At 41.7% G+C, this 54672-nt stretch overlaps 3 protein-coding genes and 1 long non-coding RNA gene across 4 annotated transcripts in view; 2 read left to right on the forward strand and 2 right to left on the reverse strand.

Moving 5' to 3' along the window:
- Window positions 1-12426: 12426 nt before the first annotated feature.
- Window positions 12427-25399, forward strand: ppp5c (protein phosphatase 5, catalytic subunit). Its single transcript, XM_030066798.1, has 13 exons — window positions 12427-12553; window positions 16867-17108; window positions 18324-18471; window positions 19385-19506; window positions 19591-19656; window positions 20458-20556; window positions 20691-20796; window positions 20924-21066; window positions 21897-21984; window positions 22095-22135; window positions 22234-22412; window positions 22521-22602; window positions 24116-25399. Exons 1-13 carry the CDS (start codon window positions 12493-12495, stop codon window positions 24176-24178), a joined length of 1440 nt encoding a protein of 479 aa, XP_029922658.1. The 5' UTR covers window positions 12427-12492; the 3' UTR covers window positions 24179-25399.
- Window positions 25400-25816: 417 nt separating this feature from the next.
- Window positions 25817-37690, forward strand: LOC115370022 (THAP domain-containing protein 5-like). The gene is made up of 5 exons (XM_030066799.1): window positions 25817-26003; window positions 26670-26853; window positions 32634-33346; window positions 35735-35921; window positions 37264-37690. The coding sequence occupies exons 1-5, from the start codon at window positions 25930-25932 to the stop codon at window positions 37381-37383; spliced, it is 1278 nt and encodes a 425-aa protein (XP_029922659.1). The 5' UTR covers window positions 25817-25929; the 3' UTR covers window positions 37384-37690.
- LOC115370023 (uncharacterized) lies at window positions 29950-31583 on the reverse strand. The gene is made up of 3 exons (XR_003929216.1): window positions 31399-31583; window positions 31207-31296; window positions 29950-30552 (listed from the first exon to the last, which is right to left on the reverse strand). It is a non-coding gene; the product is annotated as an uncharacterized LOC115370023 (long non-coding RNA).
- Window positions 37691-41393: 3703 nt separating the features above from the next.
- Window positions 41394-54672, reverse strand: part of gipr (gastric inhibitory polypeptide receptor) — a 43257-nt gene continuing 29978 nt past the window's right edge. The window contains exons 9-15 of the mRNA XM_030067100.1: window positions 52501-52561; window positions 50156-50225; window positions 47199-47287; window positions 44120-44258; window positions 43925-43966; window positions 42412-42504; window positions 41394-41676 (exon numbers count right to left, since the gene is read on the reverse strand). Of these exons, the coding sequence (XP_029922960.1) occupies window positions 41395-41676; window positions 42412-42504; window positions 43925-43966; window positions 44120-44258; window positions 47199-47287; window positions 50156-50225; window positions 52501-52561 (776 nt within the window). The 3' untranslated portion in view covers window position 41394. The remainder of the gene's footprint in view (window positions 41677-42411; window positions 42505-43924; window positions 43967-44119; window positions 44259-47198; window positions 47288-50155; window positions 50226-52500; window positions 52562-54672) is intronic.

Consider the following 54672-nt stretch of genomic DNA (forward strand, 5'->3'; position numbering starts at 1 on the left):
GCATACACACCAAATAAAGAATTAACTTAAACGTTGTGTTGGTGCAGCGGTGATCAATGCAAATTAAACTTTTAGATTTCCACTATAAAACAGTAGCTTGGACATGAACCATGCTGATGACAGAGAGGCTGCTGAGATATTTTGAAAAAGAAAAGAAGGCAGCTGGACGTGCAGAGTGACAGGGCTCCCCCTCATCACCTGTCCTGCGTGGAGAGCCTTCCCTCTTTCTTCACACCTGCACCTCCAGCCAAGATGCTTATCATCATGGTGTGAGTCAGCCAACCATATCTCTCATATATCTTTTCTTTTCTTTTCTTTTCTTTTCTTTTCTTTTCTTTTCTTTTCTTTTCTTTTCTTTTCTCTGTCGTCCTCTCTCATCTCTTTATTTTTAACCCATCCCAAACTATGCTGCACTTTGAAGAAGTTTTTTTTTTTTTTAGTCAACACCAAAGCTAAATAGTGTGATAGGGGATGAAAACAGACTGAGACAAAGGGAGATACAAAACAAGGGAAAAAGGACCTCACACACCAACTTGCAGGGTGGTAAAAAAAAAAAAAAAAAAAAAAAAAACTTTAGCAGTAATGGACCCAAAATAAGAATCAAATAAACTTAGAAAAAAGAAAAGAAAGATTCGCAATTTGGAATCTTCCATCTCCTTTTCAGTATGTGGCTGACTGAGTTTTTTTTTTTTTGGGGGGGGGGGGGGGGGGGGGGGGGGGGATACACATAACCAGTAGTCATCATCATAGATTAATGCACGCCGGATCAAAGGCAGAGGAGAAACTCAAGACTTCTTCAAAGTGAAAACTACAAAGGGAAAGTATGATAAAGCCGGTGAGAGTGCCTGAGCGCCGCTGTAAAGCACGCTGCGCGTTGACTCATTTGCTGGAACTCGGTTAAGTAAGAAATTTTTTCTAAAAAAGGAAAGGTACCAATTACATCTCCGGACTGGCTCCTTCTTATGGCACCGCCCCTCCATTTCCTTCCTTCTCCACAGTTACTCTTCCTCTCTCTCTCTCTCTCTCTCTCTCTCTCTCTCTCTCTCTGCTGTGTCCCTCGACACACAGGGACAAATCTGTGCCTATAAACAGCCACCGGCTCCCTGAGCAACAAACCGAGGAGAAGGACTCGACCCTGTGAGGTCAACGGGGCTATACAGGAATCCAGCCCCAGAAGAGAGGCAAACCCCAAACAGCAGTTTAATCTCACAGCCTGGACCGGCCGGTGTCGTGCGGGGGTGTGGGGTGGGATGTGACGGGTGGCGGCGCGATGGGAACGGGGGCTTCGGGTAATAATACGACCCAGAAATTGCCTCTTTCCCCCCCACGCCTAGCAACCCTCTGGCAGGGCCTCGCGGTCTCCTCTGAACCAGGGTTGTGACCCTCGCCTGTGGGACTAAACTTGAGTTCAATCACACTCTATTACTCATCCCTCTGCCTCGCTGGTCCACACACACACACACACACACACACACACACACACACAAGTGCACCAAACCAGGGGCATAGCTAGCTGTTGAGTCCAATTAAGAGAGGTGTGACTAAAGCCACAAATCACACGCTGCCGTGGAACTGACACACTGGACAGCAAGAAATATCGTCTTCCCACTCTGCTTACACACACACAGACACACACACATGTTTTGTGTCACACAGTAATCTGAGTCCTATGGTAGGATAAATGGGATGAGGTGGGAGGGGAGGGAAGGGGGGGGGTATGGGGGGTGTTAGGTTCAGGAGAGTAGCTTGGTACACGGTCTGTTTCGGATTAGGCGGCCGTGATCCATGGCCTCCCCTGTCGGTGGGGCTCAGGGCTGCGTTGATGGGTGTACAAGGGTTATGACAGCAGACAGAACGGCTGTGCAGGCTGTTCCTCCTTTGCCTCCACAGAGGGACATTAGGTCAGCGTGCCCCCACCCCTCCTTCCTCTCCCCACTGGCTCAGAATTCCCCAATGAACAACACATTCCTCCTTCCCAGTCCCTCTGTTTATGACACGCCATCCTTTGAAGCAGCATGTGAGTGTTTGTGTATGGGTATGTGCACGTATGTGTGTGTGTGTGTGTGTGTGTGTGTGTGTGTGTGTGTGTTAGCCCTGATCAGTAGGCCTTGGTGAATGTAAACGTTTCGGCATGACGCTATCAAGGTTTGAGGTGTCTGCTTAATGCGCCACATTTTTTTATTTTTTATTAATTTATTTTTTTTTACCACACCTGTACAGGTGCGAGTGGCGTACATCTGTGTGACAGCTGGGTTTTACATCCCTGTGCAGAACTGAGCAAATAATCTAGGACAAATGCATTACACAGAGAGGGATAGTGCATGAGAGAGAGCAGGGTGGAGGAGAAAGCTGTGAGTCATCACCCAAACAGGGATGCGTTTGCTTAGAACGCAGAGCGCGAGGTCCACAGGGGCAGCAGACTGGGTGTCGAGATGGAGAAAACAAACGAGTCGCTCCTCTAATTAAAGGAGCCCTGAGGAGGGAAGGTGGTGGTGGGGTTGTAGGTCAAAGCCCGCTGAGTCATCCCTACACCCATTTCCTGTCATCAGGGCACTTTGGGAGCTGGCAGCGGCATAGTGAAATTATGTGTTTATGCAATCCTCCCTTACACCTCCTCCCATTCAATTCACTCTCACACGCAATCATCTCATGCACACATGCACATGGGAACATCCATTTTTAAACACACTCACATAGGCTACATATGTATGCACATGCACGTGCACAATTACCTATACACACGATCTACAACAGAGGTGGAAAGTCATGAAACAGGTTTACTCAAGTACTGCACAATTCTGAGTTACTGGCACTTTACTTGAGTATTTACTTTTGGTGAGACGTTTTCGACACGACACTTCAGAGGGAAATATTGTATTTTTACTGCACTACATTTATCTGACGGCTATGAGGTACTTTGCAGAGGAATCCTTTACATGCAAAAAATGTATTGTGATGCCTTGTTAGAGTGTAAACTAGACAGCTGGATAAGGTGCAATTAGAGCTACAACATTAAAACATGTCTTACAAGTTATTGCATCAATAATGACTCCTTTGAATGTCCATATTTACCTATATTTTACTCCAATACACCATCGTTTTGTTCACCATGTTTTACACGTTGAACGCAGGACTTTTACTTTCAAGAATATTTTTTCCCAGTAGGGGAGAGTGGGGTAAATAGTGCCAATTTTTACTTAAAGTGCCTTTAAAGCGAGGGGATTACAGTAATGCCTCCAACTAAAATATGCACATATAGTTTAGGATGTTGTGCATCCCTGGGAACAATCACTTTGGATCTTATATCAACTGTTTGAGAAATATAGCTTTTGAAAAAAAAGTGGTTTTGTGGCACAATTTGCCCCCGGTGCGGGGTAAATTGTGCCATTACAGAGAATACACTGGGGTAAATTGTGCCATTGATAATTGAAGTAAAACAGGTCATTTTAATCTCACAAATGATAATGCTATATAAAAGCAAAACAAATTCAATACAAAATGATTTATTTAACATTTATTTATTATTTTAACAAGATCACAGGCCACTTTTCTATAACAAGGCCGAGTGCCACATGAACACATACCCAGAACAAAATAAAAATTCAAAAATGAGCACCTGCAAATTATCTTCATCTGAATCTGAATAGTTTTAGTGATCAAAGGTAAGAAGACAATGTACAATAACAATAAAAAACAATAAAGTAACATATAGTATATAATCACAAGTTGTGCCACTGGCACAATTTACCCCAGGCCCTTTGGCACAAATTACCCCAAGCCCACCATTTTGAAAAAAATGCATCCCCCAGCTGTTTTGAGCTAACATCATGCTAACTGTATAGACTCATGGTGTAGCTTACTAAAGTACTAAAACCTGTGTGAACTGTTTTCAAAGTTTTCTATAATTGTTCAAACACAGCAATCAAAAAACCTTGATCATAGAAATTTTACTTTGGAGGACAAGAAAAGGTTTTTTGAACTGAAATGTACTTACCTCTCAAGCCATGTGTCTCCCTTCTTTACAGGTTGAGTGAAATGGATGCCTCATCAAAAATATGTGGTCACATGACCAACTTCTTCTATGGTTTTCTAGATAACAGGGGTGGCACTATTTGCCCCTTGGCACAAATTACCCCACTCTCCCCTATAGGATTTTTATTTCTACTTTACTAAAAGTCTTTAGTACTTTTTCCACCACTGATGTAGACGTGCACACAGCAGAGGTGTTGTTCTGGCTGACTGTGGAATGATATTCTCCAAAGGATCAGATCTGCTAAATCAGGAGAGGTTTTCAAGCTCATCTCAAATTCATCTTGTTTATTATTTATCATGTTTTCACATGATCTGTTGTTCCTCTTCTGTGCTTGTGACCAGCCGCCTGCCTCCCTCACCTCTGCTTTGTGCTGGTCCTCCCTGCTCTGCGGTAAAGCGCTTTGGCACGAGCTCACAAGTTGTTTTTGTGTTTTTAAAACTCTGTATGAAGAACGTTAACTTGACAACGAACGGCCTTGACCCACACACGCCTTCACACACACACACACACACACACTCACAGGCATACAACCCATTTGCACAACACACTGACCAAAAGACAGAGGGGTGGGCAGGCATAGCAGAGCCAAGACTTCAAGCTTCAGAAAATGGGCACTAATTCAAGCCAGTCTACCTCAGTCCAGCCCCCCGAGCGCTGTTGAATCATAAAGGAAGGCACTTAACACTGGAATGACTGAGAGCCGACAAGAACAACCAATAAACAACAAGCTCCCCCCGCACACGCCCCCCCCCCCCCCCCCCCCCCCCCCCCCCCCCCCCCCCCCCGGTCCCCCATCAATCCCACTTTTCATTCCCCAACGGCATCTGAGCGATCTTTACAGAACAAATTTTGCGGTGAAGGGTTTGGGCCGATGATAAATACAGAGATCATAAAGGCTGTTGCATTCCACAGCACACTAGTGAGAGTTTTGAAGACGACATCTGTGTCTTTCCCTTTTCCCCCCCTCACAACCAGCTGACGAACATGTGGGACCGGGCCTACGAACGCGGCCCTCATTTGTTCTTACCTACACCGCAAATAGGTGCAAAGACGCGGCCCGCTCCGAAGAGTCGATTTGTGTTGCTGCTGTTCCTCCTCTCCCCGACCACCCAAGTGCACAGGATGTGAACTAATATATTACAGTAAGGAATTGTACTCCCACGAGAGAAAAATAAGGCCCAGGGATGAGTTTGGAAGGCACCCAAGTGTCTGTCAGTAGTTAATGCTAACTGACAGGAAGGTCCAACGGTAAGAGAAACAGGAAGAGGAAATTCTCCCCCACAACATCCTGGATGGCCCGTCTTATGTGCGACTGGATATTTTCAGACCCCGCTCAGGGTTCCTGAAGTTGTGTTTGCACTTCACAGCTGGTATTGACATGGCAAAGGTTTAAATGTCTCATTTGCCCCCCTTTTAAAAGGCTTGTAAGCTCCGGCACAGTGCAGTCTTGTATGGTTGTGTTTGTGCAATGCAGCATGGGAGTAACAGATATTTACATTTTGTCTTGTGCACTTTGTGGCATGGTCGTCTGTCGGCTTGTTTGGCCTGTTGGTTATTGCCGTCTCACCACATCAGATCCCGGCTATTCACGCCTTCTGGAGATGTTTCAGCGCTCTCTCTCTCTCCCACCTTGTTTGTAGAGCCCTGCTGAAGTCTTCCTTCCCTTTTAAGTCCTATAGTCATGCACTGGTCAGAGGAGAGCTGTGTACCCAGACATCCTGAGTCACTCATGATGTGGGTTCCTTTCTGTGGGAAAGCTTGACCATGTGTGTCACTCGTTGCTCATAAACAGTAGGAGCAGAGCCTACGATGTAAAATAAACCAGCCGCCACAACACGTCGTCGCTACCGTTAACTAGCAGGAAAACAGCCACCGCACTGCCAGATGAAAGGACGGCAGCGGGTCCCAATTGCTCCGCTGCACTCCACAGTCACTTTGACAGATAAAGACGGGGTTTTGTTTACGAGCTGCGGGCTGCTGTCTAGCACGTTAGTACTACTGTGGGGTGTGGGTGCGATGCCGGGCCCGTCACAAAGCTGGCATTAGCAGCAGGTTAAAAAGAGCAGACAAACACGGCACTGTCTGTGAGCGGGAGCCTCCGTGTGAACCGCTGGTGTCCTGCGTGGCCCCGGAGGCTGCTGAAAAGCTCCTATTGAGAGGAATAAGGTGCAGTGTGACTGGGTGAGGCTGCATGCGCAGTTTAATGGAGGAAGGTTGTCACCCTTGATGAGTTCAGTAGGTTGGGTGATGTCACAGGGCGATGTGGAGCGGCGTCTGGGGTGGTCACTGTCTATAAATACCTCACTCCGGATGCTCCACTTTCTCCTCTTTACTCATAACCGACAACCTTTTCACCTTTTTACGTTTACAGCAGTTTAAATCAGTACGTCCATTTCACATTCTTGCCTGTCTGCCTCCCCCTATCTATCTGCATTCCTGCGTGTGTGTCTCTGTCTGTCTTGCTTTCCGAGGCACACAGACACGGGTCTATTTGCTCGAATTTCTCATTTCCTGTTTGGGGTGTGTATCCGATCCCTTGTTCTTGTGCCCAACACACATCAAACACTCAAGCTGCTCAAAATGAAAAAGAGAAAGAGAGGAGGACACACAGGCAGAATATAAATGAGACAGTAATAGCAATTGTGAGGGGAGGGGGGGGCAGGTGGACAGGGGGCAAGGGAGGGGGAAATCCAAAGTGGGGAGGAGAAGCTGACCGGAGACGTGGAGACAAAACCAAAGGAAAACCAGAAAGGAGCTGGGACTGTTTAAGTTAAACGATGATTTACTCTAATAACCTCAAAACAAAGCCAAGTTTTCAAGCAATGACAAGCTAATCTAATTTTTTTTTTTTAGGAATTTGTCCTGCTTGTATTTCCATTTCAATTTGTTTTTATTCGTTCCAATTATATATTTACTGAGCCATTTTCTAATTCCCTTTCACGAAGCTGTGGTGCCAGCCTAACAGGAGGGGAGCTTGTTGTTGGATATAATCCAGTGGGGAAAAAAAAAAGCCGTTTCACATTTCCATAGTCAAATGGCTCAAAAATCGATGCCATTGCTTCTCATGGGAAGCTGTGTGTGGGCTAACGCACAGGTATGGAGCTGTGTTTACGATGTTGATGCTGCCGTCTTTGTGGTACGAGCTCACGGGTCAAAAAATAAATACTCGCAACCAGCTCAATGCTCGTAAATGCTGACAGTGGCGGGTAAGCCTGCCTGCTGAAAACTAAATATCATCCGAGAGCTCCTTTTCTATTCTGAAAGATTGTAGTGCTGGACAATTAGGAAAGGCTAATACATTTTGGAATCCATTTTTCCCCCACTGGAGCCAGTGGTTGAAAAAAGATTATTTTCTTCCCTGTTTTGAAGTGCCAACAAGTCTTTATGAATGGGGGGAAAAGAACAACCAAGTCTTTATGGATGGAAAAATAATCAATATAATTTGGGGTTGAATACGAGGTCAAAGCATTTTTATATTGATAGTTTCGATGTTGCACGTTCACAAGCCAAAAAGGTTCAAAAGAGCACAGCAGCAACATTTCGAGTCGCAGCGTTTGAAAGAAAGTGATTTCAAGGGCTACTCTGGGGATGTTTCCTGTACCTTACATGTCTGCTCTTCTTTTGAACAGGAAACTCTTTCACTCTCTGCCATTAACCCCTTATCCACCGGCTCTGATTCACTCTGTCTCCCGCTATCTCACACAGCAGAAACCTGATTCACTAAAGTGGTTTCACAACAGCTCTTGTGATCTTTGTTGGAGGTTCTTAAGAGGCCTGGTAATTTCTTTTGAACTTCTCCGGGTTCCTAATTATGGACTTCTCAAAAGGGCCCAACTTAACGAGCAGCCGTGTCTTATTGTGCATGTAAACAAGTAGAATTGGACTGAAATTGTATTGTAAGTAATTCAAGTGAGCCGGACTGACAGCATGAGTGCAGTCTGTCGGCTCGCTGCAACACAATAACCTTTGCTGATCTGAAATTTTAAACTCAGCGTGAACATATAAATTATGCCCTTATTGTGTAAGTAAAATATTATATGAAAATATGATAAGCATAAGGAGATCTGTTAATAAGTTCAATAAGTAACTTAAAATGTAAGAAAAGGCACAGAAGTTTTTTTTGTTTGTTTGTTTGTTTTTTGTTAACCTTTAGGTTGTTGTTGTTGTTGTTGTTGTTGTTGTTGTTGTTAGCCATTTAGCGATAAGCTTTTTGTCTTGTTTTGGCCTTTTTATGAGACATGAGCCAAACACCAATTAAAAACAGTGGCAAGTTATACTTAACAATAAAATGTGAAGCTTAAAATGTAAAATACAGCAAATAAAACTATTAACATAAAAATTAACTTAAAATTAAATGCGAACAACGTTGAGAGATTTGCTTTCAAGAATGTATTCTTAGGTTTTTTTTCTTTACAAACAAGATAAGGACATTAGTAAAATATTAAAACTATTGTTGATGAATATCCACTTTTCTAAAGACACATGTCAAACATAATTTTAAAAAGCAACCACTTAAGAGGATTTGTTTCCTCTGAGGTTTCTGTGAATCCACCCTGGGATTCCTATAAAGTTTTCTCACACTTGTGTTGATTTCACTGCAGTCAGCGAAGGTAAAGACCTTATTCTGTTCTTAAAACAGCCCTACCAGAAATGTAAACAGACGCTCAACAAAATATAAACACAATTGCTTTCTGCCCTTCGCTGGTCCCGCCCCTGCCCACCGCTCTTCTGAGTCCAAGAATCACAAGAGGAATGAGCCCGTTTTTAATGTGGAAAGGTGAAGGCAGCAGGCCGACTTTTCAGGCAGATAGGTATGCATCGCGTTTCTTTTTCCACTACATCACATTTCCAATTCCTCACTCCCCTGCAGCGCACACAACTTCAGTGAACACATTATGTGTCATTTCAGGATGTTGATTTACACGCTGGCTAGTGGCTACGCGCAGATCAACAGAGGCTTTCCACTGGGATGTGGAGGAAAGGCTCTGTAAAGCCTCCACATAATGTGAGCAAGCTCTGCTATTCGTAGATGAGTCAAAGAGATAGTTGCCGTCTATCAGAATAAATCACCAGTTCATGGAGTAAACAAAATCTAAACCAAGTGAGATAGAGGGGAAATAAGAAAAAAGGAAGGGTGGAGCCGAAGAGGATGATTTTTTTTTTTTTTGGCTGCTCAATTTATCTTTAATTTTGCTCCTTTGCCCTGCCCACTAGAAAAACATATGGTTCAAATAAGCAGCCGCGCTGAGACCCCCCACAGACCCCCCGAAGCCAAGTTCTCATTAGTGAATTTGGAGAGAGAGAGGGAGAGAGAGAGAGAGAGAGAGAGTCAAGTTAGAGTGGAAATAAAATTTTGTGGCTGAATCTGCTGCTACAAACCACTCTGACATGGCGGGGTGGGGGGAGTGGGGGGGGGTGTATGTGGACTAAAAGGTAGTGGAAGCGGGGATTCAGCAGCTCACATCCTCCACTGTTATAAATAGTACAGAACCCCCTGGATCGGGCCTGTATGGGTAACATATACAGTCCTCGTCATTCCTCACTGGCTCCTGGCCCTGGAATGTCACTCTTGTCCCCCTGACCTTCATCTGCCTCTTCCTCCAGCCCCTCGTATATCTGCTCTCCTCCACTCATGTTTGTTTTAACTTTCTCAGGACCCCTGAAGCCCAGAAGCCCTTTGCTCATGCATCTTGCACCCAGGAGGGCTGCGATTTTCCTCCTCCGTCCTCCCTCTCAGCCAGATTTCTACCTCTCTCTCTCTCTCTCTCTCTCTCTTTCTCTTTCTCTCTCTCTCCCTCCCACTCTGTCTCACCCACTCACTGTCTGCGTTTACTCTCATTTCGGGGATGAGAAGTCTGGCTGTAACACTGCTTTACTCTCAATCATAGCCGTGGTGGTTATGTATTTATGTAGTTATTTATTTATTTATTTTTACGCCCCCACACTTACTAGTAAAACCATCGACGAGGCAGACGTGTTATGGCTCAGTGAAGGGAAGAGTCATAGATAGTCTCGCTAAGGGAAAGTGAACTCACACTCCAGGGTTTTTAAGTGGATGACAGGGTCACGGTGAGTCACCCCGGCTGGTTGGCCCGGTGCTCCCCATTGTGGGACGTCCCAGGTGAGTCAGGGGAGCAGACTGACCTGGGCTGCATCCTCTGTGTCACACACTTTACATGAACTTCTAAACCTCCAGGACCAAAAAAAAAAAAAAAAAAAACTCTACCACCCAACCATAAACATACCACATAGCCACAAACATTTCAGGTTGGCTTTTCCCCTTGGAGATGTCAAATGAAGGATGTCCCTCTCCTAACCACAAACCCAGTGTTCTGCTGTATAGTTAGGTTAGGTTATTTTCCACTGCTGTTTAAATTGTTAATACTTCTGTTTAAATTGTTCATATTTCTATTTTTTTTTATAATCCTTGTTTATAGTGTTTACATTGCTTACTGCTATTTATCATCTGTATATACTGTATATTTCTTCTAAATTTGCACATTGACCTACCTCTATGCACATTTTATACACCCATGCACACGTTTTTTTTCTGTTTTTTTTTGTTGGACATTGCTTTTTGCACACTGTTGTACTTAGATCTTATTCTGTTGTACTCAGATCTTATTCTTTATTTTTTATTTATTTATTTATTTTTTTATCTTTTTTTTATTGATTTATTTAATCTGTAATCTGTGGATACTGCTGAAAAACTGTGAATTTCCTGCGGGATGAATAAAGTATCTATCTATCTATCTATCTATCTATCTATCTATCTATAGCTTTTCCCAGAAAGAAAAGGTTTTTTTTTTTTTTTTTTTTTTGGGCTTAGTTGTGTTTCTGTTTAAGGTTGCGTGATGTTTTTGCAGAGCGGTTATTTGAGGCTGGGGTGCGTCAGATGCCATGTGCTAGTGAGTAAAGTTGCGGAGACGTGCACCTGTGCCGTGTTTTGTCCCCTCACTCCCTATCTGTGGCCGCTAGAAGCCCACATGCTGCGTTCAGATGGCAGGAAAAACTTCCACTGCAACATCCTCAGACCTTGAGGCATGTGGGAGAAGACCACAGGGAAATATGACTGAGCTTCCACTTTCGTGATAGGTGCGCCTGCTTCCTTTTTTTTATTTGAATTTTATGGGTGTTATTCAGAAAGGGAAAGATACCAGGACGGGCCAAGCTCTAAAATGCAAACTGCAAATTCCAGATAAACCTGAGGAAAACAGACTCCGGGATGAATCATTTGCCTAATCTCTAACTAATGAGGTGGTTATCTCACATTAGTCAGTGTGGGTAGATTTTTCTGGTTAACCTCTCTTGAAATAGTTCCCTCTATCAGCAGTTTTACACTGTTCAATCCACTTGTGACGCTGCTGTGTGATATAAGCGCATGGCCTTTGGTGAAGAGCAGTAGATTGCTGCCCCCTGCTGGTGACAAAGTGAAATAATTAAACTAGAATTAAAGATTCAAATGAAATACAAAATCAATCCATGTGTCTCCATATTTTCTACCATTCATTTGGGCAGCTTTGAAGTGCAGTTGAACCGTCTTTCTTTAGTCTTCTTTCTCCTTCTATCATCCCACAACCCTCTCTTTCACTAACAATCACACAAAGCTCATTTAATCTACCTTTAATTTGCCTGTGACCCATGGTTTCCTATTTTTGTTCATGTTTATCTTCAGGTTTTAACCCTCCTTCTACCTTCAAATTTATTTATTTATTTATTTTTTATCAGAGTGAGTCAATTTTACCCCCACCCCCACTCAGCCCCTCTTATAAATCAAAGTTCTTGTGGGAATCATGTTTTCCCTCACAGCTGCCATATGAACTGGACTGGTTCTCACACTGCTACAGGTATGATTATGTTTGATTAGGGCCCTAAACAGAGGGGAGCTTTTTGACATTAGAAATGGCATGTTATAGTTGCTCAGTGTCCAAACAACCAAAGGAAGTGTGTGTAAAAAAAACACTGATGCGTACAAAAAGTGTATAGGACATTGAAAACATATGAAGAGTTCATTTGCAAAAACAGATAAAAGCCATCCTTAAAATGAATACACCTTTTTCACTGATATTGCTTGGAGTACACACACACACACATATATACACACACACAAAGCATGATTTAGGATAATAAACATTATGCCAGGCTAAATAAACATATAAAAAATAGAAATAAATATGAAGTAAATTGTAATAAAATTCAAAAAAGTTTGAAAAGATTTAATAAATTCAAATGGAGATATCTGTTTTTGCAAATGAATTCTTCATATTATCGTGCTGCTTTTACGATTCCTAAGTTGTCCCCATTAAATCAGGAAAAGACATTAAATATGAAGCAAAAAAAACAAACAAACAAAAAAAAAACGGTTCAACATTGATCAGACAAATCGAAACATATTTTTTGCGACGTTTGCGACTGTCCAGGCAATGGCGCACGCATCGTAATACGGCAGTGAGAAGAAGATGGCGGAGGGAGAGAAAAATGCAGAGCTACTCAAGGAGAAGGCGAATAGTTACTTCAAAGGTAAATTGTCCGCCCTGTCAAGTTACTATTTTATGGCAACAGACTGTAATGGAGAGAAATGCCTCCCGTGATTAAAGCGGCGACGCGATTCTGCTGACGCACGCTGCGTTTTGGAGCCGGTGGCTAACGCTAAGCTAGCTCACACCGAGGCTGGAGAACATGTTAGCAGCAAACTCCCATTCATTTGGGTGAAACTGGACTGCGGGGGGAGCCAGTCGTGCTAGCTAGCGTGCTAACGTGCTAGCCTCCGCCGCCAGCAGCATCTTAACACGCACCGTCACGCGTGTCGTGTACAGAGCACCGCTGACTCACCAGGATTAAGTCATATACCTGCTGTTAATGTGTCTGCTTTGTTTATTTTATTTAGTTATTTATGACACGATTCAAATCTAACGCGAGCTCCTAGAATCTTCTGTTAGCCAGCGGGCGCGTGCCGTGCGGGCGGGCGCGTGCGGGGTCGGATCATCGGGACCGGCAAGGAAGTGTTTAGTGCCCATTTGTGTTCCAGATCAATGTGTTTAACGCCACATGAAAATTCAGACGTGTCGAGGTCATCGCCGAGATTCGTGTGTTTCCTCGTGTTTGAGGTTGTTAAGGTGAGGCAGGTGAACATTTGCATCAGCGTTTCGTTCATTCCGGTCGAAGAAAAAGGTTGTTCGGCTCGGCGATCAGGGTTGCCAGGTGTGTGAGACAAAAGCAGCCAAACAGCAACTCAAAACCAGCCTCAAAACCCGCCCAACCTGGAATAAAAAGGGCCCAAAAATCAGCCCAATACCAGAACTCAAAATATGCCCATAAAAATCCATATACACTACTCACAAAAAGTTAGGGATATTCGGCTTTCGGGTGAAATTTCAGGATGAACCTAAAATGCATCATAACCTTTACAGGTGAACTTAATGTGACCTTCTGTAAACTTTTGAAAGCACATGTCCAACTGTTCAGTGTTTCAGTACTTTTTGCACAAGTTGCTGCTCTCTAACAAGGAGTTTAACGGCAAAATTCACATCAGGTGTTTGATGCTCCAGCTCATCGAGGTCGCATCATTAGGGAACGGCTGCTGGAGACTGGGGTACCTCAGATGGAGTGGCCTGCACTTTCTCAGACCTGAATCCCATAGAAAACCTATGGGATCAGCTGAGTCGCCGTGTAGAGGCTCGGAGCTCTGTACCCCAGAACCTCAATGTCCTGAGGGCCGCCCTTCAAGAAGAGTGGGATACCATGCCTCAGCAGACAATAAGTCGACTTGTGAACAGCATGAGACGTCGCTGTCAAGCTGTAATTGATGCTCAAGGGCACATGACAAGTTATTGACACTGACATTTTTTGTTGTGGTATATCCACCACTGTTGTTGGCTTTTGTTTCAAGAAATTGTTTGAGATGAGGAAATCACCAGTGTATGCTTCTACTTAAATGCCCTACTTTCATGATATAATATCACTGTAGCGTGAACTTTTCATATTTTCCATAAATTTCACCCAAAAGCCAAATATCCCTAACTTTTTGTGAGTAGTGTATGTTGCTTTTAAAGTCCAACAGCATTGCTATAATTGCAAAATGCTCTATAATATCTATAAAATAACACCATAAACATTAAAGGCAATTTCCCGAAACAGTTCTTTCACCTATTTAATTTACAGTATATCAGAACTTAAAATATAATATGGGATACCTTACTTCAGCTGACAGGCACTGGGCACGAGTGGTGCTGATGATGTGATTGGTCATTGGTTTGACAGGATTTGTGCATAAACATTGGTCATTCAAAATATGAATCTTTATTCATGTCTGCCCAAGCCCAACCCGCGGACAAAATTTGTTACCCGCGGCAACACTTAAAAAGTAGCCCAATTTGGCGGAAAAATCGCGGACTTGGCAACCCTGTCGGCGATGTGGAGCGTCCAAAATCCAAGTCAGGTGGCGTTAAAGTTTGGGTTTCGTTGGACCGTCCCAAGTGTCTGCTCTATTACTACATGCCAAGAGTATTACTACAATTTTGCACTTTCCGTAAGAGTATTCAATAAGAACGTGTTCGAAACTGCTGCCACCAGGCCTTCTTCATTGTTTTTAAAAGTATGACAAGATAAGATAAGATAAGATATTCCTTTATTAGTCCCACAGTGGGGAAATTTCCAGCATTACAGTAGCAAAGTGTATAGCAAAATATGAAGCAAATGTACATTATAAACAGATAATAAAGTATGGAATACGATTTTGATCATTTCGAGATGGAAAAAGAAGAAAGAGGATACGATTTTGATCATTTTGAGATGGAAAAAGAAGAAAGAGGATGAAGAATCGTTTTGAACGGGAGGGTTGCGCTTCAACAGTATGATTCTCAGTGGAGTGCTAAACCCCAAATCCAATGGGCATATTCCAAAAATGGGTTTGGTTCCGGACCCTCTCCTGCCTTTCCTGTCTCTCACTACTGTCACTATCAAATAAAAATGCAGAAATGCCCCCCCCCCCCCCCCCAAAAAAAATTAACCATATAAGCAGCATGTTTAGATTGTGTTCACATTCGAAACATCAAGCTGAATGTTTCCCATTGAGTGGCACCTGCTGCACCATCCTGTCACAGTGCCACAAGATGCGAAAATGCACATTTTCTGAGAAATGTCTTGCCTGTCCAGTGTATAAAACGGCTCAGTGAAGGACTGTAAAACATAGTGAAGAACATGTTCCAAACTCAGAAATCATTTGACATCTGTGACATGGGTGAGGCAGCCATCACTAGGCATATGGAAGGGAAAAAGAGCAGTGATCTTGTGAAATCATTGTCAGCACCTGGTGTCTCATCATTTTTTGCGGCGAGTGCAGCAGCTTGCATTTTGTCTGATAAACATGTAGCTGTTGGTAGTCTGAGATGTTAAACATAGTCAGCACAAAACCCACCAAGATGTCTGGAAATGTAGGTCTTTGAATTTTGAAATGAAAAATATGTAGGAAAACTACTGCTAGCTGGAGGGTTTATAAGTTATAGATGTATTATAAATCAAACTTAATCACACTGAACCTCGTGTAGTTTATTCATCCTCACTTCCTTTCTATACCGCAAACATTCTTTTCTCCTTCCTAGACTCTCCTGTAGGCCCCAGCTACATCGATATCTGCAATATAAATGCTATAAATCAATCACTCTATAGTTCATAAGGAAATTTTAGCTTTTCATAGAGTATACAGAAAAGGCAGGAATGAAATGAAGACACTATAACACTAATCCCTGTTATTGTAGACCTCACAATTTATGACATGAAAGTGCAAATTTACAATAAGGGTTCAACTTAAAACAAACTTTATCTCCAGCATTAGCTAGGTTTTGGATGTCAGTTAACGTACTTTGTAAACTCCTGTTAGATATAGTGTGTGTGTTCTAAAATATTAAGTCTTTCATACTTACCAATCTTAATAGTGTGTGGATACCTTAGTCATCCTGTAAGCTAGGGGCTCTGAGAGGAAGTGGCCCACCATGTGGCCATGAATAGGGCTGACACTGATGAATCAGAGCAGATGTAAGGGAAGGCAGTCACTCTGTTAGGATGGGGATGATTCATTTGTGTCTGATGGACATGTATAAAATAGGCAATAGGAGAACAATAGATACTGACTATTAGGCGCTCTGAGCCATTGCAGTTTGAGTGTACTATCACCGGCCCCAATACATCACTGCTTCTCTCTGTGTTGGAGTGTGCCACACCCAAGTTTGGAATCGTTCTCAACCACCCTAACAATAGGCCTACTGGCCAATCAGAAGCAGGGCAGGACTTGGGTGTTGACAATCAGGAGCTCCATGTGCCGTCGAAAGTGAGCCTCGTTAGCCTACAGTGACGCGCTGCAGCCCACAGGATGGACCGCAGGTTCATGAAGCCCGGGGAAGACAGCAAACATGTCGATAAGGCCGTTAAGAAAAAATGGCGCTGGGCTTGGATAGAGGAGAATGGGAGCGATGTGACAATAGATAGTTACAAGATAGTTAATAGGGTTATTTTCAAATAATGTATATACGTTTATATGATGACGTTTGCTGCATATCAACCCCCCCATCACATTACCATCGTCTACCCTTAGGTGAGGCTCAGGTCTGTTGGTTACCTCCATTTACATAGAATGTGAAACCATTTGTTTGTCTTTTTTTCTCAACATTTTCCAATACCATGAGTCCATATGTATTAAGCATGTGCCGCTCCAGCAGGAAATTAATCCTTAATCCTGGCATTACTATCCTCTCATTACTGTCCTCTCATTGAGCTTTATTGGACCTCACGTCTGCCCCATATTGTGTCCAGTACTGATGTGAACATTTGTTTTGCAGAGAAAGACTACGAAAATGCAATCAAGTACTACACAGAGGCCCTGGAGCTCAATCCAGCCAATGCCATCTACTACAGTAACCGAAGTCTGGCATACCTACGCACAGAGTGCTATGGCTATGCCCTGGCTGATGCTACGAAGGCCCTGGAGATAGACAAAAACTACATCAAGGGGTATTACCGCCGTGCCACCTCCAACATGGCACTGGGAAAGTTCAAAGCAGCACTTAAAGACTATGAGACGGTAAGAAATAGGTCATCTTTTGCTGTAGCTGCCATATAGTCTGTTACCGTTTTAGGTTTGAACTGTTTCAGAGAACCTAAAGCATAGACGACACTTGCAGTGCACCAAGCACAACTAAGTCATTCAGAGTCAGTCTCTCTTTCCTTCCGTTATCTGGAAGGAAACGAGTAAAGAGCTCTCCAGCTCCATCTGTTGATGTGTCATCATGAGTTAGGATCTCCATGTAGACTTAAACAGCCTGCAATGGGATTATCCTTTAATCCATCGATGATTCCATTTAGGCCTAGTCTGAGGGGACCCGTACCACAGGTGCCTATTGTTGTTCGTGCTGTTCTCTCACAATCAGCACTACAAATATATCAAGGATGTGACAACAAATGTTAACAAATTGCTCTGTGAAAACAATTTTTTTATTTACCCACAACAAAAATAACAACACAAAAGTGTTGGAATGCATAAGTTATAGACACTCACTACCATATGTTGTGTCTTGGTATTTTGTGCTCTGTCAGTGAGACTTTTTATTTTTATCAAACATTAAAATTTGTAATGAAAAGGGAAAACATGTTGTCTTACGTTCATTGAAGCTCTAACATTGACATTAGTTATGAAGGGAGCAGGTTGTAGTTTTCATTTATGAGCTTTAATGTTGACATACTTGAGGCATAGTTTATCCTTTATATTGTGAAGGATAAAGTTAAAACAGTGTTAAAAATGATGCCCATTAATTATAGAATACTAGTAAGAGAGCAAACCCTACACCTTAATGCACTCAAGAGGACTGGGCAGAACAGTAAGCCAAGGAAGCTAAGAAAGTGTTTTAGAGTAGTTTATTGTCATTTCACTAAACTGATTAAAATGTCTGTGACTAAAATTATATGAAGTGCTTCTTACCAAAAAATGACTAAGACTATTATAAGATAAATGACTAAAATCTGGCATAAACGAAAAAAATATTTCAGGAGATTTCAAGACAAAAACTAAAATACAAATACTTGTCAAAAAAACACCAAGAATACCAAGAATTATTTTTTAAACAATTTCAGTTGTTTGCTTTGTTGAGCTTCATTTTCACCATCTTTTTATTTCCCCTTTGCAGCTACAGTGACCCAGTTTGCCTCATATCAGTAGATGTAATTAAGTCTTCCTTTATGACAGTCAATAATTAACAAATGTGTTTAAGTCATTTGTGTTATTCTCATGTTCCCATGATAGGTCGTCAGGGTTCGACCCAATGACAAGGATGCAAAGATGAAATATCAGGAGTGCAACAAGATTGTGAAACAGAAGGCCTTTGAGAGAGCCATCGCCAGCGATGAGATAAAAAAATCTGTCGTGGACTCTCTAGACATCGAAAATATGAGTAAGCTTGAGTTATGTGACACATCTATAGCACATTAACACTGAAAAGAAAACGCATTTAAACGTACCCAATGTAAAGAAACACACTTGGTTTGTTTACATTCAGAATCTCTCATCAAAACACTGTGTGTGTCTGTTACAGCTTATAAACCTGTCAAACCTATTTCCTACCTCAAACAACATTTGCAAACCCTTATTCTGTAATTTTTTTTCAAGTTGCATTATGTACATTGGGGTATGTGATGCATTCTGTGTACTCATGGCATGCTGGAAGAATACGTTATGTAAACAAAATGGTCAGTGTTGCTCGGGGCCTGAGTCCTTCTCACTGAGTCTCAGCCCATGGATGATGCGACGCCGGCAATGGCTCATGTTGTACTGGGGTTTGGTCTTCTTAGAGTTGGGTTTTTGTATTTCAACAAAATTATACATGAGCATACGCTGCTGACAAAGGATTATTTCCCGCAGTTTTTCAATTGTCTGATAGATACATTCTTTCCTTTATGTACTTGTTTGTATGGTAAAGTACCAAGGAGTAATTGAACATCACCAAAAAACTCACCGGATTCAGAAACAGAACTGCTCATTATGACACAGTGACTTGAGGTTGAAAATATTAAATTCTTTATCCTTGTTTTATCCAGTGTGTTGTTAAAGGTTTGTGTTGTAATGAACAATTTAGATAATATGTACTACAACAGACATCAGATTTGTGCTTACTGAGTTAAACTTGCATCATAAACTTAGCATCAGGCCACATTTGAAACAGGAACTCATGATAACTGAACGCAGTGCTGCTTAAAACATTTCTTCATTAATTGATTTGTAAATATTTCCTTAAACATTTGATCTACATGCTTTATACATGTTTTTATTTCGCCACCTGAAATTAAGATTATTTTATAATGCTGCAGCAATTGAGGATGAGTATGCAGGCCCCAAACTTGAAGACGGAAAGGTCACATTGAAGTTCATGAAGGAGATGATGGATTGGTTCAAGGACCAGAAGAAACTGCACAGAAAGTGTGCTTATCAGGTAAACATTCAAGTTTATTTCAAAACCTCGTCTTGAAACAACTGTTGAATACTATAATTAAACACTTATTTTGTATTGTTTCAGATTTTGGTCCAAGTTAAAGAGGTTCTATCCAAACTCCCAAGTCTGGTTGAAATCACATTAAAAGAGGTAAGAGCTTATTTGATCAGCTTGAACATTGATGTTTTTGATATGTAGCTGGTCCTCCCATTCTGAGTGATGTACATTTAGTGCAAAAGTAGGATAGATATGAAGATGATGACAAAGTTTTCAGCCACTAGTAGGACCAGTGAGCAAAGTGGCTCCCTGTACAATGAAAACACTTTATCATGTGGTTTTCAAGCATTTGCACAAAGACATAGGAATACAGCACAAGCCTAGATGTGACATAGTAAACACCACTCCAGGTTGTTTTTCCTCTCTGTTCATTCAGTATCCATATAGACAGTGGCAAGAAGCAGAACTGAGTTTAGCAGAACAACGAAACCAAAATGTCAACGTATTGCTGAGTGGAGAAAACAAATAAAGGAGACTGTAATAATCCTGGGGAAGCTTTTGATCGGTATAGAAAAATAAAGTCAAAGAAGGCATTTTGAACAAGCATAGATGCGTATTTATTCTTGACTGGTGCAATACATGTTGTGTCTGTGCAAGTGAAATGACAAATGGAAAACGGAAAAGGAAAGGAAAACGTTCATCTTTTTAATTTAACTATCAGCATTACAGACAACCATTGTAGTGAGGATTGCAAGGGTTGGAGTCACAGCAACCAGACAATAAATCTAACTAACTAGAAAATATATTTCCTGGAGAAAATGTATGTGTTAGCTGTAAGCTACTTGATAAGATACAGTAGTAACAGTAGTAGATGTGTATGTTTTGATGACAGCTTATTACCGTTTTCCTCTTCTGTTTGCACTATATTATTTGTTGTCCTTCTCCTTAACACAGACAGAAAAGATAACAATTTGTGGTGACACTCATGGACAGTTCTACGACCTTCTCAACATCTTTGAATTGAACGGCTTACCCTCACAGACCAACCCCTATGTATCCTTTCTCTTTCAATCAGCTGTCACATGAGCTTTTGAATGTGAGTCTTATGCATTTGTACTTGATTTTGTGTAACAAAAAGCTGTTTAACCAAAACTGAATGTGTCACTGCACTTAACCACAGAACTCAGCTGTTCAATGGGGACTTTGTGGATCGTGGCTCTTTTTCTGTTGAAGTCATTCTTACCCTGTTTGGCTTCAAGCTTCTTTACCCTGACTGCTTCCACTTGCTTAGGGGTGAGAGCACTCACAGTGTGCCTGTGCATGAGTCTGTGTTTGTCCATTTTTTACCGTGTTTGTACATTTATACACATCTGCAGATGTTACAATGACCCATGGAAGAAAACATATTTTTTACCTACAGGTAACCATGAGACAGACAACATGAACCAGATGTATGGATTTGAAGGGGAGGTCAAAGCCAAGTACACAGCCCAGATGTTCCAGCTGTTTAGTGAGGTCTTCCAATGGCTGCCTCTTGCACAATGTATCAACAGCAAAGTGCTAGTAAGTGCAGACACTGTTAACAGAAGGCTATCGCCAGCTTTGAAACTTGTTATTCACCAGCTTCAGTCACTGTTATTGAACAAAACAAAGCTGCCACTTGCAGTGTTTTACAAACCTGAAAGACTTGTAAAATACAATAGGATCTCCAAATGAGATTACCTGCTTACCTGCAAAAGTGGTAGGTTTAATCGATGTAGTAGCCACAGGAACAACTTACTTGCATTTGGGTGGTGACCGGAGTTATTTATTTTCCCCCGACAATGGTTTGATATTGAACAAAACAAAGGGGAATATAATATGAATATATTTATTATTTATTAACATTCATATATTGTTATGTACTTTTCAATAATAAAATAACAATATTATGGTACCCAGTGTAGTTTGTGACCTATAGTGGTGATGCTATAGTGTGCACAAGGAAAATCGGGTCTCTGTTTTGTTTACATAGCATGTTCTTCCAGCATGCCATAAACATGGGAGGAACGTATTACACACATTGATGTAACCAATGCAACTTTCAAAATATTCCAACACAAGGAATTTTAAATGTCTTTGAATGTCTATGAAATGCATTTAACATGTTTATTAAGCCTCAAGGGCACGTATAATGTATTTTGATGAGATGTTCTGAATCTAAGCGAAACCACGTGTGTATACAAGGAAAAGTACTTTGGCTACCTTTTTAAAGTCAGTTCATAAAACTGAGCAGAGATTTATGAGAGATTTTAAGATGATGCAGCCAACGGAGAGGAGTGACTCATTGGTAGGCCTAGTGGACACGCTGACAGCATGTGTTTGTGTATGTGTGTGTTTGTTCTCCACCTCAGGTAATGCATGGGGGACTGTTCAGTGAAGACGGCGTCACATTGGATGACCTCAGGAAGATTGACAGGAACAGACAGCCTCCAGATTCTGGTAGGGTCAGACTCAAAGTGCACAGTCAGTCCTAATTGACTGCATGACACAGCTTGTAGAATAAGTAAGCAGGAAGACCTCAACACCTTCCTGTGCTCTTACTTTGACAGGCCCCATGTGTGACCTCCTGTGGTCAGATCCACAGCCTCAGGTCAGTTCTCCCATCTATCTTTAAGATCCACAAGTGTTTTGATTACACACAGGTTGGGTTGGTCGTGTGAGACATTCTGTTCTCTCCGTGTGTCACAGAATGGCCGGTCAATCAGCAAGCGGGGAGTGAGTTGTCAGTTTGGGCCGGACGTAACAGAGCGCTTCCTGGAACAGAACAAGCTGGACTTCATTGTGCGTAGTCATGAGGTCAAGGCTGAGGGCTACGAGGTCACTCACTCAGGAAAGTGCATCACCGTGTTCTCAGCACCCAACTACTGGTATGCAAACAAGCTGGCTTGCGTTGAGCATTAAATTAACACTTATAGCCTGTTCGATTTTAATAGTTTGTCCTTAACACCATTGTCTTGTACTCTGCCTACCTCCAGTGATCAGATGGGAAACAAAGGAGCTTATATCCACCTCAGGGGATCTGACCTCAAGCCAGAATTTCACCAGTTCACTGCTGTGGTGAGTGTCCTAAGGCTGACTTTACATGGTCCAGCTGAAATGCAGCATCATTTCCAACTTATTTGTGCTGGAGCTCCAACAGAGAACCACCCGGTGAAAATCATGAATTCATTGTGCATCTTCATATGGTGTGTTCTGTGTGGGTTTGGAGACATAAGAACAGTAAAGGTTTCATTTGCAACATGCAGCCAATTGCATCAAAGTTGCACTGTTCAACAAGAATACAGAAAATATATTTTACCACTTACCCTTACTTTAAATTATCATGCATGATAGTTTCTATGTGATCTGGTGAGCTTTACAGTCTGTGTGATGTTTCCTGTCTTCCGGGGCTGGGCGGATATTGTATTGTGGAACTGTCAAAAATGTACGTTTTGAAAAATGTAACAGCAACAGCTCTCTCCAAAAAGAATGTCACAGGTAACTGGCATAATCAGCAGCTATCAGGGCAGAAAAGTTCAGTTTGGGAACTATTTGCTGCTAAAGAACATTAGAGGATTGCAGTAAACTTGAAACCTTGCCAAATCACATGAAATTATGTGGATAGATGGAATAAACTAGGGGTAAGTAGGAAAATATCTTTGTATTCAGGGTAAACTGTCCCTTTAAGTTACTTGTTCAAATGAAATCCTTGATTATGCTATAAGGTGATCCCAGTAATTACAGTGTTGGTCTCTGGTTTGGGGAAGAAAGTCGTTTTGACACCACTCAGCATCTTTTCAATATTTTCAAGTAAATTGGACTTTCTAAATTACAGTTGACAGATGTCAACTAAAGGACAAGTTGGTTATTTTTGGAACCTGGGCCCAGTTTACAGATTATCTGGCATCAACAGGCTGCAACAGCGGTCAGTGTGGCAGTGAGTTTGGAAAACATTTCCATGCCGAAACGGGAAGATTGGAGTATACTCTTTAACAATCCCAGGATGTTCTCCTGAAAAAAGTTTCACAAACCAAGCATGTTGTCAATAGTTATGGGCTTAGAGTGTTGTATTATTTTGGGACTTGTTTTGGCTGCTTCCGGATAGGACTCTGCTGGCTGGGCAGCACAGAGTTTGCAGTTTGAAAGGTAGAGCTTTGGTTTGTGAGATAAATAGGTTGTGTTCAAAACAGCAGTTCTGTTGATTTTAATGATCGGTTTGCAAACCTTTTTTCATGAGAACATTCTGAGCTTCCTTTTTCAGAAAAGCAGTGTTATAGTGTTTCAAATCTGTTTACAATTGCCCCATTGACTGCTGTCATGTTCAAGTGGGAACCTGCAGCGCATCAATATCAGGATCAGCACTGATCTGGCTGGTGAAATGATGATCTCTACTTCTGAGGATGATGCCAGATAATCTGTAAATAGGGCCTAGATTCAAAAATAGTGAACTTGACCTTTAAAATGTCTTATCAGTTAGACCAATTAATTAAGTTAATTAAGTGATTAACTGCAGCTTTCAACTCACTAGACAAAGTATTTAAAGGTGTGAAAAGTGTGACCTTGTTTATTTTCCTGTCACTCTCCTTTACAGCCTCATCCGAATGTCAAGCCCATGGCATACGCCAACACGCTAATGCAGATGGGGATGATGTAGAGGCCACGCTATTCTGTCTGTGACACTGACGACCTCCCATCTGACCTGAACCATCCCAGCCACCTCACTCCCTCCAGTGCTCCAGTGAACATGCTTTTGTTCATGCTTAGCCTAAGGGATCCCTCTCCCTGAACACCTCCCGCTAGTTGTATTGAGAATACACATGGTGTAGCTCAGATGGGAACACATCACTCAGACCAGCCCAGTCAAGCCTTGGGCACGTTCGTTCATGTATCGGTTAAAACTGGAAAAAAAAAAAAAAAAATCCCAGTTTCCATTGTCCATTTGCACACACGTGTTCCACCACTGGGTAAAGAAACCTACCCAGAAAACTGCAGATGCATCCTTTTGGAGCTGCTTGGATTTTAAATGTTTGGTTCTATGATATTCTCAGCAGATGGGATAAAGTAGCTGGTATGTACCAAAGATCTGTAATGGAATTGATTGATTGGTTTTTACAAGGAGCAACTTCTGACTCAAAAACCTAGCATTGTACTGGTGGCCTGTGTACACAGCTTAGAGAGCATCTAGAAATGGGTTGAGAGCAGCATGTTCATGTTTATCAGTATTTCTCAAGCATCCTACTTTATGGCACAGTTTATAAAAAAAAAACAAAAAAAAACGTTTTTTTATTTTATTTTATAGAACTACAAAAGATAGTAATTTAGGTGGATGATTCCGTTTCAAAAACAACAACAAATGGAGTATTCATTGGAGATGGCACTGTTTGGCTCAGAGTACACTCTGAAAGGTGCTGTTTTGCCATTAGTTGTGTATTTAGCTGGTTCAATCATGTAACTGTTTCTCTCATTTCCTTTGCACTGCTGCACTGCTTCCTGCTGAGGAAGAAACTGCTGCTCTCCGTGTCTCATCCTCGTCTGTCACTTTGCCACTCACCCGGCAGCTCCCCACAGTCCACTATCCCAACTAGCTTTGGTGTAAAGCAAGCACTGGTGGCACTCCAGTCCCCAATCCATGTTTGATAGCCAGTGACTTACCCCATGTGTGGATTTCCTCAATACACAGACGTCCAGAAACCAATCCTCTCTTGAAGCGCACAGCTACATTACCCTATGGCCCTCAAATTTTAGATAAGAAAAATACACTGATGTGTATGTGTATATGCTGTATATATACATACATATACATACATACATATGCTGTAAGATTCCGTGTACATGTTTGGAGAAAGTTATTGAATAAAAAAATGCAGTCCAGTGATTTTTAGGGACAAGTTTGTGTCTTTATTTGGTGTGTATTAATTTTGGTTGAGCTCAAACACTGTCTCCTGTGGGCGGAAGTTGGCAGTTAAAATCTGCACTGTGCATTGTCAATATCAAGTCTCCGGTAATAATTCATGAGCAAACACGCTTTGAAGATCACTGTTGCCGCCAGAAACCGGCGAGTTACAATCAGCGACGAGTATTTTTTTTCCCCACCCGCATTCCACATTTCTTGCCTCCCTCTGATTGGCTGACGCTTAACCTTAATCTTTACAAAAAGGAAGCAGCGATGACTGGCCAATCACAGGCAGAGTGGGGCGGGTCTTTGCGGAATGCGGGTGGGAAAACGTAAACACGTGTCTACGGGGCGGCACCTGCGCCAGAGACGAATGAACGTCGCATTTATTCTACGTCACGCGTCAAACAGCTGATCGTCAGCGATGCGCCACAGGTTGACAACACACACGTTTCACCTTGTTGTGGAGTCGGGTTCAAGACGACAGCAGCACACAGCCAGCTCGGCCTGAGATGCCGAAATACTGTTCCGCCCCGAGCTGTAAGAATGACTCGGGAAACAACAGCGACAGGAAAAGCTTCTACAAGTAGGCCTGAGTATAAATACCATGTGGATGTGTGTTTACAGCCGTTAGCTGAGTTTAGCTCGTTTAGCGAGGGACAGTTCTCACCGCCAACTTTGATCAACGTGTTTTTATCCACCGGCGCGGTCATGAAATAACGCAGATGTTTACATTTCTGAAGTTGCAGCGTTTTGGCCGACTTTACTTCACCCCCGTCGCCAAGCCTCTGTTCCGCTGGCTGTTAGTGACGGAGCAGTTTGTTGTTTTGACCTTTGACACAGCTTGATTAAATCATGATATTGATTCATTCTTCCCAGGAGCAGATGACTCATATGTTCAAGACACGTATTCTGGACTATTGAACGCAACAGCTAAGGCATTTACCTGTCAATGGTTCAAAAATGGAAAGTCGTTTTATTATTTATTATTAGAACATTAGAACAGGTTGGATAAGGACAGTGATTTGAAATCTGTGCAAAAAAATTCTCCCATTTCAGTCATGCGTGTTTCTGGTTGCTGATGTCGCTTCTGGAGCAAAATTCTTGAACATACTGCATGGCATTTTTAAAATTCTCTCTATTTTTTAAGCTTGCTTTTTAATCCTGCTTTCTGAAAGGACCCACCCCCCTGCAGCACATGATGTAATCTAAACCTTTGCTTCTCAAAAATGTGGTCCTGTCCGTGTCTCAGGTTCCCGCTGCACCACCCAGACAGGTTGCAGCAGTGGTTAAAGAACATGGGACGGGAGAACTGGGTTCCCTCTCAGCACCAGTACATTTGCCACGAACATTTCACGGCCTCTTGCTTCAAAGTTCGATGGGGGATCCGGTACCTGGAAAACGACGCCGTGCCCACGCTCTTCCAGGGGCCTGAGGTAAAACCAGAACACGTGATGTGATTTTCTCTGACCTCCGATGAAAACAGATGGGAGGCAGTGTTGCGTTAGAGTCTTGGATGTAGAATGCACAGATGCTCTTCAGATGCTGGTAACAGCTGAGTAGGAATAGGCCAATCCATGTGAAGTCGTTGTCATTACACATTAAAATCCAGTTTGAACTTGTGAATAAAACAAGTGTAAGGTATTCTGTGTCACTGCACCAACAGAAACACCAGATGGGGCTGCACCATGTTGGCAACCAAATTACAGTATACGGTTTTCTATACACATATACATTTACACACACACACACACACACACACACACACATATATATATATATATATATATATATATATATATATATATACAGTCAAGCCCAAAATTATTCATACCCCTGGCAAATTTTGACTTAAAGTTACTTTTATTCAACCAACAAGTTTTTTATTAATTGGAAATGACACAGGCATCTCCTAGAAGATAACACGATGTACAAGAGGCATCATCGTGCAAAGAAATATTTCTAAGCTTTTATTTACATTTGAACAAAAAGTGGCATGTCCAAAATTATTCATACCCTTCTCAATAATCAATAGAAAAGCATTTATTGGCTATTACAGCAGTCAAGCGCTTCCTAAAATTGCTGACCAGCTTTTTGCATGTCACCACTGGTATTTTCGCCCATTCATCTTCAGCGATGAGCTCCAACTTTTTCAGTTTGGAGGGTCTCCTTGCCATCACCCTGATCTTAAGCTCCCTCCACAGATTCTCAACTGGATTCAAGTCAGGACTCTGGCTGGGCCACTGCAAAACGTTTATGTTTTTGTCCGCTAACCATTTCTTTACCGCTTTTGCTGTGTGTTTTGGGTCGTGGTTGTGCTGAAATGTCCACTGGTGCTCAAGGCCAAGTTTCTCTGCCGACTGCTTGATGTTGTTGTTGAGAATCTTGATGTATTGCTCTTTTTTTTCATGGTGCCATTTACTGTGATTAGGTTCCCTGGTCCATTGGCTGAAAAACACCCCCAAAGCATTATTTATTTATTTATTTATTCAATTTATAAAGGACAGCGTGCACTTTCATAAGCTATTCACAAGAATAAAAAGATGAGTGCACCAGATTTAGCAAGGAAGCTAATTTCCATCTGCAGTCCTTACAAAAAACATTAAAACAATCATCACAGTAAAACAAGCATTAAGACAGACAGACCTGCACCTATCAGATACGAGGACATACAATATAAACACTACAAGCAGGCACGTGTGTGTTCCGCATGCTATATGGCCCATATCACAAGCCACACGATGCCATACATACAGAAATAAACAACCTAAACATTCCTAATGTAAAGTGCAATGTAAAAATGCCAGTTAGGTAGTAGAAATTATTATTGCATACTTAAAGTGCCAATGTAGAATGCTTGTAAACCTATTAGCACTATAATGTAAAGTGTCGTTGCAGAATATTAAAGTCATGAAGTTATTGATATCATTAAATACCAACCATGGTAGTTCAGAACTACAGAGTTACAATGAGGAAATACCAAAAATGGTAACTGACAAATACAAGATGGTTATTTTAAAGCAACACATATAACAGTTAGAAAAACAAAAAAACAAAAAAACACTGGCAGGAAATCAGACAGCACCTAGTGTTGGCAACTCGGATTGTTCAGGAGCCATTTTTTGGTGGTGTATGAGGTTCCCACCACCATGTTTGACAGTGGGGATTGTGTTCTTAGGGTTGAAGGCTTCTCCTTTTTTACGTCAAATGAAGGATACATCATTGTGGCCAAACAAGTCAATTTTTGTTTCATCTGACCACAAAACAGAAGACCAGAAGTCTTCTTCTTTGTCCAGATGAGCTGTTGCAAAGGCCAAGCGGGCTTTTGTGTGCCTTATCTGGAGAAGTGGCGTCCTCCTTGGTCTGCGTCCGTGGAACCCAGCAGTGTGCAGTGTCCGTTGGACTGTCTGCCTTGAGATGTTGCCACCAGCAGAGCGCAGATTCACCAGGATGGCCTTGGCGGTGATCCTCGGATTCTTTTTCACCTCTCTCACTATCCTCCTGGCCAGCACAGGTGTCACTTTAGGCTTCCGACCACGTCCTCTGAGATTTTCCACAGTGCAGAATGTCTTGTATTTTTTTTAATAATACTTTGCACTGTAGCCACTGGAACTTGAAAACATTTAGATATGGCCTTATAGCCCTTTCCTGACTTGTGAGCAGCCACAGTGCGCAGCCGCAGGTCCTCAGTGAGCTCCTTTGTCTTAGCCATGACTGTCCAAAAACCAACTGCAGAGAGCTGCTGTTTTTCACCTGCTGAGTTTAATAAAACAGCTGTTCCCAATGAATCAGGGTAATTAGGATGCTTTCGAACAGCTTGGACTATTTGGAATGGTATAGAACTTTGGATTCTCCCATAGAGTGTGACAGTTTGCAAAGGGTATGAATAATTTTGGACATGCCACTTTTTACATCGTCATATCTTCTGGGAGATGTCTGTGTCATTTCCAATTAATAAAAAAGTTGCTGATTGAATAAAAGTAACTTTAAGCCAAAATTTGCCAGGGGTATGAATAATTTGGGGCTTGACTCTATCTATCTATCTATCTATCTATCTATCTATATAGACATACATACATACATACACATACATACACACACATATGTGTGTGTATATCAAGATAGATAGATATAGAGACGTTGTAGTTGTAGACTTCGAGTGCCCCAGGCAAAGTGCAATAGGAGCAGAAATTCCTTTATTCATCGTGCAATAACTCTCATAAATGCTGACAAGTGATGCACATAGCACTCTGAACTGTCTTATCATGGCCCTATGGTGGTCTTTTTTCTGTGTATACTGTACAATATTTTGTTTGTTTTATATAATCTGTGTTTCTGTGTTGTTTTAAATGGTCTTCCCCCAGCCTGCAAAACAAGTTTCCCTTTTTGGGACAATAAAGTTACTTGACTTGACACAGTTAACATTTAAAACAATGCCATTGTTCTATGGCTGCACCATTATGTTTTACCATGAGGAATAATATTCCTAGACGATGAGCTTATGATGAGATGAGATGAGATAAACTTTATTGTCCCCGAGGGAAAATTTGTCATGGGCATAAAGTTTGCTTAACCACATCCAGACATTAAAAGGCAGATAGACAGCTACATCCGACATTAAAAACAAGTAAACAACAACAGACACTGCATTGACACACCTCACAGAAAGGATGCCACTTAGGCATAAGACTGCACAATCCTTATTGCATCAAAAGTTAAATAATACATTCAAGGATAAAAGTAGGAGTAAAAATGAGCAGCATAATGCATCCACCCAGATAGTCTGCTGCATACATTATTGCCCTTAAGGTAGAATAAAAAGGGACCCAGTGACTTAACATGCATATATTAATCTAAAAGGAATCAATGAGATGATAAAAGAGAAAAAATGATTAAAATGATAAAAACAGAATAAAAGAATTGATAGTCAAAAAAAAATAGATAAGATCAATAAAAGCATAATAAAAAGCTTGAAGGCTATCGCTATCATTCCACAGAGAGGCCTCCACCTGTCTGCTGTGACTTCCTTCAGCCTGGAGGGGGCGCTGGCTCTCTGTTTAGCAGGGCTGTAGAAGCAGGGAGGAAGGAGAGCTTGTAGCTCCGATATCTGCCGGCTCTGAACCTTCTGCCAGAATCTAACAGATCATATTCAGAAAATAAAATGTGTGACGGATCAGTAAGGATTCTATGAGCCGGACTGATGATTTTTTTTTTTTTCTCAAAAATAGTCTGGAGTGTTTCATGTTCTCTCTTTCCCATCACTTTTATGGCTGTATTAACCATTTTTCCAATTTTTGATTGAAGCTGGACAGACAGAGACCCAAACCTATGAAGGTAGATTTGTGTCTTTATTATTCAATCAAAAAAAAAAAGTTTCTTCAATCAAAAAACTATTTTCAATAAAAAAAAAACTTCAATCAAAAATTGCATTTGAACTCTTTTTTTCTTTGAAGTTTTTTTGATTAAAAATATATTTTTTTGATTGAAGCAACTTTTTTTTGATTGAATTATGAAGGCACAAATGTCCTACCCATAATATGTCCCAAACACAAAAAAGATTATTTCAATCAAAAAAAAAAAATTTCAATCAAATAATAACTCACTTCAATCAAAGAAAAAAAAAGTTCAAATGAATCTTTTTGGATCTCAAATATTTTTTGCATTCAAACACCTTTTTTCTTTGATTGAAAAATGTATTTTTGATTCATGTTTTTTTTTTTTTGATTGAAGCCACTTTTTTTTTTTTTTTTGATTGAATAATAAAGACACAAATCTGCCTTCATACAAACCAAGCTGCCATGCCGTATCTTATTAGACTTTAGAGTACAGCGTTGTAGAGCGTTGACATGATCGCTGTACTCCCTCCAAACAGTCTGAGCCTGCGAAGAAAGTGCAGACGTTCTGCCTGTTTGGCACAGAGATAGTCGACATGGATATTCCATTTTAGCACGTTGTATTCTGAGATACTTATAGGAACTGACCTGCTCAGTTTCCATGTCGCCAGTGAGTACAGCTTCATGGGCTCACACAGCCTTCAGATCAAAGATGATTTCTTTTGTTCTGGTGGTGTTTAAAATGAGGTGGATTCCTCTCACACCAATCTTTAAAAGTAGTGATCTCACTGTGGTAATCAGTAGGGCAGTCATCCCCATACAACAAGCTTAAAATAATCAGAGAATCAGAGAATTTTATAACAAGATTGCAAGGCAGAGCATTCCTACAGTCATTGGTGTAAAGCAGGGGTGTCAAACTCATGCCATGGAGGGCCGAGAGGCTGCAGGTTTTCATTCCAACCAACAACTCCACCAGGTGATTTCACTGATTAGTCCCGCCTCTCTGTTTGGAGGTAGGGTGATCAGTGAAATCACCTGGAGGAGTTGTTGGTTGGAATGAAAACCTGCAGCCTCTCGGCCCTCCATGGCACGAGTTTGACACCCCTGGTGTAAAGAGTAAAAAGAAAAGGTGAGCTCACTGCTCCCTTGGGGACACCTGTACTGCAGTGTTTAGCTCTGGAGGGAGCAGAGTTTACCTCAACCTGTTGGGTCCTGTCGGTTAAAAGATAATAAAACCATTTCATAATAAAAGAGTTGACCTTCAGATTAGTCATTTTCTGGACAAGCAGCTGAGGGCTGATTGTATCAAGGGCCGTACTAAAATCAGCAAATAACACCCGAGCATAAGCGAGTCCAAGTGCCTGCTGACACACTGACAACAGCATCCTCCGTGCTTCGTCCCTCCCTGTCAGCAAATTGTAAAGGGTCCAAGCAAGAAGCCAACTCAGTGTTCAGCTTCTGTTCTGGCACATCCTCAGCAGCATGGAAAGAGCAAACAAACCGAGAATCAAAGGATTCCTGTCACAGCTGAAGTACAGGGAACAACAATTTATTCTTAAAACCATGTTGAGCAGCCACAGCTGTGATGAAGCTGCAGCCTCATGTGATTTGGAAATTCAAGTAGGCCCAATTGATTATGCAGCTTCTAATGCCACATGAGGCCACAGAGTGTTGGCGCAGTGTTTCATCTAATCTTGCCAAGTGACATGAAGGCATTTTTTGTTGCCCAATTGGCACATTCTTATGAAATTTAATCTTTTCTGGAGCCCAGTGTCTTCTTGCTCTAATCTAGCCCCGTGTTGTCTTGCTCTAATCTTAGTTATGGTATGCTTATGCTAATTTAAACAGTATGCCTCTTGTCTTTTGTTTCTGCTTATTTCTAGAAACGGAGAGGCGTGGATCACAGTGAGAAGAAACCAAAACGGCCTCGTGGTAATGGTAACCTAAGCATAACGGTGTCAGGTGATGGGACACTGGCAGCTGATGCCGTAGAGCTGGACAGTAGCATCGGCATGGTGCAGCTGTACGAAACCACCATCGATACTTCACAACCTGGAGAAACCGTGTTGGTGGAGTCAAGCGATGCTACAGATTCCCTCCAGACGGACCTGAACCCACCAGCATCTGTGAGCGGATTTGCAGGTGAGGGCCAAGAGGAACTGCTCAGTGGGATCACAGCGGCCATAATAACTCAGGGTCCTCGGCTGGTAGTGAGCGACTCCACACCAAACCACACAGAAGAGACTCTCGGCTCTCCGGGTGTATGTGAAGATGTCATTTCTACCGTGGAGGAGCCCGCTCTCTTCCACAGCGACCACGAAGCTCAGGTCATCGCCTACTTTGAGACGATACCCAATGTTTTACCCAGCGGGACCTCGGTGCAGTTCGCCGTCCCCTCGGACACGGTGCTGTCGTCCGCCCTCGACTCCAAGCCCATCGCCTCCACTCTGCCGATAGTGTCCAAACACGTGCCGCCGCCCCCCGCCTCGCTGGTCCTCACCATGGAGAGGCTCGGCGCCGAGCACGCAGAGGGAGATGGGAGTGGATCAGGGGAGGACGGCCCTGAGCGGAACGACCACAAGCTGGAGGAACACTGGTGAGTTGGACCGACTCACACAACACACAATCAGAAAAACATCTGCATTTTTAAAATTTTATTTGATGTCTTGTTTTCATCCAGAGATTTGTCGGGCCTGTATGGTCTCACTCAGCAATGCAGTGTCTCGTATCATCTTAATACTCCTTTACTTACAGTAAAAACATTCCTACATGGGAGCTGCCCACATATGCCGCAATGTCTGATTGTTGAGTCGCTTAGGTGTCTTGCTCAAGGGCACTTCAACTGTGTCATGACAATAGTTCAGTTCAGTGCTGCGATGCTGTTTTTGTTAATTGTGGTTTGTAAAGGTGCTGTACAGATGAATGATATGAACATGATGAGTAAAAAGCACCCAGTCTTTGACTTTGACATCAAGTCACCACTTTGCTTCTGTCTTTCTGGCTGTTATTTTCAAGTAAAATTGAAGATATTTCAGAATATTTCACATCATTACTCTTGCCATGTCCAAATTCTCAATATACAGTTGTGTTCAAAATTATTCAACCCCCATTGCGGTAAAGGGTTTTAGGAAATTCAACTTTTTTTTTTTTTATCTTGTTTATAATGAAATCTTACAAGGACTTGTAAATTAGCTAAATGCAACTAAAATTACAACAATACTTTTCCTAATACACTAACAAATGTCCTTTTTGTGATTTCCTCACTGACAAAATTATTCAACCCCTTAAAGATTACCACTTTTAAGAACAGAGGTTTCAATCAGGTGTTTTCAATCAGGTGTTGAAAACACCTGTAGATGTGAACAGACCCATAACGAGCAACAATTAAGCAGATTTAAAAGGACTGCGATACTCAGCTCCTTCTAGACAGTTAATGGTGTCTTTGCAACATGGTGAAGTCCAGGGAATGGTCAAAGAAGTCAAGAGAGGAGGTAATTTCTCTTCATAAGCAACGATATGGATATAAAAAGATAGCAAAGACATTAAACATTTCAAGAGACACAATTGGAAGCATAATTCGCAAGTTTAAAGCTAAAGGCACGGTGGAAACGCTACCTGGGCGTGGCAGAAAGAGGATGCTGTCGGCGACTGCTGTGCGGTACCTGAAGCGAAAGGTGGCGAAAAATCCGTGGGCGACAGCTGAGGAACTGCGACAGGACTTGTCAGAGGGAGGTACTCAGGTTTCGGCCCAGACAATAAGGTGCACACTGCGAGGTGAAGGCCTCCGTGCCAGAACTCCCAGGCGCACCCCCCTGCTGACTCCAAAGCACAAGAAGAGTCGACTCCAGTATGCCAAAAACCACGTGGACAAACCACAAAGGTTTTGGGATACTGTTCTCTGGAGCGACGAGACAAAATTGGAACTCTTTGGGCCTATGGATCAACGATATGTCTGGAGGAGGACGAACGAGGCCTATAAAGAAAAGAACACCTTGCCTACTGTGAAGCATGGCGGTGGGTCAGTTATGCTCTGAGGCTGTTTCGCTTCTTCAGGTACAGGGAATCTCCAGCGTGTGCAAGGTACCATGAATTCAATTAACTACCAGGAGATCTTGGGTGTGAATGTCATGCAGTCAGTGACAAAGCTGAAGCTTGGGAGACGTTGGACCTTCCAACAGGACAACGATCCCAAGCATACCTCCAAATCTACCATGGCTTGGTTGCACACGAAGGGCTGGAAGATTCTGGAGTGGCCATCGCAATCGCCTGACTTAAATCCCATAGAAAATCTCTGGTGGGACTTGAAGAAGGCAGTTGCAGCACGCAAGCCCAAGAATGTCAATGAACTGGAGGCCTTTGCCCATGAGGAATGGGCCAAGATACCTGCAGATCGCTGCAAGAAACTTGTGTCAAGCTATGTTTCACGTCTGAAGGACGTTATTACTGCCAAAGGGTGTTGTACTAAGGATGTATGTGACTAAGGGGTTGAATAATTTTGTCAATGAGGTTATCACAGAAAGGACATTTGTTGGTATATTAGAAAAAATATTGTTGTAATTTAAGTTGCATTTGTCTATTTTCCAAGTCCTTATTTGATCTGATTATAAACAAGATAAAAAATAAATGTCAAACTTGCTAAAACACTTTACTGCAGTGAGAGTTGAATAATTTTGAACACAACTGTATATGGCATTCATGTTCCCAAGATTTGTCACTTTGTCACAAAAAAACTGAAATTGTATTCAAGATGTTTTTTGAATGTATGATTTCTCTCCAGTTTTCTTTGCTGATTGTTTTTCTTCCTTTGTCACCTCTGCTGATTTGATATAATAAGCCTGGAGCCTCTCCTGCACCGTTTTGCTTCATATTTTTATGTTTTCCTTTCAACAGTGGTATTTCTAAACTAAATTTATTTTGCTATTAATCACAGTTAATGTCTCTGTGTTGCAGCTCTTGACATCTGGCTAAATTTTGATTTTCCCAGCTACCACAAGAACAGCCTGAGTAAGGAGCAGCTGGAGGCGATCGTGGCAGAGCTGCAGAAGAAGGTGAAGGTGCTACAGCAGCGACACCGACGGCACCTGGAGAAGCTGCTGTCGCTGGAGAATACCGTCAGCCAGCTGAGACAAAACAATCTGCTGAATGAGGAGCGACTGCAGCTGCTAGAGAGGGTGAGCAAGCTGAAATTTGAATTTGAGCTTTGCTCAAACCCACAGAAATTTACTTTTAGTTTCATAAAGGACATCCCAAAGGTTTTCAAAGACACACAAAGTATTGGGCCACACCTCTTAATCAGTGAATTCAGGTGTTTCATTCAGTCCCATTGCCACAGGCATATAAAATCAAGCAGCTGGCCATGCAGTCTGCCTTTACATTTGTGAAAGAATGGGTCGTTCTAAAGAGCTCACTGAATTCAAGTGTGGTGCTGTAATAATAATATAATAGGATGCCACCATTGCAACAAGTTGGTTCGTGAAATTTCTTCCCTCTTAGGTATTCTGTGATTAACTGTAAGTGGTAGTATTGCAAAGTGGAAGCATTTAGGAACCACAGCTACTCAACCACCAGGGGGCAGCACCACATACAGTTACAGAGCGGGGTCGCTGAGTGCTGAGGCTCATAGTCCGTAAAAGTGTCCGACGCTCTGCCGCCTCAGTAACTGCAGAGCTCCAAACCTCCTCTGGCATCAACATCAGCACAGAAACTGAGCGCCGGGAGCTTCATGGCCGAGCGGCCGCACGCCAGCCTCACATCACCGAGCACAATGCTGGTCGGTTGGAGTGGTCCAATACTTTTGACAGTATAGTGTACTTAAATGTCCTGCTGAGTCACAGGGAAATGTGTATATAAGATGAACAAGACATCTAGATATTTTCTGTTTGTTGTAACGGTACAGCAACAAACAGTGGCATCTCTGAATATTTCACTCAAGAGAAGTGTCATGTAGTTTTAGTGAAGTGCTGCAGCCAGCAGATCACAGTATGTATGTGATGTACAGTGTGGATTAATGGACCATACCAGTGATTTTGAACATTTGGCCCATTTAACTCCAATTTCCTCACATTTTATAGTGCAACAACGACGGTGCTAAAGATTTCACAACATAAAATCAAAATCCCGCATTACAAATTTGAATTTTTGGTTGAAACACCCACCTTATAATATTCTGCTTCTGCAGCTGAAGTCATTGCCATTCTTAATTGGCTGTGTAAAGCAAACAGTTCCAGTCCCTGGGGACTATTGGGGAAGTTAAATTTCATATCATAGTGGAATGAATGGAATCCATTGACTGGATTTAATGAATTTATCAACAAGCTACAAGTCTTTAATCAAAAACATGTAACTCACAGTTTTGCACAGGTTTTTTCGACATACTGAAATTTGGGGGGAAAAAAAAGACAAAACCCAGTCCAGTAAATCTAGATTTCGGTACATATTTATGCCAAAATGTCAAACAGTGCATGTATTGTCCAACAGTGCATCATTCAGACTTTGCCGTCTCCTCTTCATCAGGCCTACATAGAGACGAGTGCAGCTGTCTCAGAGGCGGGGGAGACGGTGGCCATCATTTACGAGGAGGACAACACTGCATACTTATACACGCCTCTGAATGATGGAGAGGAAGAGATGTGAGGCCAGACGGAGTGCTGGGCTTTAGTGGCTTACACTGTTTTAAACAAAATGCTACCTAATTGTTTTCCTTGGCTTTCCTATGTCTGAACAAACCCTGACTATGGTACAGTACGTGGTGGCAGCACATGTTTGATCTGCTGTCAAATTTGCACTAATATGTATGAGTAATTTGGGACAATGGTGGATGTGTTTTAAGTTTTTTTTCTTATTTGGAACCCCCCCTACCCCTGCCACTGTTTGATTTAGGTATTTTGGGTTGTTTGTTTCCATTATTGTACATATATTAAACAATATTGTTTCCATTTTCCTCTCGTGGTTCATTTCCCCCCACAGCTGCTACTTTCCTCAGCTATGATCAAATAAGACAAGTGAAGATAACGTGCAGTGAAGTGCAAACACAATAAAAAGAGTGATTTGATCAGTGGTGACAGTATCAAGCTTTTTTCCCCTCAGTGTCAGGACAGGACAAAGGAAACTGACTTAACACTGAAGAACTGAACAACTGAACTGACTTTAGAGCTGAAGGGAGCTGGTGGTTGAAATTAAAGGTACAATATCCTTTTTTTAATATATAAAACAGCAATTTAACAAGTTTCTATGGTCTTTCAAGAAAGAAGTGCATTGGGGAAAAAAAGCTAAATTCATCTTATTATTGCATGTTCTAGCCTCTCGGGGTCTCCGTTGTGAAGAACAGGCTTTTTTCTGTGCTAATTAACTGCTGCTATGTGAAAGACCAATACATATTTGTGATCAGTGTTGGGAAGGTTAGTTTTGAAATGTCATCGGTTACAGATTACTAGTTACACTGTTAAAAATGTAACAGAATGTAAATAATGTAACAGAATAAATGTTATATTCTACGGATAAGCTTCTTACCAAAAACAATATATTCAGATGTAATCTCCTTGTAATCACCAATATTTTCATTCGTGACTAATTTAACTGCATTTTTTTTTCTCAGTAACAGATTGTAATTAGATTTATGTTATAAGATAATTACATGTAACATAATTACATGATACATGTGACTGGTTACTCCCCATCACAGTTTGTAAACACTGTCAGTGTCAGTGTAGTTTTCCAATGCATGATACAGTATTATTATTATTATTATTATTATTATCATCATCATCATCATCATCATCATCATCATCATCATCATCATCATCATTGTTTTGTTTTCTTTGTTTCAGAAAATCTCATAAAGCCAAAATTAAGTAATAGATAACTGGGAGCAGCCCCATACTCTAACCTGAATGGATATGATGTAGATTAAATCTCATGTTCAATTATGAAACAGTAACAGTAAAAGTTATCCTGTATTATAGCATTGCCACTGCAAAGAGCTGTTGCACCAGATTGACTCCCATATTCCAGCTGTGGTTAAATATTGACATTTATTATTAGTTAGGCAAGCAGCTGTAGCACAACATATAATCTCAAAAGAGTGTGACACACATTACTGCCCTGTGAACGCGTTGTCACTGAAGCTGATCAAACACATACGCCGTGTTGTTTTAAACCAGCCAAATAACCTCATCCTTCAGTTCAGTTCAGTGGTCGTTCTACTCCATTCAAGCTCTGTGATACAGCCTCAATGTGTTTTGTTCCCTGTTGCAGCTCTCTTTCCCCCCACTAGGTGGTACTGATGGCACAATATGCATATCAAAGAGAAAAAACAAACTCAGCAACCCAAGGACCCTTAAACATTTCAGCATTTGAGTTAGATCCATCTAATCTGATAGTTGTATTACTGTGTTACATGAAAGCTTTGCAGATGCATCAAACTGAGCGACAGTTATGCAGATGAGAAAGTGATTCTGAGTGAGAGAGCAGCTGAAGAGAAGGGAAGCCTCTGAGCAGCTCATTAACAGGTAGAGCAGAAAGAGAAAATGCCAGAGGGTTAGACAAGAGGAGGAGGGTGGAAAAAGAAATGGCCAAAGCAAGAAAAACAGAAAAATAAAAAATACACTGTACTCTGCTCTACTCTCTGTCAAGGTTGCACCACATCCTATACAGCAGCAGTAGCTATTGACATTTCATCACTGGAACTGTAATTTCATCAAGGTCATGTTCATTCAAATGTAAACCTGACAGTGAATTTTTAAGTGGATTAGCTGTTTACAGGTTGAATCTCTGACATCACAAGATTTTTTTTTTTAAACATCAGCTGGGAAAGCCAGTTTCACACAGTTAAAGAGTGCATAAAAAAATGATGACAAAAAAAAATGTTAATAAATATGTAGCTTTGTGGGGAGTGTGCCGGTGAGGTGAGAGGAATATTTTATAGGGCTGAAATGACTAATAGCCGTATTTCCCCAATTAATCGCCCGGGCGTTTAATATGCAAAATCAACTTGGACCCCAGGCGTTTAAAAGAACCAGGTGGCTATTCGCTGCAGGCCTTTATTTATTTTTGCACAGACCTGCACCAGGCCATTATTGTGATGACAGTTACTGTCCAACATATTTATAGTCGGTCATTTAAGATTACGGTAGAGGAGAGTGGGGTAAGTAGTGCCAATTTTTACTTAAAGTGCCTTTAAAGCGAGGGGATTACAGTAATGCCTCCATCTAAAATATGCACATATAGTTTACGATGTTGTGCATCCCTGGGAACAATCACTTTGGATCTTATATAAACTGTTTGAGAAATATAGCTTTCGAAAAAAAAAGTGGTTTTGTGGCACAACTTGCCCCTGGTGCGGGGTAAATTGTGCCATTAGAGAGAATACACTGGGGTAAATTCCTGGGCCTCTTCAAAAATATGTGGTCACATGACCAAGTTCTTCTATGGTTTTCTAGATAACAGGGGTGGCACTACTTGCCCCTTGGCACAAATTACCCCACTCTCCCCTACACCCTTTTTTCTAACGTTAGCTAGCTCTCTTATTTTGACAGAAAACGGAAGTGCGGCACAGTTATTGTGCGGCTAACTGTTTACTTCTGCAAAAATAAGGTGAATAGCCTTATTTTGGGTTACCTCAATATGATGCAAATAATCGCCCCGGCGGTTATTCGGGTGGGCGTTTAATACGCAAAATGGGTGCAGACCCCAGGCGTTTATAAGAACCAGGCGGCTATTTGCGGCCGGGCGATTGATTAGGGAAATACGGTAGTCGCTAAATCGGGCGATTATTGTGTTTATGTTGTGCATTAGAGTGAGATCTGGATTTTCTCAGAAAGTAAGAGTAAAACTGCACATACATGACTGTATCTTAACCTGCTGCACAGTAAAACCAATCAACAGACTGTGTTTGACATGTTTTCTTTTTCATCTTTCAACAACTAGAGGTAGAAAATGGAGAAACCAAACATATTGATTTATTTCATGTCAGGTAGGACAAGGCTGTACACGGTTATCCTGATCTTGTCTGTTGCTTCTTCTGTGAAAATGCCCCAAAAATTCAAATCCCTTGATCCCACTGGGAAATTCTCTCTCACTCTCTTGCACAGCAAGGTCAGAGGTCATGTTCATTTACAGAGCAGCACATTGGGACATGTAGGGATTCATTATCTTGCTCAAGGACACTTCAGCACGTTTGATGCTCATGAATTCAAAGACTTAAAGCCAGGTCCTCCAGTTGAAGCGCTGTCACCCTTCATATGTCACCCTGCTGCTCGACAAATGTGCCACAAAAAAAACGAGCTGTGCAGCAGTGAATGGAGCTGTGTAAATAAACAGCCTTTGAAGTTACGAAATGATGTATAATTGGCACTGTATCAGATGTGGCTCCAGTCCCAAGGAATCTGATTTCACTTGAGATGGGCCCTGCCTCGTCAGTGCAAGACTGTTTGAGTGTCTTCAAAAAAAAGTTTGCTGGTCATACGTTCACACGTTCTCATAGTTCCACAGTCTCAGCGATGGATGATACATCCTCCCAGTCAGTAAGTGCAAGTGCCTTAGACGCCATTATTCGCCACTACTTCCTGACTGGTTTTGCAGTTCTTGTGCAATCCCAGATCACACGGCACCAAAACAACATTCAAGGCCATTTTTTTTTTCAAATTCTCAGCAGTAGCTCTCAGAACACTTCTCCTCTTCATTTCCCCTTCCTCCTCTGCTCCCGCCCGTTGGTCTGTCCTGTCGATGAGGCGAGATGTAGCAGTAGTTCTTGAGCTGCCTCGCTCCACGGTAGCTGTGGATGTGGTGGGCGAGGCCGGGCTGGGGGAAAGCAGAGGGCGGAGGCGAGGTGGAGGAGAGGTTCCCACTGCTCTCGTCCTGGCAGTGGCTGTGTGGCAGGCAGGAAGATGCATGGTGACACCGGGCGGACAGCGGCAAGCTGGTACCCACCTGGAGAAACATTTACATATTACCATCATATTATCATAATATCATGTTTATAATGGAGATTTGAAGTTAAATGGAAGAATCAGGTAACTGGAAGCCATTTATTAATTTGCTAAAGTAACACCCACCCCCCCAAATGACATAAAAGCTGTAACTTCAAAACTTTCACGGTAGCATAAGTGGCAACATGGTACATGTTTCCTCTATGATTACATCTCACTTTCCAATTTATTCATTTTGGAGTATAAAATTTTTTAATTATATGTAAAGATTATATGTTAAGGATATCTGAGTCCCTCTTTCACCACAATCTGCTCATCTACCTACAAATTAATCAAATCACCGTCAAAATTGAGAAGTCTAGTCTAGTACAGTAAATACACAATAATACAATGTGCTTACTGAAAATTTCCCTGATATATAAGCACTTGAAAAGGATATAACAACACAGTCAAAGCAAAGTGTGTATAAACATAATTATTTATACAATCTCATTAGTTTAATTTGTATTAGGGATCTTTCCATTTAACACTTGCACAATGTGCAGCAAAATACTTTATCAGAGGTTCATACTCTGGTTAATCCTGTTAATCCTCTGGAATAAAGCCACTGGAGAGGAAAGTGTTTCCAGCACAGACTCTTTGAAATGTACAGAGTGTAATACAGTAGCCTACAACCACTTTTGCTTTGTTACAGATGTGTATTTTTTCTGATGAGCAGCTGCTCAGTGGCGCCCACCTGTGGCACGTTGCTGCCAGTGTTTCTCAAGTCATCCAGGGCGGTCAACCCCAGCCTCCACCTCTGCCACTTCTTCTTTATCTCTGCCTGCACCTGAGAAAGACAGGCGAGTTGGGGACGGGGAGAGGAGAGAGAAAGCAGGAAAGAGAACGGCAAATATGACCAATTCTGAACTTGATTATGATAATCATATATCAGCCGCCAGGGCTACTGGGGGACTTTGTAGTCAAACTAGACATGCTGCTCTCAGCCATTCCTGACGACGGCAGCCCGATCATTTTTATGGGGAACAAAAATATCCATCTTGACAAACCACCAGCAACTGACTTCCTTTCACTTCCATACTCATTTGAGCTCATACAGGCCTCCACCTCTCCTACACATAAAGTGGGCAATACACTCGATCTTTTGGCTCCAAACTGATCCACGGCAAATCTGACTGTCCCACCCCTGCCTCTGTCAGACCACTTCTTTATTCAATTCACAGTGAACCTATCAGAACGTCCTCATGCTCCAGCACAAAAAGCTTCCTTCAGACAAAACCTCTGGTCCCTTACACCGACTCAGCTCTCCAACAAGGTCTCAGCTACCATGCCATCTCATGATGTAAAACCACCCCTTGCACATGGCTCACCAGTGTCATCAGAGAGCATCAGCCCACTTTCATCCCAAACTGCTTGTAAACCCTTTTTCCCTTGTCACAGAGGAGCAAGTCTCCAAACTTAAGCTTGACTCTTGTCCTTCTACCTGCCCGCTGGACCCTATACCCTCTAACCTTCTGCAGGACATTTCACCCACACATACCCCTGCAATCACACACATCATCAGCTCCTCACCCACACTGGGTGTGTTCCCCATGTCACCCAGCTACTAAAGAAACCCACACTCAACCCATTTCTGGTTGAAAATTACAGGCCAGTTTCACTTTTGTCCAAAACCCTTGAACACATGCTCTTTAATGATCAGAACAGGCTTCAAAAGGTGGACACTCTCCACACTCCCAGTCTGTTCTCTGGTAACTCATCAGTATCTACAGGTCAGCCATTAGGGATTATTCTTAATAATTATTATTATAATTGAATAACTTAATAACAAGTACTTAATAATGATTATTATTAAGTACTTGTTAGTGATTCATCAGTTATCAGGTCGTTCCTGGTTGTTCCTCCTCACTCGTTTCTCAGTTTACTAACCATTAACTCATGATAAGCTCCTCTGTGAAATTTGATTAGGAGTCACTCAATAACTGTGTGTTAACTAATGGTTTACTAGCAGTTAGTTACTCATTTGTTCATCGGCTAACTTACTGTAAAGTGTTACCAGTTTGAATGAATGAGCTGAGAAGAAACAAAAACAACTTGTTCATTACTAGGTGCATAATTCTGTGACGGGCATTTTTTTTTTTTACCCGGTGCTCCTGCTAATTCCTGGGCCTGATTCACAATGCAAATAAGCTGTGTACAATCACACACACACACACACACACACACCCACAGACACACACAGAGCTTACCTCCTTATTGACAAAACAGTAGAGGATGGCAACAAGTAAACCCTGTGGAGAGAGAGGAAACTCTTTAACATCGATATGCCACTCGGTGGATGTTTTTTTATTCACAGCGATATAAAGTTTCAGTGAAGTATCTGTCAGTTTGCGTGGCAGGCGGGCATCCAGCCTCTGTCATCGTTTTACCAAACCCTGCCCTACCTGGAAAGAGTTGAAGAAGAGCTGAAAGAAGAGGTTAACGGTGCGGAGGACGCCCTCCGTCTGCTCCTCTGTCATCATGGCAAAGACGACCTCATGGATCCCCAGCAGAGGAATCAGGGTCAGGGTGGATTTTGCCAGTCTGGAGGGACGGGGTCACACACACACACACACACACACACACACACACAGAGAGAGAGACACCACATGTAAGGATGTGAGCATAAGTTCATAGGACAAGAAGTTCATAAATACAAAAGATTCATAAAAAAAACAGCGACCACTCATAATTTTTAAAAATTTAATTTAATTTTTATTTCATTTCAATAAATTTCATTGTAATTTTTGCGACTGTGCTTCCAGTTTCCACACTAAGAAGCAGTACTGATGAAAATAGGTGTTGTTGCCCTTTTTGCCACATGCAACACACACACACACACACACAGACACACACACACACACACACACACACACACAGACACACACTCACACACACAGCATGATCACACAGATCTGATCAACACAGTTTGTCTGGAGAGTTGACTGTGTAGAAATACATTATCTCTATTTTTAATAATAGAAGGGAAAGCTCTGTCTGAAGGGGGGGGCGGGGGGGGTGTTAAAATATATAAGCATATATGAAATGATAAGAAGTAGAAATAAAAATAAGAAACTAAAAAAAGTACAATAGAAATCAATAAAAATATGTGCGTTATGTAAAAATGCATGCATTAATCCTACAATCATATTTCAACAGTATGTTCAGAAATAAGAAATTGAGAATATGTGAAGATATACCTATACCATTGTCTGTTTTTTTTTTTTTTTTTAACCACAAAATACATAAACTTTGTGGGATCGCTACAATGTCTAAAAAGAAAGATGTGTAATGGAAAATGAATCAATACTTTGTGCAATCCTACAATAAAAATATTAAAAAAAGATATACCTATACCATTTACATCTATACATCTTCTTCTGCAGTTTCCTATTGATCCAAAAAGGAGAGTTACATCTGTGATCTAGATAGCAATCAAGTGATAGAATGGATTATAATGGACATTTAACTTCTTTCCACATTTTATTAATTTGTTTAAATGTTCTTGTTTGCTATATCATTCATTAATTCATTTAAAAGTGCTATGTATCCCAGAGTTTCCCTTGAACACTGAACAGGTATGGTGGTTGTCACCCTGATACCCTGGAGACTCTGACCCATTTCAGAGGCTTTTTACACAGCTGCTAAGAGGTAACAGGACTGTAGTTTTTACAGTGCTTTCAATCTACAGGCCCCTTAAAGTGCCTTACAGCGTATGGCACACATTCACACATTCACACATTCACAAACTGATGACAGCCAATATGACTCAAGTCGACACTTTGATATTTTAGGCTACTTTCTCACTTACTGTTTTAAACCTACCAACCAATGAGAAACTGCATGTTGGCTCATGAAAATAACACATGATATAGAATTACATAACACAGAGGAGAAATGCAGCATCTCTCTCTCTCTCTCTCTCTCTCTCTCTCTCTCTCTCTCTAAATATATGTATATATATATATATATATATATATATACTTATATACAGTGGTGGAAAAAAGTTTTTGGACACCCTTTCGGACACCCTTAAAATTTCAGTCCAGTTCTTGTGTGCCTGGGCCCGACGAAGCCGGGCTAACATCTGTCTCTCATTGATCAGGGGCTTCTTGATAGCCTTGTAGGACCTTAAGCCATGATCTAAAAGTCGGCCACGTACAGTGCAGGTGGAACACTGGACACCAGTTTGGTTTGACCACTGCTGCTGAAGCTCCTGTGATGTCATTCGGCGGTTTTGCCTGCACATGTGATCAGGATGTGGTCATTTCTTGCTGAAGAAACCCTTGGACGCCCAGATCTTGGTTTGTCTTCCAAGCTGTTGGTTCGTCTGTATTTCTGCAGAGTGTATCCAACTGCTGAAGGACTGCATCTGCACTTCCTGGCTATCTGGCAGCAGCTGTACCCTTCCTGGCTGAGAATCTTTATCTTCAGGTGTGTTTCCTGCGTTAGGTTGTTTTAGCCATTTTTGTGACTGAAGAACTTTCAGATGTGCTGGCTTTATATCGACACGAAGCTTGGCAACAAAAATTATGTCTTTTAAGAAAAAGAACGACCTTCATCACTGGTACCAAAATGACCCAATACTCCAAATTTCTTATGTATTTTTATGGAACCAATCAATTTTAAGTTTTTAATGGCTTTTTTAGGATTTGTTTAGTATTTTGGCTGTGACTGTACTAAAAGAAATTGCACTTGAAGACCTAAGAGTGATTCTTAATGCAATATTTCACAAATGCATGGGGTGTCCGAAAACTTTTTTCCACCACTGTATATATATATATATATATATATATATATGGCGTACAGGTTTGCCATTCATTCAATTTATCATTCATCATTGATTAATTGATCATTAATTTATCATAGAAACCTGTTTTTTTTTTCTTATTACACATAGTTGCTAATAATTGGATGCAACTATTTCAAGTGATTTTTTATTTATTCCAAAACATCTCAGGGATGAGACATGCTAATAGGCCTGATTTGGCCGGCGGGCCGAATCTCTTAAGTCTTTGACTCAGGAGAAGCAGAAATTCTCAAAGAAACACTGACCACTTGATTTGTTTGCCATAAATAATGTCAAATTTAAAGAAACAGAACATCAGCAGCTTCAGTGTAAAAATGTTGGCATAAACCTTTAAAAACCCACGTGGGTTGAGCCCGTGCACGAGCGGTCGTCTCAGTCATCGTGAAGCTGTGCGTTTCAGCTCTCTGTCCCTGCACAGCTTCAGCTTGAACAGCAGAAGGCTGTGTCAAGTCATACAAGATATCAAAAGGCTGACACGGGCTCTGTGTTACATCTGCCCTGATCCTGCAGTACTTTCTGCTGATCCCACAGCAGCTCCTATGTTCCTGAGCTACACAATGCCACTGACTTGGAACTCTTTGGCTAAGCTATCGTCTTGCAAAGCCCGTCTTCCTGAGCTAAAGGAGGGATTATTACAAACTATTTCTGTAGCTGTTATTTCCATAAAGTCTTACCTGAACTTGTAGTCAGTGTATCTCATCTTATGAGCCTTCAGCTTGGATATTAGGATTTGTATGATGCGGATAAAGATGAAGAAATTCACCTGAAGACATAAAATCACAGAATCAGTGGACCAATCAATCAGTTGATCAGGTCGCATGTAAAACATACAGGGAGAAAAAAAAAGATTCTACTTTCAATACTCAGCATCATCTACAAGCCATAATCACTGTTAATCCTGTTATTCTGTACAGATGCAGAATTGGCCAAAATATCCAACAGAGTGATTCAGTTCCCTCCCTGGACTTGGAATGGAATGGAATGAAAGCCTCTAAATTATGACAGCAGGGCTTGCAAGGTAGCTGAAATGACAATATCACATAATTCATGGAGTGGAACCAAGGGAATGGAAAGTTTGCCTACAGGTCACAGAAGCTGGGAGGTTCCAAAACTCACCATGCCACCTTTAAAAATTTAAAGGGGAATTACATTTTTAGAATATATTGAAACCTCAAAATATTGGTTGAGATAAAAAAAAAAAAGAAAAAGAAAAAGAAAAAATCCAGCCACAATGAAAGATTTACCTGAATTTGGCTGCTGATAATTTCCTAAAGAGGCAGATGACATTTAACTTTCAGTTAAATCAGGTCAGGAATTGTTAATTTGATGTATTTTTTTCTTTCTCTAATTCAGTTTTTTCCTTTTTCTTTTTTTTTCCTTAAATATTTTTATGTCTATTACATAATGATATAACTACATGGGAAAAACTGTTAAAAAAAAAAAAAAAAAGAAACCTTAATGACTATAGTTGAAGTTTCTACTTGTGTCATACCTTGACTGCAATAAAATGTATTGCACTGATCAGTCAACATCATCATCAATCTCTCCTTCAGACTTTTATGTATAACTGCACTGAACTGACGACCATTTAGACACAATTGTCAAGTAATGAGGAATAAGCAAACAAGGCTAAATCAAAACCTAATATATGGCTGGACTGTGTATGTATGTATGGTTTTATTGCACTCTTGCTTTGGCGATCTAAATGTCTGTTTCACATGCCAATACAGCTCCTTTGAACTGAAATGAATTGCATTGAAAACCAGGAGGATTTGCTTATTATGATTCCCGTCGGCTGCCATAATAACTACAGAATCAGCGCGACTACATTTAAAAAGGGTCTGTAGCATCAAAACTGGTTCAAATTTTGCAAAAATACTTTAAGATAGTATATCAGAGGAGCCAGGCCAAAATGCACCTCAACCATCAAGACCAGTCTTCTTCTTCTTCTTCTTCTTCTAATTATTATTATTAGCTGAGAACTGAGAGCGGCTTCCACAGCTATTTTCACTTCAGCAAGATGTTTATCTTCTAAAACAGAGAAGCAGCTCTGTTGTGCAGTGCCGTTCAGCAGAAATATCAAAGATCCACCCAGCAGTTTACAGTAAAAAGGTGCCAGCCTCCTCCTCACTGGTGTGTTTGCTACAAAAAGGATCTTGATGATGCAGCTCCTTGGTGTTCAGAGGCAGTGACTGTGTTTACAAGGTCTTTAGTATCCCAGTTTTGATTGGGTTTTTTAAGTATCCCGTTTTTGTGTTTGTGCATGTAAACACCATCTCTCGAATTCAGAAACCGGGTTATGACCTTTTCCCAGTTTTGCCACCTGGAGTGCTCCAATAGAAGCCGGGATACTGGAGCATGTTTACGCCTTATCCTGGTCTCTGATGGCTGCCCACCGTGTGCACAGGCGCCACAGTGAGGACACCCTGCTCATTCTGAAGTTTCCTCTCCACTCTGAATCTGTAAACTCCATGAGAACCATCCTGTCCCACCAGTCACATCTACACATTTTCATCCACTGTTGCCTTGTACTGCGTGGTGGCAGAGACAGCCCAATACCTGTCAAAGTTGGTGACGATGAAATGGACGAGCCGTAGCTGGAATGCGACGTGAGTATTTACTAACGCTAAGCCTGCTAGAGGCCACAGAGGTCTCATGTTCGTCTTACTTCTAAATATAATAAATATAATAAAAAAAAATCACACTTCCCGCTCAATCTGTTGTAAACAAAAGACGTAAAAGATGTAAGACAAGCCTGTGCAGACAGAGTGCAGTGATCAGAAAACGGGTTACTGGTATTTATCATGTATACAGGGATATGAATAACCGGGTTTCTCTGCGTTCCATGTAAACATCATATCCCGGATATGCTCAAAGCCGGGATAAGCCTCAAAACCGGCATACTAAAGACCATGTAAACACAAGCAATGATGAGTCAGACATTAATTTTAACCCCAGACTCATGCAAGTCAAACAGCCACAGAAATGCCCTGCCTTGTTCCATGCACGTGTCTGTGGGTGTGTGTCTTGTTTGTGTGCGTCAGCCACATCTATTGGAGGCATGAGTGGCATTTCTGAGTATGGAAGCCTTCAGATTCTCAGCCGTGGACGTGCGGCGCTTCCTGAGGAGATGCTGAGAGGCATGACGGCTTGTAGGAAGCATGACGGAAACGATGTGACGCACAGCTGAGTCAGCACAACATGTTGACTGCACACGTGCACAGCATCTCAGCCGAGGTGAGCAGAGTGCTGTGTGCACATCGCCTGCTGGCTCTGCACATCGCCCGCTGGCTCTGCACATCGCCCGCTGGCTCTGCACATCGCCCGCAGGCTCTGCACATCGCCCGCTGGCTCTGCACATCGCCCGCAGGCTCTGCACATCGCCCGCAGGCTCTGCACATCGCCCGCTGGATCTGCACATCGCCCGCTGGCTCTGCACATCACCCGCTGGATCTGCACATCGCCTGCTGGCTCTGCACATCACCCGCGTCCTGCTGATGTCTGTGCCATTAGCAAATAATCAGTGAGCAGATTCATTAGAATCTCCTGGTATTGATCATCAACCTGTGTGTGTGTGTGTGTGTGTGTGTGTGTGTGTGTGTGTGTGTGTGTGCCAGTGCTTATATGTTACCAGAATGGCCAGCAGGATGGGAGTGCGGATTATCCACCAATGAGCCATGTTCTCATTTATCTCCCAGCACCTATAAACAAAAACATGCAAACCTCTAACCACTGAGTCTTTTTTCAAGGCTGCAATATCTGTAATGGAAAATTTATTGTGCAGCAAAGCAATCAGCACAACATAATTTAAAAAAAGAAAAAGAAAAGAAACTGTGAAACGCTGGTTGTCAGTTTTACAAAATCATAATAAGTGCTATTTACTAAAAAAAAAAAAAAAAAAAGTAACACTTAACATAAGGAATAGAAATTTTTTTTTTTTTTTGGTATCACTTTACAATAAGAGTACAACAATTAATGTTAGTTAATGCCGTAATAAACATTAAGTAACAGGTAATAAACATTAAATAACAGTTAACTAACCGTTAACTAATGTGTCAGAATCATTTACTAAAGCTGTTCATGCTAAGGTATTAATTTATATGTTATTTAAGAGTTATTGTAGATATTATTAACATTACTAAATGCCATAATAATCATTAACTAACAGTTAATTAACCATTACGGCATTAACTAACATTAACTAACATTAACTAACGTTAATTGTTGTACTCTTATTGTAAAGTGATACCAAAAAGGAAAAAAAAAAAAAAGAAAGACATTTTCTATTCCTTATGTTATGCAAGCATTTCGATCAACTTCATCCAAAGCAAGATTTTATGGTTGGTGAAGAAAATCCAGTGACTTTTTGCAGTGTTCATAAAGAACATACACAATGCTGTGAGCTAAAACTACAGAAAATACAACACACATCAGAATGAACAAGGAAAAGTGCAGAAAATTACATGACCAAAGAAATGGGTACAAGAGACAGATGATTTATGAGTTACAGTTTAGCGAGATCATGGCATGTGGGGATAAAGGAAAACTTTGAACTGTTTGCTTTCAATCTAATTTTAGGGTGTTTTCACACATATTTGGGTCGACCCAATATACAATGTATCAATTTTCAACTGGAGCGGCTCGGTTTCACATATGCTTTTTATCGCTGCACCAAGTCCACCGCTCTACAGAATGGAGCGTCAAGTATCCATGAAAAGAAGGAAAAGAAGGTTGAAATGAAGCCTCAAGATGTAAACAGAACACACGTGAACGATGGAGACTCAACAGCAACGCCAGCAACGGCAGTGTGGGCAACCGCCCATGGCGCAATCTACTTGGGGGCGCACGAGAAAAAAAAATCGCCAGTTTTCTAGATTATTGACCCGCACATGCTGCGGCACCATCAGTCGGCATCAGGCGGGCCGGCCGCGGCACCGGCCGGTACAGCGCCCACCCGGTCAGGTCTGCCGGATCTGACAGGTGAGCGGCCGGCTCGCCTGATGCCGACTGATGGTGCCCCGGTGCCGCGGCCGACTGGTGCCGCGGGGGCGGGGGGGTTGAAGTAGTAACATGAAAGGGCGCAAGCCAGTAATTTCGCCTAGGGCGGCAACATAGGCAGAAAGTACTGTAAGGCGTGAGGTAAACATATCTGTACATACAAACAGTGCAAACCGCTCGCGCTGCGAGTCGTTCCCTCCGACACTTCCGTTTTCTGTCAAAATAAGAGTTAATCGGTCGAATTAAGATTACGGTAGACCCTTTTTTCTAACGTTATATAGCTCTTATTTTGACAGAAAACGGAAGTGCCGCACAGTTATTGTGTGGCTAACTGTTTACTTCGGCAAAAATAAGGTGAATCACCTTATTTTGGGTTTACCTCAATATAATGCAAATAATCGCCCTGGCGGGTGGGCATTTAATACGCAAAATGGGTGCAGACCCCAGGCGTTTATAAGAACCAGGCGGCTATTTGCGGCTGGGCGATTAAATACGGTAACAATGTTGTCCTCTACCCCAGCCCAGCCTAGTAGCCCAAACTTGTGGAGTACACCAGGCTTGGACCGACCTCGGTACGGCTGTTTAGGTCGACCTCGGGTGCGGCTAGTTGTGTTCACACTACCCGCACCGCACCAATTAGGCTGGCCTAGACAGTTAGGTCGACCTAAACACTGTATGTGTGAAAACACCCTTAGTTTCACTTATGTTTGCTTTGCATCTCAATGTGGAAAGTAAAAGCTGATGCAGTGCACAGTGTCCTGATTTGGAGTATTCTTGTGAAGATGTCTGATAATATCTAATGTCTGATAGACACTCACTGAAAAGAGATTTGAATGGGACATGTTTGCAGGCTCATGTTTTAATAGAATGATCTCCATTTATGCTGATTTCATGCTGGTTGGCCACTTTGGCTGCACGGCACAGAAAAAAAACAAACAACAAAAACGCTACTAGTTTGAAAGAGTGAAAATGACTGACCTTGTGTTTTCATACAGGTAACGTACGATAATCCAAGGAACCACAAATAACACCGGAGTGCCTGCACACACAGCAAAAATGTGTAAATACAGAATACACACATATAACACACACATAAAGTCACCCAGATCGATGACATCACGACACCAGACTGATGGTTTAACTTAAAGGCCCCATGCTGTACACTTTTCCAGAGTTTTATTTTACCTGTTGATGTATTTGTGGTTTTGAGTACCTGTGGTCTGCTAAATATAGTTTCACAGCCCCTCTCTCTCACCTGTATCCCGGAGCTCTGGCAGCACAGTTCATTTAGCCAATCAGAAGAGAGAATCAGCATCTCTCCACTGATTGGCTGACTGTTTTCTGAGTGACATATGGTCGGGCCAATCACAAATAATACCGTCGACAGCATCAAAATGTCGGGTTGTTGTGTGTACCAGGGTGGGAATTATACCACGGCTACAATGGCCGTGGCCGTTGTTGCCCCTCGCTCTGGCCGTAGTGCCCTGAAAATAATTGTACCCCTCACGGCCAATTTGGCCGGTGTGGCCCAAGCAGTCAATCTCTCAAGGTTATCATGGATGCAAGAAAATCCGGAGGGGAAAAAAAGTGAATCCCGACCCCAAATTAATTGAATTTCTGCTCATGTTGGTGACTTTGAAGCAAAGCAATGTTTTGCATGTGCGCGTAACCATTACACAACACGTAGATCCGAACGAGCAATCTGATTGGTCAATCAGACGTCTAGAATGTGTTCAAATGAGCATGACAGCACGGCTAGCTGTGCTCAAATGAAAAATACCTTATCACTGAAAATATTACTCCATGGCAACACGAAACGTTTAACTGAAACCCGCATCAAAAGCCGCTGTCAACTTTGTTAGCCTGCATAATGAACCATAATGAAACAGCTGATTTCTCAGCTGTAAGGAAATAAGAGCTAAACAAGATCCTCTGTCAATTTTATGGAGCTTTAATTTCTATAATAAAGAGAATGAAATGCCTCAGCAGAGTCAGCACCACGGACAGTACCTGCTGAGGCAGATTCAGCACCACGGACAGTACCTGCTGAGGCAGATTCAGCACCACGGACAGTACCCACTGAAGCGGACACAGCGCCGTGGACAGTGCCTGCTATGGCAGATTCAGCACCACGGACAGTACCTGCTGAGGCAGATTCAGCACAATGGGCAGTACCTGCTGAGGCAGATTCAGCACCACGGACAGTACCTGCTGAAGCGGATTCAGCACCATGGACAGTACCTGCTGAGGCAGATTCAGCACCATGGACAGTACCTGCTGAGGCAGATTCAGCACAATGGGCAGTACCTGCGGCTGCAGATTCAGCACCACGGACAGTACCTGCTGAGTCAGATTCAGCACCATGGGCAGTACCTGTAAGATTTTCCACAGAGATGTGCAGGCTGTAACTTTGTTCTTGTTATTAATGTGTTAATGTTATCAGTTATTAATTAGCCTTTTAATCATTATTAATTTATTTAGTCTTTATGAGTTTCCTTGGCCATTGATTTAATTAATTTGTCAATTTGTTTGCGTCTGTACATTGAAACAAACATTTAATAAATCAACACATCTGTGAAAACTGTCGTCTTTACTTCAGAGGTAAATTGATAACGGCCTGAAAAGGTGATGGACTATCAGTCCATGAAAAAAATATTTTTTTCCAGTGGATATTCTAGTCACAACATAATTGAGCTAGCAAAGCAGTTTTGTGTTGCTATGTGTGGTATTTATTCAGTTTTGGGGAAATCATGATGTCTAGAAAACATAATAAGCCCAAGTTGGCTGGCCGACAAGGACTAGTTAATGTCAGATCTCATGTATTTCCACTGAAATGGAGAGAATATTAGCAAAAAAAAAATTATTTTGAGAGCGAAATGCCCTTAGTATGAACACATTTTGATTATACATTTTATTTTATAGGTAATAGTTGTATAATCGTATTGTATTTTGTGTAATTTTTTTTGTTTAATTGTATGAAGTCATGAAGTTTATTCATAGCATAGGTTACAAGTCTATACATTTTACTCAATTGCCTTGGTGCCCTGGCATAAGGCCAAATGGTCTTGCCCCTAAAATTGTGTAATTCCCACCCTGGTGTGTTGTCAAAATCGGTATTCTAAAGGCTGACTCAGGTTCTATAGGAAACCT

The sequence above is a fragment of the Myripristis murdjan genome, chromosome 13 (assembly GCF_902150065.1).
Source record: "Myripristis murdjan chromosome 13, fMyrMur1.1, whole genome shotgun sequence".
In the NCBI taxonomy this organism is placed as follows: domain Eukaryota; kingdom Metazoa; phylum Chordata; class Actinopteri; order Holocentriformes; family Holocentridae; genus Myripristis; species Myripristis murdjan.

What these genes read in the sequence shown, in the direction of transcription:
- ppp5c (XM_030066798.1), top strand. Translation starts at nt 12,493, where the DNA reads ATGGCGGAGGGAGAGAAAAATGCAGAGCTACTCAAGGAGAAGGCGAAT. An exon ending in GGCGAATAGTTACTTCAAAG is followed by an intron (nt 12,554 to 16,866) that starts GTAAATTGTCCG and finishes TTTGTTTTGCAG; the next exon opens with AGAAAGACTACGAAAATGCA. An exon ending in TTGAAATCACATTAAAAGAG is followed by an intron (nt 19,657 to 20,457) that starts GTAAGAGCTTAT and finishes TCCTTAACACAG; the next exon opens with ACAGAAAAGATAACAATTTG.
- LOC115370022 (XM_030066799.1), top strand. Translation starts at nt 25,930, where the DNA reads ATGCCGAAATACTGTTCCGCCCCGAGCTGTAAGAATGACTCGGGAAAC. An exon ending in GACAGGAAAAGCTTCTACAA is followed by an intron (nt 26,004 to 26,669) that starts GTAGGCCTGAGT and finishes TCCGTGTCTCAG; the next exon opens with GTTCCCGCTGCACCACCCAG. An exon ending in CGCTCTTCCAGGGGCCTGAG is followed by an intron (nt 26,854 to 32,633) that starts GTAAAACCAGAA and finishes GCTTATTTCTAG; the next exon opens with AAACGGAGAGGCGTGGATCA.